The 72,089-nt window shown below is 35.4% G+C and overlaps 3 protein-coding genes, 2 long non-coding RNA genes and 1 pseudogene across 5 annotated transcripts; 2 read left to right on the forward strand and 4 right to left on the reverse strand.

Annotated features, from left to right (window-relative positions):
- The first annotated feature begins 4,438 nt into the window (after positions 1-4,438).
- On the forward strand, positions 4,439-4,915 carry LOC120073510 (cytochrome P450 71AU50 pseudogene; annotated as a pseudogene).
- A 3,762-nt stretch (positions 4,916-8,677) lies between these two features.
- Positions 8,678-10,933, reverse strand: LOC120072891 (Tetratricopeptide repeat (TPR)-like superfamily protein). Its single transcript, XM_039025422.2, has one exon. The coding sequence runs from the start codon at positions 10,858-10,860 to the stop codon at positions 8,923-8,925; it is 1,938 nt and encodes a 645-aa protein (XP_038881350.1). The 5' UTR covers positions 10,861-10,933; the 3' UTR covers positions 8,678-8,922.
- A 1,035-nt stretch (positions 10,934-11,968) lies between these two features.
- On the reverse strand, positions 11,969-19,519 carry LOC120072955 (Leucine-rich receptor-like protein kinase family protein). The gene is made up of 3 exons (XM_039025497.2): positions 17,906-19,519; positions 15,825-17,423; positions 11,969-12,807 (listed from the first exon to the last, which is right to left on the reverse strand). The coding sequence occupies exons 1-3, from the start codon at positions 18,846-18,848 to the stop codon at positions 12,230-12,232; spliced, it is 3,120 nt and encodes a 1,039-aa protein (XP_038881425.1). The 5' UTR covers positions 18,849-19,519; the 3' UTR covers positions 11,969-12,229.
- A 5,258-nt stretch (positions 19,520-24,777) lies between these two features.
- On the reverse strand, positions 24,778-29,335 carry LOC120073162 (uncharacterized). Its single transcript, XR_016528362.1, has 4 exons — positions 29,186-29,335; positions 28,886-29,101; positions 27,351-27,514; positions 24,778-25,346 (listed from the first exon to the last, which is right to left on the reverse strand). It is a non-coding gene; the product is annotated as an uncharacterized LOC120073162 (long non-coding RNA).
- Positions 29,322-30,074, forward strand: LOC150037172 (uncharacterized). The gene is made up of 2 exons (XR_016528363.1): positions 29,322-29,461; positions 29,540-30,074. It is a non-coding gene; the product is annotated as an uncharacterized LOC150037172 (long non-coding RNA).
- Positions 30,075-30,145: 71 nt separating this feature from the next.
- On the reverse strand, positions 30,146-40,044 carry ATH13 (ABC2 homolog 13). The gene is made up of 21 exons (XM_039025816.2): positions 39,363-40,044; positions 38,339-38,474; positions 38,053-38,219; positions 37,794-37,914; positions 37,575-37,675; positions 36,254-36,352; positions 35,488-35,598; positions 35,320-35,399; positions 35,163-35,232; positions 34,489-34,562; positions 34,059-34,128; positions 33,827-33,915; positions 33,029-33,153; positions 31,944-32,024; positions 31,805-31,865; positions 31,637-31,691; positions 31,454-31,552; positions 31,269-31,358; positions 30,925-30,984; positions 30,719-30,842; positions 30,146-30,581 (listed from the first exon to the last, which is right to left on the reverse strand). Exons 1-20 carry the CDS (start codon positions 39,840-39,842, stop codon positions 30,726-30,728), a joined length of 2,286 nt encoding a protein of 761 aa, XP_038881744.1. The 5' UTR covers positions 39,843-40,044; the 3' UTR covers positions 30,146-30,581; positions 30,719-30,725.
- Between the last annotated feature and the right edge of the window lie 32,045 nt (positions 40,045-72,089).

A 72,089-nucleotide genomic window follows, 5' to 3' on the forward strand; every position in this document is an offset into this window, starting at 1 on the left:
AAAACAAGTGGAAGATTGCTTTTGTCGATGTCAGACCCATTCATCTCCACCACGTTGAAGTGGGCCATCATGTTGAGAGCATGTTCTCAAACAAATGCCCCTTCGTGCATATGGGCATTGAAGATGTGTTTGAGAGCGTCATGTCTGAGCTGTGCGGACGGTTGTCCAAACATTCCCCTCAAAGACTCCATGATCTCACGAGCTGTGAGCATGTGTTCATGCTTCTTGGTCAAGACTTCGGAAAGGCTCGCCAAGATGTACGCTTGGACCTTCTCATTTGCCTGTGTCCAACGCTCATATGCTTCTCGAATATTTCAAGCAGCATTAAGAGCTAGAATGGGAGGACAGTCCTCCATAAGGTTAAAACGAAGATCATCGATGATAAGTATTGTGTTGATCATGTTTTTCCATGAGGTGAAATTTTCGCCCATTAATTTATCAACGGCGAGTAAATTTAGGGTTGCGGAAGTCATATTTAAAGAAGTTTACTAAAACCATACAAATTATTTATAATTAGACTATTTGCAATAAACCATCAAGACAACCAATCAATTTTAGCAAAATAGTCTATTGTAACCTAAATGACATCTATTTAGCAATGATGTTTCAGTGAGGCAGAATCAAAGTCACCATAGGATGATCAAGTGCCCCTTCACTAAAATGAGACATTCTCAACCAAGAGACAGAACAACACCTTGTTACTGTAACTATCCATCACAATTGTTTGGTCCAGAATTTGTTAAACTCGTTTAACAGTTCTTGTAAGTGCAACCCCTCATTTTAGGTCCTAGAGTTCCAGCCCAATGAGCCAACCATAGGAAAAAACCAATTGGGACATGAAACTAAAGCAACCCTATCCATTTCTGGAGGTTGAATAAAGCATCATGCAAAAATGTTATCCTTTAAGGGGCACCCATGGTGCCACGAGGCCATGCATGAAACTTTACTTCAAACTAATGAGAGGCCGAGGGATGTGTTGTAACACGTCCCGTTCCCACTTACTATAAACACTCTCTCCATTCACCTTGATATTGATCCATACAAATGCCATCCGTATGGGGACACCCATGGTGCCTCGAAGCCAAGTATAGATCTCATAGTGTGAACTTTAAGGAGAAACGTGAAGAGCATGAAATGAAATATCATATACCCATTTTTCTTGCACTGAGCGTTTTACCTAGAGTTAATTAACTTAGGAAAATCCGACTACTGATTTTATTTAAGTGATTGTTTAATTTGCCCAAAAACAACACTTACATTTGTTACAATATTTAATCTTTTAATTAAGATTAATGTAATCCTATTAAACTAATTAAAAGATTAAACTTAAATTTCTAATCTCATTAGAAAAGTAATTTTAGGTTTATGTGCCTCATGTTTTAAAACAATTTTAAAAGATGATTATAACCAAAGGTTTGCATGCAACTTTTAATTATTGAGTTTAATTTCTAATTTTATTTTGTTATAACAGTTATAAATAAATGAAATAAATTAAAACCATACGTTGCATGCTTTGACATACTTTAGTAAATTATAACATTTATAAATTACATAAGGTAGTGTCATGCTTCAGGCAATTTCATTTCATTACTAATATATATAACATTTATGTAATAAAGTAATGAAATATACAATAGCATACAACCATACATACATTGAACCATATATTATAACAATTATAATATAAATGATGCATGAATATGCTATTAATGCATGTTATATGATGCATGAGCATGCTATATTAAATAAATCATGCATATACTTGTATTATAACACTTATAATATAGATGATGCATGAAATTAAATGCATAACCTATGGTGGGATTTTATATTGTATGACATACTTTATTGGCATATAAATATAAATAAAATTCATACATCACATATATAAAATCAAAAAATTAACGGACCAGGATTGGACACTTAAAAGGAAATTTAAATCTAACTATTACAAATAAATATTCATCCAATTCGAAACAAGGGAACCGGACCTTGAACCATCCAAACCAGACTACAAACAGCTTGAACCAACCATAAACCAGTCCAGAAGAACCCAACCAATTCAAACTAGAGAAACCACGAACCAAACCAAACCAGCAAACCACGAACCACGTGCGAACCGAAACTGGGCCATGCATCCTCTCCGTCTCGGAGCGTCGGGACATCCTGCCATAGCGTCACGACACTATGGAGATGACCTTCGTCTGTTGCATCGCAACGTTGTGATGCTAGGGCACAGCGTCACGACGCTACTGTACAGTCGCCCACTGTACAGTTTCGAACTTCTTTGAAATGCCTTCGATTTTGGCCTCGTTTTCACCATATTGTCACTGAGAACATCACGAGCGACTAAAAGACTAGATTACAGACTCAGTTGGTTGTTTATGCCCAAAACATGGGCCTTTACAACACAAGATTGTAAAACAAAAGCGATAAATCTAAATGCCCAATCCCGTAAACATCATTAATGCAAACCATTCAACAAAAAAACTCATCACATGAATTTACAGAATGCAGCAACCCACCATTGACTATAAAATTAATTCATAAAAAATGGGAATTTGGGATCAAAACCTTGTGGCTCTGATACCAATTGAAGGATCCTAGTTGAGGAGATCCTTGAGCAGAAGTGGATGGTCCCAAATCCCATTTTTACAAAAATCATAATTTTACAGAAATAGAAAACAATTATGCATTTAACAACAAATAATTACAGCATGCTAACAACGAAATTGCATAAAATTAAATTGGGTTAGAAAACCATTACCTTTTGAAGAACGTTTCTTCAATTGGAAACTTCGATCCCCAACTGGACACTACCACGAACGCAACCTCGATATTCTCAAGTGAGAACCCATGAGGAGTGGGCTCTGATTATTTTAGTGAGGGATAGGAAGATTGAGAGGAAAGGAAAAAGATTTTGGAATTTCACATAACTATTCTCTGTGTTAATTCTCACTTTTTCTTTTGCAGGAAGAAAAAGAAGCAATAATCAAGAACCAACCTCCCACTTATATGATGCGGAGAGAATTAAGGGGAAAGAAGTTATTTCCCTCCCTTTAATTTAATTTTCAAATAAAATAAAATAATTTAATTTAATTTTAATATATATATATATATATAATAACTAATTTATTATACATATATACATAACTATATATTATATCATGTATAACATATAACCTATAGTTTTTATAATTGCACCAATAGTTTCAATTCTTTCTCACAAATGGCTTTTAATATAAATCACATTTATATTAAATTCAACTATATGAATCCAATTCATATAATTAATATTTGAATCATATTCAAATATTTATTTCCTCTCATAAATATAATGTATCAAATACATTATAGTAATCATATATAATTAAATTAACTTAATTATATCATATATAATTAAATCCCCTAATTAATTTGAACAATTCAAATTAATCCAAACTGATTCTCATTTATTCGCGTTGAGCTACCGAGGAGACCTCATAAATCTAGCGTGAAGCTCCAACAATACGTAAATTATTAATTGAACTCTTTAATTAAATTATTCATCATCCGTTAACTGACGGGCACTCCACTAAAGACCGACAGCTGCACTCTTTGCATTATAGATATACTTATGGTCCATTGGATATAACCAATCAACAATATGATGACCCTTCACAAATTGCTCGTAACTATAACTAGGCTAAAATTACCATTTTTCTTTTTTAGTTACATCTAACTCTTTAAATACCACTGATCCCTCTAATGAACAATAAATCATAGTCCAACTATGACCAAACTCCTCTCGGGCCAGGAGAGGGTGAGACGTCACATTGTTCAAGTCTCGGAATCAACTCTTAAGGGAGTAATTTATCTACTTGCTCCGACATTGGGGAATGAGTGAATTCCTTCTTGTATAACTGTGTTCCCAACTCTCTAATCAGACGAATCCCAAAAATAGTAGGCTTGTTGAGTTGGCGATCTAGCCACTCTCACCTATACAAATCAAATGACCGCCCTCATGGGTAGGAGTTCACAACTCACTCAGGATTCAAGTCATGTTATCTATGGTCATCCTGGTGAAATGTAAGTCTCTATTATAAACGGCGTTTGAACACAGGACATTCTAGACCACCAGCTTAAATCACCAATTTGTTTAAAAGTTTAAGTCGATGGGCAAAGAAAAAATTAATATTATATCATCTAACAAATGATGATATTACCTCATTGAGGATTAGAGAGAATTATGGCTTATTGTGGTCATGAGACAATAGCATGCTTTTCTGATTATTTTTCAGAAAAACTATGATATTTATCTCTAAATACTGCCACTAAAAAGTATGTATAAAGTCAATTACTCCTAAACTTTATTAGCTTGCTTGCTTAAGCATAAAAAGTTTCAGTTCTTGGTTCTAATTTAGCTCGTCCCCAATTTTAGGATATGCTAGTGGTAGCAATGGACACTTCAACCACCACTATCAGATGGGCAATATCTGAGCTCATCAAGCATTCACATGTGATGAAGAAAATGCAAGATGAATTAGAAAAAGTGGTAGGTTTGGATAGGAAAGTGGAAAAATCCGACTTGGATCACTTAGAATATTTGGACATGGTCGTTAAGGAAATTCTCAGGCTACATCCACCAGCTCCATTATTAGTTCCACATGAGTCTCTTGAAGATTGCATTGTTGATGGCTTCTATATTCCTAAGAAATCACGTATAATAGTGAACAGATGGACAATTGGAAGAGACCCAAACTTTTGGATTGACCCAGAAAAGTTCTTTCCCAAAAGTTTTATTGGTAGTCAAGTGGATGTGAAAGGGAGAGATTTTCAATTGTATCTATCACACCCCGCCCCAGACTACCTTCTGAGCCTGAGAAAGGACGTGACTATAGCAGTTATCAACCTTTTTGTTGACACTACTGCCTAATAACTCTTGCAGAAATAACTCTGATACCAATGAACAAATTCAACAACCAACTGATTAAGTAGGCCTATTTTATTACAACAATGTAACGTTTATACAATTCCAAGACTTAACAACAAAGTTTACAACAACAACTGTAAAACCCTCCGGAAGTGTAACTGTGGCATGTGACAGACCTTGACCTTAGAAGTACCCTGGAACTCCTCACCTTTCGCTACCTGAGGGGGAAAAGAAAAATATTTGGAAAGCATAAGCTATAAAGCCCAGTGAGTGGTGCCTTTAGATAAACAAATAACTTTGACTACAAAAATATACTTTTGGGAAATCAATACATAGTCAACAAGAACATTACCACAAGTTCAATATTATTTTCCAGCCAAACCGCTAGACAATCCCCAGCTCGACCGCTGGTTAAAGTAATCAACCCCAGCTTGACCGCTGGTTATCACATAATAAAAACATCCTCAGCTTTACCATTGGTTATCCTTGGCATGATCCTACATTTTCCCCAGTACTTTCATACGTATACTAAGACAACAACAATTCCTGTGGAAACTTTCCCTGTACCCTATTATTCCGCCAATGTGCACATCGACTATTTTCTAGCTATGCTTAGGTAACTTGACTATATTCCCCGTCGGTCGTCACCGACTATCATTTCCCGCTGACCGAAGCCGACTATATTTTCCCGCCAAGTACCTTTTTAAGCATGCTAACTATATATCCCGGGTACAATTCTAGTTTCCAACACAAACATACAAGCAATATCTTAACAAGCATAGTAACAAGATAAACTTATATCCCCGATCATGCCAATTTAACATTATCCCCTATATATATTTACCTATATATAGAATTTACATCAACAATACAACAACACAATAACCACTCACCTTGGTTGATTGGGAACTTTCCTTTCCGAAGTTCCTTAGGTTTCCTTGGTTCCCTTTTGAACCCTAAATTCCAAATTCAATTATCAGCTTAGATTACTCATAGTTACAGAACTTATTTTAAGATATTTCCTTCTGCAAATATGTTCTAAAATGTCTCAGGAAGCTTATCCTAAAATCTGAGCTCATAACTTCTCGTGGTTCGGCCAGAATCATCAAAACATCAAGACTGGCCCATCTTACCCGACAGCTCGACCCTTCTGTCTTTTCCTCATTCTCCAGCCTGATTCTTTGGAGCTTCTTCTCCAGCAGCCCCACCATGAAAACTAGACTCTTTTAGCTTTCAGATGGCTTTGGAATTACATCAAACGCACGAGTATTCTGGGAGAACTTCTCGTTCCAAGTTGATGCTACTTCCTGTCTTTTTTGCCCAACATCATCTCCCTTCTTGGAACTTCTTGACCAACGCATGGTCTTGCTACCAGTGCATGCATTCTTCTATCAACGCATAATCTTCTCCCAATTAATCCTCACACACTCTTTTTTATGTCTTTTTAAGAGAATTTGAGTTCTCATCTAAGTCCTTGGCCTTATTTATAGGCGTCCAAGATTGCTCCACGACCGACACCTCCTACTTGGTCACATGTCCAAGTGTCTTTTCCTCACACCATCAACGCATTCTTACATCAGCGCAAGCCAAAGTGTCTTCTTCTCCTTTCACCAACGCATAGCCTTCAACTTTTACATGTCTTCTTATGCATCCACCTAATTTTCTTAAGGTTTAAGATTTCCTCCTAACTAGCCACATGTCTGGATGACATCCTCCATATGAGCTCATCCTTCATATGCGTCCACAAACCCTTGGATGTTCAACACATAGTCTATAATCAATGCATAGTGTAATCATCAACGCATAGTGGGTCATCAACGCATAGTATGAAATCAACGCATAGCAACCCTTGGTTCCCCTTGGTTTTCAATACAGCACCATTGCAACCCAACTTACTTAGTCATCGCAAGCCTTAACCATCGCAAAAGCCAACCACCATGCGTCCAACCTAGCCCATCACATGGCCTATGTCCAACGTATCCATCGTGCATGCCATTGTCAACTTCCAACGCATAGCATGGTCGCACGGCCTCGACGTATAGGACGGTTGCTTAGCATCAACGCATAGCTCACTCGTCATCTACGCATAGGTCGCTCGGCAGCATCGATGCATAGGTCGCTCAGCATCACTGCATGGCTCGCTTGGCATGGGCACTTAGCATCAACGCATGGGTGCTTGGCATGGGCGCTTGGCATCAACGCATGCCACCCTCCAGCGCCTACCTTGCCCCACGTCCTCACATCTCCTTGCGTTCGCATGCCCTTTGCACCGTCAACCCTTGTGCCATCCCAACCTTCCAACGCATCGCAATGCCTAGTCCAACACTTAGCCAATTTTCTCCTTGGCTTCCAACACATGACAACTCTTGGCAATGCCTCTTGCCAATATTTTGGCCAATCATGCATCCAACCTTACAAACGCATGGTTGCCTTTTCAACTTATGCATTAATGTCTCCCAACTTTTAATGCATGGGTCCTTTTCGACCTTACACTTAGCTAAATTTCATCAATTAAAATTAATTCAAAACTACTCAAGGAAAATCTATCCAACACTTAGAAATTTCCTTCACTTCAACATAGGATTTAACTTTCACTTAGTTAATTTCCTTAACCACCTGCTTACGTAGGGAAAATGGAAATCCGGGTTTCACAGATTCCCTTTAAATCTGGTCGAAGAGGTTGTCTTGGAATGTAAATGGGTTTAACAGTAATTCGTCTAGTGATAACACAACTTGTGCATTGCTTTGATTGGGAGCTTCCAAATGGTATGTTGAGCTGGATATGACAGAAGAATTTGGATTAACTTGTCAAAGAGTTCAAGATCTAATGGGCCTTCACAACTAAACAAGTTGGACGGTTTGCACATAACTTGTTCAAATAAATAAAGTGTTTAAGATGCTATTAGCTTGGGCGTGCTTAGTCAAAAATATGTATGGTTCGAAAGATTCAGAATTCCTAGCATAATAAGGGAAGTTAATTAGTTAATTAGTTTGGAAGATTTAGAATTCCTAGCATAATAAGAGAAGTTAATTAGTTAATTTATCCTTATATGGTAGGTACCGCTTTTGTTGGATCTCAATCAACGAGGCAAATGAAAAATCCTTACGATTATTTCTGTTCATCATCACCACAACTAACTCAGAGTTTAATGTTGTTAGCTTCAATAGTGTAGACTATAAAGTTTGGTCGGTAAGTTGTAAGCATCCAAAGTTTCTCCTTGTCTGGACAAGCATCACCTTTCAATTTAGTAGCTATACAGAGATAGTAAAATTTTATATTTGGTGAACACAATGAAGAAACAATCAATTTCACTCACCGTCTCAAGCGATGATTTTTATTTTCATCTTCACATAGCGATATCTTTCTATTTTTTTCATCACTTGGTCACACGGTGCTTCTTTGGCGTCATTAATCCATGCTAACACCTTTCCAGAAACTTGCAGCAATGTTTATCATCAAGTGGGTGATAATTAATTTCTAGCTCATTTTTGAAGTGATGGTCATTTTGGTCGCTAATGATATTATCTGCCATAGTGCCTTGTGCTCGGTCAGATTCAGAGATCGAGAACATATTTCTATGGCATTTGACGGGCTCATATGAGTCAGAATTTATCAACGAAAGGCCACAAGGGGCTTGAACCAAGAAATTGGGGATGCGAGACAGGTAAAACGTTTCCGAAGCAGAAGGCTTTCCTGCAATATATTTGAGAAAATACTAAAGAATACATGGATGGGGAAAAAATGGACGTGAAAACAACACCACCTCCAAAAACTTGAGATTCTATTCTAACCATATGCAAAGAAGAATCTTAATATTAACAATGCAATTGAAGTTTATGAAACATTCTGTAATTGTAATTTATCCTATTTTTATAAGTTGACAGGATCTTGTGGTATATAAAAATGCTGGAAAGTAAAAACAAATTTGTTAAAGATCACACTTAAAAGAAATAGTTCCCTTGTCATGGTTGAAGATTATTGGGAAACGCAGCTTCATTCCATATCAAGCTTAACAATGCTCTGGGCATGTGACCAGTTCTTTTTGTTTCATCTGCATTGCTAAATTCCCCAACACTGCATAAATATGCAAACTGTCATGATGGCTTCTGTCCTCAACAAAAAACACGTGAGACTTTCCATTCACTTGAACAACGCTTTTCCCAGGAGATTTCCGCATTTTGTTTGATCTCATCGTTTTTCTCATAGCTGCAACTTCATCCCATCTTCCAACTGATGCATATATATTAGCCATCTCGACAAACGAAACTGCAACCAACGGCTGTAATTCAAAGAGATGATGAGACACATACTCGCCGATTTGCATGTTGTTGTGAATCTTACAAGCACTAAGCAAAGCACCCCATATGCCCTCATCGGGTTTCATAGGCATATCATGAATAACCTCCAACGCTTCAATTAGCTTCCCTCTCCGTCCAAGAAGATCGATCATGCAAGAATAATGATCCAAACCAGGATTTATACCATATCTTTCAGTCATCATCATAAAATATTCCTTTCCTTTCTCGAGGAAGCCTCCATGAGAGCAAGCTTGAAGAACAGCTAGAAACGTGATATTGTTTGGCTCTATTCCCGACTCTGACATCAGATAAAAGAGATCTAAAGCTTCTCTAAATTCCCCATTCAGAGCACAAGCTGCAATCATGGCTGTCCAAGAGACAACAGTTCTATTAGGCAAACTGTAGAATACCTTTCGAGCATCGTTCAAACTCCCACATTTTGCATACATGTCTATCAATGCATTACAAACTACTACATCTTTTTTCAATCCATATACAGATGCATAGTTGTCAATCCAATGTCCAAGCTCAAGTGCCCCTGTTTTACCGCAACCTGATATCAGAGAAAGAACTGTAACTATGTCAGGCTTTTCTCCAGTTTCTTCCATAGCATTAAATAATACCATGGCATCATCAATTCGCCCCACCTCACTATACCCACTAATCATGGCCGTCCATGAAACACAAGTTCTAATAGACATACCATCAAACAAAATTGTAGCAGAGCTAATATCTCCACACCTTGAATACATTGATATAAGGGCATTAATTAAAGAAATATCTGAATCGCATCCTAATTGGAAACCATGAGCATGAATAAGGGAACCATAAATTAGTGCTTCAGGTTGCTGGCAACAAGAAAGCAAGCTAATAATCGTACTTGCATCAGGCGTAAACCCATCACTGAGCAATCCCTTGTAAGTATTTACAGCATCTACATATTTCCCAAAGTTTGCATAGCATGCAATCAATGAATTCCACGAGACAGAAGATCTTACATTCTTTTGAATCCCATAGAACACCATCTTTGCGAGCTGCAGTTCGCCGCATTTGGAATAGCCAGCAATCCAAGTGTTAGAGACTGACGTGTCAGCATCTAATCCTGTTTCAATCGCAATGGCATGAACAGCTTTCAAAAATCTTAAACTTTTGGCAGATAAAACTGCTCGAGTTAATCCAATGACAGTAGCCGCATCTGGCCGAATCCCCACTAATCTCATACCCATAAACAGACTAAAAACTCTATCAAGGGAGCCAATATGAGAAAAACCAATAATCATAGCGTTCCATGATGCAATATCCCTAACAGGCATTTTATCAAACAAATTATATGCGTCCTCAACTTTACCACACTTGACATACATATCAACCATGGCCGTCTGAACAAAGATATCAGAGTGAAATGGGGATTTGACGACATGGGTATGGATGATTTGGGAGTTAGTGAGATGGGAAAGCTTGGCGGAAGCTTTTGCTAAGAAGGGAAACGTAAAATTGTTTGGTTGTAGACCATTTAGCTTCATTTGACGGAAAAGAACAAGGGCTTTGTACGCATTGCCTTGATTTACAGCGTCTCTTATGCTGGAGTTCCACCAAATGACAGTTGATAGCTTTGAAAAACGGTTTAGACGTGGAGGCAACGAAGACATCTCCACTTCTCATGGTGTTTGGTGGGCGTCGAACGGCGCGACGGCTGTGGAGGTGTAAAGTAGAATTGAAATATGACGTATTCATAGGTTGCATTCTGTTTTTTATTTTTACTTTTTAAAAATTAAGTCTATTAACATTGTTTCCAAATTCTCTGTTCTTTATCAATGATTTCAAAAATTAAGTTAAATTTTTTAATTTTTAAAAATTTGTTTTTTATTTTAAAATTTGGTTAAAAATTCAATTAGAAAGATTTTTTAAAAAATTATAAAAAACTGTGAGAAAATAAGCTTCATTTCAAACAATAAAAACCAAATGGGCCTTATTGTTTTGACTTACTGTTCCATTTTATAGTCTTCGAAAATTAAACTGAGAACATATAAATAGACTCATGAGTTTTTTTTTTTTTGTTACACTTTTTTTTTTTTTTTGGAAAAAGTAAATTAAAACATTATTTACAAAGCCAATACGGTCATATCCTCAAACAAATCATCAAACCAGACAGGAAAATTATCCTACCAAAAACAAGAATGAAATTCTTTTTGTTACTTTTTTTATTCTTTAAATTTAGAATTTGATTTCATTTTATTCCTAAAGTTTAAAATGTTATAACTTTAATTTTGAAGATTTAATTGTTTCAATTTAGTCTTTAGATTTCAATATGAATTATTTTTAAATATAGAAAAATAAATCAAAATATATACAAATATAACAAATTTTTATTGTCTATCACAAGATAGACAGTGATCTATCACAAATAAATAATGATATTTTGTTATTATTTATTAATATTTTCAATAGTTATCATTTAAAATAATTTTACTTTCAGTATTTATATTTTAATTATAATTTTTCACTGAACACTCATTCTTAATTGTAGACATTAATATCTATTAATTAATTTATAATAATTATAAAGTGAAATTTTAATGGTGAAAAGACTAATTATAATTCTATTAATTTAAATTATTATTTCAGTCTCTTAATATCAATAAACTGAACAAATAAAAATGGTGGATCCATTGCCAAGATCCTTTTATAGCTCCCTCAGGAAAAGGATATGTTTGTTTGATAAGATTAAATAAAAAGTTAAAAACAAGAAGTCAGACATTGAAAGTGAGCAACATTTTTTTTTTTCAATTAACATCAAACTGAAACTCTTGTAGGGGGGGAAAAATCAATGGATGGGGTTGTCCATTTACAAGAAAATTTCACGGAGAAAAAAAATGGTGACAATTAGCCCAAAATCAGTAGGCTGAAACCAATACGAAGCAAAAAATAAGGAAGCAAAAACAATTGGGTCGAGGAACGCAGAAAAAAACTAATTCCAAGACGCATGTACACAAGGGGAAGGGAGGATGGGGATGGAAATCAAACAGATATAGCACATAAATCATCGAAGACTTGTCTGATGTTAGGCCTCTCATTTACAGGACGAATGCACTTGAGCGATACAGCTAACAGTTCGTCCATAGCTTTCGAAGGCTCTTCTCCCACGATGATATCTCGGTCTATACAGTCCATTCTTCGTCCTTCTTGATCGCATAGACGCACCCAATCTGTGAGATCAACAGCCCCAGACTGGCCCGATATTATGTCGCCTGCACTTTTTTTGGTTAAAAGCTCCATTAAAATCACCCCAAATGAATAAATGTCAGCCTTGAATGTTGGACCAGATTTCGCTGCACAAGCCAGTTCTGGAGCACAATAGCCAAGTGCTCCTAGATTCAATATCTGCTCTGCAATGCCTGCTGGTGTCATCAAGCGGTGAAGTCCGTAGTCAGTGAGCCGGGCATCGGAATCATGGCCTGCCAAGATAATATTCGTTGGCTTTAAGTTTCCATGGGGGAGGCCCCTATCGTGAAGGTATAACAGACAGCGAGCAACTTCTACTGCAATTTTTAGTCTCTGACTGAACGATAACCGAGAATACCTTCGAGGTGTAGTTTCTGCCACAAAAAGAAATAATACAATGAATCACTAGAACACAGAATGACGAGAGAAACAGATTGCACGTGAAAGTACTTCTGCAAGAAGTATACACTATACAAGCATGTGAAGGATGCTGGTATTCTAGTGTTTATGCAAAACCAATTTTTAGAATACTTAGGATTCTGGCCTGGTGAGTTCTCCTTAAAGCAAATGATTGCGAACTTGGCAGGAATTAATGATGCCAACAGACTGGACATTCTTAATTGACATTCCAAAGAGATATTTGGATGTGGTAGTTATAACAAGATAATAAGTATAACAAGAACATAGAGACTTCATCACTGCAAAACAGGCCATCTTCAATAGTTTGCCACCACTCATTCAAAGATAAAGCTAAAAGTCCTACATATGCCATTCAAGCTTTTTCCTACGAGGCTTGGGAGAACAGAAATGGAAATGCTTTTAAAAATAAGTCTAGAAGTGTTAGTAGTTGTTGGATTTCACACGGTTTCCTACTTCTACTTGGTGGTTTCCTTTCAACCAACGGTTTTTCCTTTTTTACTCGTCTTCCTCTTTTTTTCTTTTTTTCTTTTTTTCTTTTATAAGAAACACACATGTATATTCCATCAAAAAACAATGGAACAACCTAAGGGCAAGGGGTTGAGAAGACCCCTCCCTAGGAAAGCTAATACAGAAGAGCCTTCCAATTGTAAGAGATCATCAAAAGATTACAAGTACAAAATAAATTGGTATAATTAGTGCACCATTAAGAGGCTGTATGTTGAACTAAGGCCCAAAAAGAATCAAAAGAAGTATACTTACCTTTAAAAATACGATTATTTCTTTCATTCCATAAACACCACAAAAGTTTACTGCCTTCGCATAAACAAGATATTAAATTACGACTATATCTTCACTTACTCATCTTCCTCTTTCGCATAAAAAATGTTACATATTAAAATACTAGTTCGAAAGTTTACTGCCAACTAAAGTCTATAAATTTATAAGCATATCAATTTACTCGATGTCAATTATTGAAGTAAATTATAATGAATTTGATGTGGAATGAAACTAACAGGTGCTATTTTAACTTTCCATGTATAAAATACTAAGATTAACAACAAATAACAGAATCTAGAATAAATAAATAAATAAATTTAAAAAAATAAAAAATAAAAATTTTAAAAAGATGAACAAAACCATGTCAAATACACAAAAAAATTTAAAAGTTTAAAATTTAAATGCAATGGCATCTTATTGGCATGAACTACGTGATGTACTTTTTGAGGATGAGACAAGCAGCTACATGAGGGCTGAAACTACGGCACTGATCATCAGACCTAATTGACAATCAAGTGTTCCCATGAATAAAATGGACAAATAAATTGTTGGATAAATTATAAATTTGATCCCTATTGTTTAAAGAAAGTTGGAATTTAGTACCTATAGTTTATGATTAGAATTTAGTCCGATTTTTTGATAAAACATTCATAGGGACTATTTATGAGGATTATATCAAACCATATGGGCTATTTATGAGTTTTTATCAAACTACATAGACTAAATTCTAAATTTCTCCAAACCATTGGGACCAAATTTATAACTTAACCTAAATTTTTCCACAAATCCAAAAAAAAAGTTGCTAGAAGATCCTAAAACCACAACAAGAGCATAAGACTTGCATCTTTTCGAACTTCCCTGAATTTTTTAGAAATGTCGTGTATCAAAAGTTTTGGTAGGTTCAGAGATAGTAGAAAGTTCTGAGATCCACTTTCCTGCTTCTCTCAAACTTACATTACGTTTAAATTTTTCATTTCTTTTTCATCATTTTGTATAAACAATACACAGGATTTACATGTTTGGAAGCCGCTTAATGTACAGCTTTATGAGCAGGCTTCTTTTTATGGATGTTTTAAAGGCTACAGATTCTATAGCAGACTTGCCTGTAACTCTATACTTAATGCAAGTACTGGTTTCTATAGTATGGACAGACAACGAGATTTGGGAGTTTTTAGATTCCAACGTCGGTGGGAAGGCTGCTATGAACAGAATTAGGTAAAGAAAAAGGCATACCACTTGTTGCACTTCACAACTTATCTTGCTATTTCTATAATGATAATCCAGACATACATCTTGGACTTCAAAGCCTATCAAATCATCAATATGTTTTCTTTTTAATATAAAACGCCCAACTTTCATTGTGAATAAATGAAAGAATACAAAATGATAGTAAAGGCATAAAAAACAAGTTCATCCTAAAGAAAGAGACTCCACTCAAGCAAAATAAACCCAGGAAATATGCTAGTCAAGTTATGCCAGACAAATAAAGGCTGATCGTGTATTGTAAAACCATGAATTGAAATAGAATATGCAAAATTAAAATCAACAGTGCAAAAACCTTTGGATGAAACAAAAGTTTGGATAAGAATAATTATGTCAAAGAAATTAGTGCCACAAAAGCAGAACTATACCATCCTTCATGGAAATCTTACCTATTGATAATAATAGAGGCTCTCAAAAGTGTTTCGGAAAAGGTCCCATTCCAGGCTTCGATGAATACTTTTTTTTTTTTAATGAGAAAACAAGAGGTTCACCTTCAGTTTATCAAGAAAAAACTATTTGCCAAAGATTTCTATTTCATTTGCCAACCCTTTATTTCTATGCACAATGCAAGAGCATGTCGTCGGGTTATGCTGTGAAAAAAGGGTAATTTCATCATTTTTCTCTATGATGTTTTCCAATGTGTCAACTGCACAAAACGGGTGGAAGCAACAAAACTTACTAAAAAAGCAATATAATAGATGTCCATTTAGACCCACAAAATTCAGCAGCTTAATTTGAAAGAGACTATTCTTGGCATGTTCATTCAAAAACTAACAAACCAATGTAATCACAAATTTCTTGTCAAAGAGATTACTCCAATGGTTAAAAATCCAGAAAATAGTAGGGTATGTGCAGGTCCATGCTGTTAGCGACAGTAGAATATAAGCAAAGAAATATCTGAACAAGAAAAGGAAGTTTCCAACACTCTTACCGTAAAGATGTAGAGCTAAGCTATCTCCAAAAATATAGTCAGCTAAAAGAAGTCGCTCTTGTTCTCTTGGACCCCAATAATATGCTCGTAACGGAACAATGCTCTTATGCCTCATTGATCCAATTCTTTTAACTTCTTTGGCAAATTCCTTCTTATGTTTGACCAGTCCCACACGTAACCACTTAACAGCCAGCATATGTCCACTATCCAGAGTAGCTTTATATAGTGTTCCATGGCTGCTTCTACCAAGAACTTCAGCTGGAGCTCTGGATAATTCCTCAGCAGTGAATAGCAGTGAATTGTCCAGAAAAAACAATTCTCCAGCTAACCGATCTGGTGAATACACATCTAGTGTCACAGGTTGTTCACGCCCTTCAACAAACTGGTGTGAGGAAGATAATGGAGAACCTGGGGAGGAATTTTTCCCAGAAGTAACAGGATCGTCTAGCAAATTAGGAATAATCATCGATGAACTTGCTGCAGCACCTCCAGGTAAAACATGTTCAGAAATCTCAGAAGAGAATTCTGCCTGCCCAGATAATGTCCTTGAAGTGGAGGTTAGTAAATGGTCATTTGAAAAACTTGAAGAGGTTGGTGGAGGCTGATTGTTTGGTTGGAATTTGAAAATGGAAGGCCTGAAACGTTCTACCTTAATGTTCCTTTCAGTACCTTGGCCACTAAATATACTTCTTCCATGGAACTCTTTAAGTTGTGCTCTATGATAAGCCAGTAAAAGAAAAACAATCATCACAACTGCTCCAACTGAGGCAAGAATAATAGCTATTTGGATATTAGCTTTTGAAGTACGACGTCTTCCCTGCTCAGGGAAATTATTTGGAATTGAGTTATCTGAAGCTATATCTTTTGGTAATCTAAGCTTATCATTTCCGGGACGAAATGATGAGACGGGGAAGTTCCTTAAATTCTCTGGAACCTCGCCTGAGAGATCATTGTAGGACACATTAAAAACATGTAGGTTGGGAAGCATATCAGGAATTTCACCAGTAAATTTGTTGTTCGATAAATCTAGGTACTCCAAGTTACTCAATCTGTTCAATTGATCTGGAAGTGGTCCTGATAATTCATTCTTTGCAAGATTTAGCAATTTGAGCCTCGCCAATTTATCTATTTCAGATGGCAACCCACCAGTCAAGGAGTTATTGGATAGATCGAGATATTCCAATGGCAGATCTGATGGTTTAACTAACAACTCACTAACGCTTGAGCCTTGAAGGGGAATGGGACCAGTTAACCGGTTTCCAGACAGATTGAGGCTGATCATGGTAACAGATGTAAAGAAACTAGCAGGGATAGTACCGCTAAAACCATTCAAACTGAAGTCAACTGCAGACATGCTAGGATAGTTTCCCAATGTAAATGGCAAGGGGCCTTCTAAGAAATTATTTCTGACATTAAGCACCTTTAATCCCTGAAAGAAGGAAGTTATGTTTGGAAAGCTTCCTGAGAATTTATTTGAACTTAAGTCAAGAACTTCAAAATTGGCTTCCCAAGATTGCAAAACTGATATGTCTCCAGATAAAGCATTTGATGAGAGGTCCAAAAATTTCAAAGTAGAAGAGTCAATGCGAAGAATTGAACCTGTAAGGCAAATAATGAATTATGTTCGGTAAAGTATAACGTAAACAGAGTCGTGGTTCATAATAAATCACAAGTAGTAGATAAATGATCTTAAAGTTCATAATAAAAATGGTGATAAGTCTTCATATAGTACAGAAAAATAAAGTAAAATGGGCCTTTCCTGAAACCAGTCGATCTGAATAGATTAGAATCTATCAATACAACGTCTTCATAAATGAGATTTAGTGATTTCAAATATAGACTGGCAAATAATGGTCTTACAAATTTAATCAACCAAAAGAAATTATTAACTTTTCAACCATTAATTGCATTTCCAAACCTCATAAAAGAAGAAGAAGAAGAAGAAGAAAGAAAGAAAGAAAAACCATTATGTGCATGCCTTGGGCAAATCCCGGGAGATCTAAGTTCGGAGAACATAAATTTGAAACTTAAATGCACTTTCTCTCATAAATAGTGAGATAATAAGTCGAGTGCTTCTTTACCTGTAAAAGCATTACCACTAAGATCCAATTCCTCCAATTGCAAAGACCTGTTTAACAGTTCCCCAGGCACCAAGCCAGATAAAAGATTGTTACCAAGCCTCAAAATACGCAAATTAGGCAAGGACCCAAATGAAGGCAATTCCCCTATAATCTGGTTATGACCCATATCCAAAACTACCAAGTTTCGAAATAACATGAGAGAGTCAACGTCAAAGAATCCACCATTCAATCTATTGTAACTTAAGTTGAAACTTTTCAATGTATTAGCCAGACTAGAAACGTTATCAGAGCCAATAGAAACTCCGCCGTAGAACTCATTGTGGCTTAAATCTACATATTCCACATTCCGCAGCTGGGAAACCAACAGACCAATGTTCCCATAAAGTCGATTAGAGTGCAAATCCAACACCTTGAGCTGATTAAGATTCAATCTACCAACTGGAAACCCACCATTGAAGTCATTTACTGAGAAATTAAGATAGTTCAGATTGTAAAGATCATTGATCCGCTCCGGGATCGGCCCATAAAATCTATTCGACGACAGATCCAAATGCTGCAGACTAGACAATGTCCCAAGAGTCGGAACAAGCCGTCCAGTAAAATCATTTCCAGAAAGACTCAAATTCTTAAGGCTCTTAAGCCCAATCAGAGTCTGAAACTTCAACTCCCCGCCCAAGCCTAGCCGGTCCAGCACAATTGCAGACACATTGCCATTCTCATCACAATAGACGCCAGTCCAGGACGAAGGGCAACCATCAGAATTCGAAACCAAGGCCAAATCCCACTTCCTTTTGACCGAGTTGTGCGGATCGGTCTGAATCCCCTTCTTGAATTCAAGCAGACAGTTTAGTTCAGAATCAGAGGCTGAAGAAACCAATACGATAAGCAGATAAATGAAGCTAACAGAGAGAGCTGGGTGATATAAATAAGCAACGAGATTCATTGGTGACAATGTGGGGGAGAAAATAAAACCAAAACCCTAATAATTCATCGACGGAGTGTGCCCACGCTAGAAGAGAGGAGTACTCGAAACCCTAGAACCAGACTGAATGTCAAGAAAAGCAAATAAGAGAGAGAGAGAGAGAGAGAGAGTATATGTACATCAGAAACCAGACAAAGAACAGGAGAAAGAGAAAGCGTTAAAAATGGCGGTTTTGGTCAGGTTGAGAGTGTGAAAGCCAAGTAAACCACAGTCAAATAAAAAGACAATGCTCCAAAACTACTCTCCGGCTCCGAAGCCATCTCCATTCCTCTCTCTCTCTCTCCTCTCTCCCATACTCTCCTTCCTCGCCCCACATCCTCTCTCTCTCTTCCACAATAACGACGAATTGACGCCGTCAGCTTCAAGAAAGAGTAAAGCTAAGACGATTTTAGGTCAAGAAATGTACAGAGAAATACAGAGACGGCTTCTTCTTCTTCTTCTTCTTCTTCTTCTTCTTCTTCTTGTTTGTTGTTAGGGGTGATGAATTGAGAAGATGAAGGCCGGTGAAGAAGAAGGAATCAGCTGGCGTTGAGCTGCTCTATGAGTATTCTCTTTTCTTTGTCCATCTATCCTTCCTTCAGTTACGCAAATAATAATGGAGGTTTTGATCGTAATGGGGGTGGATAACAGCTAAGCAATTTTTTCAACGTTATATATTTTATATTCTTAATTCTCTTTTTCTTCTTATCTAAAATAGTATTTTTCTTTTTTCTTTTTTTATTTGTTTTCTTCTCTTTTTTTTCCTGTTTGGGAAAATACTTTTCTGCCTTTTAAATTTTGGGTTTTTATTCCTTTCCTACTTTTGTTTTATTTTTCAAAATTTGATGTTTTTACCCTTGAATTTTATTTTCATTTGGTCTGTAAATTTTGATATATATAGTTTTAGGTTTCACCTTTCATTAAATATATTTTTTTATTTCTTTTGTTAATCTCAATTAATTAAAATTAGATTATACACAGCTTTGTCCAATGCTCCCTTATTTTTAATATGGTAAAACTAGATTAAAATTTTCGATTTTAAAAAATATATATCATATGACACATTTTTATTGGTTATGGTTTGGATTGCACCCTACACCCAAATTTTTTTCATTAATTAATTTAAAAATAGTTCGATTAATTAATTTTCACTAATTTTTCATTACTTAGAAATTTTAACAAAAATTCAATAGTAAAAGTGTAAAATATTGAAACTTAAAGACCAAGTGAGTACAAAATTCAAAATTCAATGGTATCTTTCAAAAATCTAACTCAAAATTCAAGGATAAAAATGTAATATTTGATATTTATAGACCAAAGGTAACTTAGATTCAAAATTTAGGGACCAAAATAGTTTTTTTTTTTTTTTTTTTTTTTTTTTTTTTTTTTTTTTTTTTTTTTTAGTTTCTTCCCATTAACAACCAACAAACTCCTTTGGCTTCTGTATTCTTGTTTCTACTTTTTAATGTGAAGTTGGAAATTTACCAAAATAAGTGTGTTGTAAATTTATGTTGAATCTTTTCTTATGCTACCAAGATGTCTTTTTGAGGCTACAACTACAACTTCAGACAAAAATTATGCTCAATAATTGAGTTATGCAATGCTGCCAAAGATGTATTGATAGTTAGTATCTGTCTATTTTCTTTAATTATTACAAATACAGATGTAAAAATTTCAATGTTATATTTATGAATAAGTTCTTTTTTCATGTCAATTGAAATATAGCTCAACTGATTTAGATTTATATTATCGACCAAGAAATCTAATGTTTAAATCATCCAACTTTATTGATGAGAAGTTTTATTCCATTGTCGCTTTGGCATCCTCTCTGAGTGTGTTTAGGTCATGGAGTTGGGAAGTCAGGATTGGGAAGTAAGAGTATTGAACTTCACTCTTTATTTGGCTCAAGGAGTAGATGGGTCTCATTACTAAAAAACATCGATTTTATATCTTATCAACTCCTTACACTGCGTAGGACTTCACAACTCCCCGGACTTCATAACTCTTTACTCTTCACTATTTCACCTCTCACTCCAAACACCCCCTAAATGATTCTTTTGTTTCGAAAAAGATTTTCTCAAGTTGTATTCTCTCCTTCATTCATGAGGAGAGGTCATTTTAGTTGGTGTGTGGTTGCCTCATATCCAGTTTTAAGAAAATCCTCTAACTTCATATTTTAGGGAAAAAAATGAAAATCTTTGCTACCTATGAAAGAAATTTGGATGTTGTTAGTCAAAACGAACATAGTTCAATTGGCATCCGAGTGTGCTAGTAACCACGAGATCTGTGGTTTGAATCATTCCCTCAATTCTTGTACTAAAATAAAGTTTATGGAGTGTTTGGCTCACCAACATAAGATGAGTTGAGTTGGTATAATATATCAATTCAATGTTTAGCTCACCAACTTTAAATATTGGTGAATTTGAGTTGGTATATTTTACCAACTCACCCCCACTCACCCCAGTTCACCTAACTCTCCCTTTTTCCAATGTTCTCAATGGCTCCACCCATCGGTCACTATCGGTGACTATCGCTATCACATCCCGGGAACTAACTCTGGGCTCCGATAACCACCTACAATGACAACTTCGACAAATAACTACAGACTCCGACAACCACCTCCAATGAAAAATTTGGCGAACAACTTTGCGCTCTGACATCCACCTCTGATGACAACTCCAGGAGCCAACTCCAACAACCAATTTGAGGCTCCGAAAACCATCTTCGACTACAAACATCAACGAAAATCACCTTCGATGAGCACCTTCGAGCGAGCAACTCCAACGGCCAACTCTTCGATAACCACCTTCGACGAAAAACTCAGGCAACCAACTCTAATACGACCTTTATGCGAACAATTTCAGGCTCAACAACCATCTCGACTACAAACTCAGGTGAAAATCATCTTTGATGATCAACTTCAATGACCACCTTTGTGCGATTAACTTCGAGTTCTGAAAACCACCTCCGACGATAAACTTCAACGACCAACTCCAATACCACCTTCATGTAACCAATTTCAAACTCCAACAACCACCCCCGACTACAAACTCCAACAAAAATCATCTTTGATAATCAACTTTGACAACCACTTCCGACTATTATAAGACTTATGACTATTAAAATATATTGTAGGGTCGTTGATTATATAAATAATAGTATTTTGTCTACATTAAGTGCAATATTTATATATAAAAAATTGTCAAATATATTTTTATGTAATTGAATTCACATATCAAAAGAGTGTTAAGAATATCTAGACGAAAATGATGTATGTAGTTGAAAAATATGTAACATATAATTAAAAAAAAAACCATAAAATGAGGATTTTTTCCTAGAACATTTTCTAGAAGAATTAGTGAAAAATGGAGATTTGTTCTCTGATGATCCTCCAAATTTGGAGAAATTGAAAGTGAAATTATTGAAAAGTTGTGTTCATTCCATTGATTGCTAAGATAATGAGAGAGATTCAACTAAAAAAAAATGATGACAGAGTAAAAATACATAGCAACAACATGAAAAAGAAGAAAAAGAAGAAGATGATAATGAAATTCATGGAGAAAAACTAGGAACAATTTTTTTTTTTTTATTTCTCTTTGGTTTTTTATTTTATTTAACCATATTTCTTCAAGAAATAATCCAAATAAGAAAGAAAGAAAAGCTTTAAAAATTAAAAGAAAAAATTGCAATCTATATTTTATTCAAACAAAGATGAATAGAATTATTGAATAAAAAATTTTCAAACAAAAATAGTAATCATAAAAGCATATTATTTAAAGTTCAAAAACTGCACCATATACCCTAGAGGTGTTCATGGGTTGGGTTGAAAGATTTTTTAGACCCAACCCAATTGTTTGGGTTGTAAATTTTTTCATTCCAAATAACTCTTATTAAAAAATGAACCCAATCATGAAATATTTGGGTTGGGTTGGTTCGGGTTAATCGAGCCATTTATTTAAAATTTTGTTATAAAAAGTAGCAAAACGTAAATATATAAAAATCTAATTATTTTCACATATTGAATTAAGATTAACAACTCAATTTTAATTTATATAGTAAATTTTTTTCTAAAGTGCAAAGAAACTACTTTTAAGAGTTGTTGAAGAATAAACTATTCAAAAAATATTGAAATAAATAAAATTAAAACCAATATATGTATAAATAATTGTGTTATAAGTAATGAAAAATATAATTTAAAGTTAATAACAAATTCGGGTTGGTTTGGATTATATTAGATGAACCCATGAACCAACCCAACCCTTAAAATTTTCATTTATTTGAACCCAACCCAACCCAAATCGCACGGGTTGAGTTGGGTTTATCGGTTTTTTCGGGTCATGGAGTTTTTTTAACACCCCTGGCCCAAACATATGAACTCAATTTTGCATCCAAACACAAACATATGAATTCAAACCAAATAACTCTGTACCCCAAACACATACATATGAACTCCATAGATATATAAACTTCACATACATATAAATTTCAGACATCCTATCTCAACTCAACCTCCAAACAGCTCCTTAAAGGTAATTAATGCTTAACTATGAATCATCTTCGAATTTGATTGACCTATAGGGAGGAAAATCATGTCAATTATCATTAAACTAAGCTAAATTTGGTTATTATTGTTTTCTTTCAATTCATCATTATATAAAATTGAATTTCAATTTTAGACTATATATACATATATCAAATCTGGATTACTATTTTCCTAAGCGTAATTGTATCTATAAACTCCAAATGGATGGTTTATTCACTAAACCATGGTTCAAATGGCCCTCGTGTTATTGTAGAAGAATAATGTTGAACTATGAATCATCTTTAAATTTATTGTGTTTGCTTGCTTTGTACATTGAAGATTGAAATTTTCTTTTTTTCTTATTATTTTTTAATACAATAACGGTAGGATGAGAAATCGAATCTTTGACCTTTAAAAAAGAATGTCATGTTAATTATCGTTGAACTAAGTTTACTTTGATTATTATTATCTTCTTTTAATCATCATTATATTGAAGATTGAATTTCAACTTTAGTACACACAATTTTAGCTTAACTATTAAAGCCTTTGACCATAGTGAAAGCATGCACTTGCAACACAAAAGTAACTGAAAGATGTCTCACTCTTTTTTTAAGTTGAATAAAACTACGTTATATTAAGTGAAATTGTATATATAAACTCTAAAATAGATGTTTTATTCCCTAAAGCATGGTTCAAATGACCCCCGTAGTATTGTAGAAGAATAATGTTGTAATGCCTCTTATTTATTGTTGTAATAAAAGAATAAATTTTTAAATTTTTATAATATTATATTAGCTCAAAACTATTCACGTATTACCAAAAATACCTTTCTAATATATGTACTTTGAGATGCACGTCCAAATGTGGTCTTCATTATTTTAATAAATTTTTTAAATTGGTTTAGTATTAATTTTACTAAAAGAATCGTCTAAATATAGTTAACTTGCTACAAATCAATCAGCCCAGGTTTTTTTTTGCATCCTCTTTAGATGGCTACTTGTTTTAAAAAGACTTATCTTTCTTAATGAGAAGGATAGATACAACCGAATCAACTGACTTTCTTTTCTTTGTCATTTGATCGTAAAAGAAAATATAACTCAATCAATATATATATAATCTAACCGGATCAAAAAGTTAGAAATTTTTTATCCCCAATTGTCAAAGAACTAAAAATAATCTCAATTTTCAAAACATTAACGTCTATAATTGATTATTTCAAACTTTTCTTTCTACCCAAAAAAATACCAATGTGGTGAGACGTGGAATTGAAACAAATAAATAGTGAGATAGCTAATTGGGGAAATTATTAGAATTATTTTTACATAACTTTTTGAAAACTCGTTTAGCTAGTTTTTCTAGGTCTATCTTGGACGAGATCGGCCAATGAGATTTAGTTAAAAAATAACTTTTTCTAACTTATTGATTTTGGTCTTTTTTTCTTTCTTCTCTTATTTTCTTGCTTATCACATAAGACACATAGGACTTCATCTTTTATGAATGCATACACTTGTTGGGTTGGGGTCGAACTTCTTTCTTGTATTTGACTTACCTACATATCCGATTCAACCTCGGAGTCAAGCCTTATGTAGTTCAATTTTACTCGCATCAATCCCGAATGATGCATAGAGATAAAACCAGTATCCACCACTAAGTGATTAATACAGTAGCTCCAGATATAAAGTAGTGCTACCACCAATAGAATAATGGTAAGTCTTCATTTGTTTTTCAACATGGATGTGCTCGAAGTGAACCTCCCCATAGAGTGCCACCGCAACATCATCAATCCCGAATGATACATAAAGATAAAATCAGTATCCGCCACTAATTGATTAATACGGTAGCTCCAGATATAAAGTAGTGCTACTACCAATTGAATAATGGTGAGTCTTCATTTGTTTTTCAACACGGATGTGCTCAAAGTGAACCTCCCCATAGAGTGCCATAACAGATGGCAATCCCTTAAAACAATCAAAATGAGACAAAGTTCAATCCAGCAATCCACTAGGATTAAAAAAAGAGGAAATATTCTCGTCGGTAAAAAGACTAATGAGGAAGCTAAAAAAAGCAAATCTACATCTTGGCCATTATCCACCTAGATTCTATTGTTATTATTATTTTTATTTATTATTATTATTATTTGTAATCTTCTAAAATCTTATACCAAGTCTTTTATATATTCAAGATTTCTACAAATTAAAGCAAATATTATATCAAATATTTATTTAACTTTTCAAATATTTAGCCCAATTTATGTTCCACAAATTATATTGAATTTTCAAATTATCCAAATGGTTTTCAAGTGATTGACTTGTAATTTTTAAAATTTGATAAAAAAAAAAAAAACAAATTTTGCAAATGATTAAGTAAAATATGAGAAATATATAGAATCTCGGAGTTAATTTACCCGAAAATTCATCGAGAAACCCTAGATATATAGAATCTTGGTGTTAAACTACCCGAGAATTCACCGAGAAAGTTCAAATATATAAAATCTCGGTGTTAATCTGCTGAGATTAATACCGAAATTTTATATATTTTTCATATCTTACCATTTTTAGTAAAATTTTATTTTTCCCAAAATTTAAAAATTAAAATGCAATTACTTGAGATCCATTTGTATAATTAGTAAATTCATTTAAAAATTTGGAAAATTATATGATTAAGGAAACATAAATTGAGCTAAATATTTGAAAAATTACGTTATAACGTTTGATAAATAGAAGTTAATTATTATTGTTATTCTTTTCTTCTCATTTTAGTTCAATATTTGATAAAAATGTAGCAATTGTTCGGTCTAAGTTTAATTTTGTTATGGTGACATTTTAGCGTAAAATAAAAAACGTGTAATCCTCATTTAACCAGAGACTCGATGTTGATGTGGAACAAAGAATATATTTGTTCATTGACAATCTTTGTTATTATTATGCACCATTGACCAATTAACAACATTTTCTATCATTATCCTTTACCAAAATATTTTTAAAGCAAACAAATGTTGTTGTCCACTATGGTTTGAAGCCGAACACAAGCATCTATGTTATCTTTAATTTAAGAACGTGTTTATGTTTTTTTTTTTTTAACACAACAATTAAGATATGAGAATATGAACATTCAACTTCAATAAAAATAATATGTGTAACTTACCACAAATTTATATTTACTATCATTAATTTTAATCATATCAGTAATGCAACTTAAGTATTTAAAAAAAAAAAAATCAAGGGCAACTTGCCAAATACACCATAAATTATGGTGATAGTTTCAGCCATACTCTCAAACTTTAAATAAAAAGACTGAGCCCTCAAACTTATAGTATTAAAATTCGATCCTCCAACTAATAATAGTTATAGGTATTGGACCCCTAATGATCAAAATTGAACTCTCAAATAAGTTGTATAACTTCTACAACTATTATAAGTTTGAAGATCCAATTTTAACACTCGTATAAGATTAAGAGCTCAATTTTTACAATTGAATATATATCCTTGCGATTTGTCCAAATTTCAATCGAATAAAATTGAAAGTTCAAAATTAAAAATGACTCGTTGAACTAACGAAACATAACAATAATTCATTTCTAAGAATACTAAGATTAGATTTTTATAACCAATTAAAATTCATACCAAATTGAAACTTACCAAGGTTTTGTTTTGTTTTGTTTTTAAGAGTGATATACTCTAACTCAAAATCCATCATATAACAATTAAATTCAGTTGACATCTTAAGGAGTAAGGAGTATTTTTACGGCATCAACTATAAACATAAAATACCTTTTTTTTTGGCAGGAAAAATGATTTGGCTTAATGGATGGTCTTGCTTCGTTAAAAAAAAGAAAACATTGAAACATATATTTCCTAAAAATGCCAGTAATTTGAAAAGAAAATATCCACATAAAAACACTAAAAATTTATCTCATATGCATTTCCAGATTGGCCTTTGTGAAAATGTAACAGCTAGAGTACCTGACAATTTTGGATTTATAGGTGGCCACATTCTCACTTGAACATACACACAACATAGCCATCCACCAGACCCCTGGCAAGTGGCAAGTGGCAACTCTGGCTTTTTGAGGGGAAAAATGGTGCCCCCCCTTTACCATTGGCTTGGCTTATCCAGACCATCTTACCTGAACACAAGACACAACAACAAGCTTGACTTAAACATTCAACAAATACACAAATTTATCTTAATAAAGTCTTCGTATTCATTATTGACAGGGTAAAAGCTAAAAAGTGATTGGATAAAGTAGAAAATTTCCAAGAGTGCTTTTCTTTTTTTCCACAATAAGTATGGCCCAAGCCAACTATGGAAAGTATGGTTTCTAAAGCAATATATAATTTCTATATAAATATATAATTAATATTAATATCATTTTGGTCCATATACTTCTAGATTTTGTTCATCTTGGTCCTTATACTTTCAAAATGTCATTTTTAGTCCTTATACTTTTAAGAATGGATCATTTTGGTCCGTTTAAAATGAAATAAAAATTAAAATGAATGAAGTAGTAATATAGTCACTTTCTAAAAGTACAGAGTTAAAAATAAAAAACGCTTCACTATCGGTCACTCAGGAGTATTTAGCCTTGCAAAGTGGTCCTTACTGATTCACACGGGATCAAGCACTGTAATAGTATCAAAATAAATAATAACCAAAAGTAATATTACAAGACCTTAGTATCTTCCGCTATTATCAACTTAAAGCATATCTATCTCAAATTAGAAGTAAAGGAAAATCATTAAAAAAAATTACATTTCATATTGTGAACCTTTTTGGCGGTTCAAACAAAAATTAAGGTTTCTGCACTCTACCAAAAAGTCATTTGTAATTAATAATGAAGTAGACCAAAATTTTGGAGAATTGGAAAAGCTCTATCCGAGGTCTAATAGAATTCCGAGAACGTGTAACTAAATGCCTTTAAGCAAAAACATCAATAATTTAAAGCAGTGGGAATTTCAATGTCATGTCAGAATATATAAACAAGCTTCTGAATAGTTAATGAGCCAAATGAAATACATTTTCATTATTTAGTTTACAAACCCATCCATTATTTAAATACTATTCATAACACAAATTTAGAGTAGCCTCAAAACAACTTGCAATATTCTATGTAGCACATTACCTAACACGCACTTCAAACATATAAAAAATGATTCTTTTTAAAGCATAAGAACGATCCCATTGTGCCCTCCCCAATATATTGACAAAATCAATACGTTGAACTGTTCATGATTTTCTACATAAGATCTGCACTACGTGATTTTAATGAGAAAATGGCATCTTAGGCGACTTTCCTATATATTTGACCAAATTATTCTGTTATATTGTTCATGATTTTCTACATAAGATCTGTACTACGGGATTCAAATAACAGAAAATGGCATCTTAATAATCAGCAGCCATTACCTGCTCACAATCTGATGCTCTTAAATGGCTCATTTGAGTTCCATATTCAGTCAATAAGATTGCAAAATAATCAAGAAAATAAAGCTCGAACCTGTAGGCTGGCGGTGGGGGGTGAGTGAGTGGCTAGCAACGTGAGCATGGATCAGCAACCAGACACCAAGAGAAAAGTGACAGCTCGGAGAATCTTGAAGATAAAACCAAATTAATGACAACTTTCCAAGCACATCAGCTCCCCTCAATTTGTTTATGGATGGATGCGACAGAGGCACCAAGAAAGCCAACCCATTCCCTTGAGGGTCGAGCTTCGCTGCCAAGGAATCAGGCGACAGGTCAAAAGCAAGCTTAAATTCACAAAAGCACATGTATCAATGAGATTAGAGATAAGTTGTACCAGTATAATATTTTTGTCTGAAGAAGCTTTCAAGATCTTGTCTTGTCGGTGCCTGTCTAGTTCTGAATCCCATGATTTGAAGCTTCTTCATGTTATAAAACGCTACTACTTACTCTATCCATCCTACTTGACAGCTAACAGCTAAACTTTCTCCGCTCAATGAGATCCCTACGATTTGCTATCTTTCTGATTTTCTTCTTGTACTTTGCTCTGGTAGGGCATGGACGCGTAAAATCCAATGGAATAGTGATGGGTTCCACTAAACCCTTCAATTTGGTAAGCCTCTCTTTCTCTTTCCCTCTCCGAGTTCATACTTTTTGTTACATGACGGTTCTCACATTTGGGATCAAACAGGGAAGATCCAGGTGTCAAAAAGTTAATGGTGAATGCAAAGAGGAGGGCGGCAGAAAAGAGAATGTTTTCGAACATGAAGACTATGTCTACACTCAATCTCTCCCTTAGCCTATGTTTCCTTCTTGGGTGCCTGAGATAAAGGGGAAATCGACACCCGACTCTGTAGCTAATTTATCAAGTACCTGCAGGATTTTACAAGTCACTTTAAAGCTCCAAACATCTTTCCTTTGAGGAAACTGCAAATCCTCTGAAGATTACGTTTCTGGCTGCGTAATAAATTTTGCCTTTGTATTTGCAAGAATAAAGGGAAGGTCATGGTGTGAAAATGGTATATGTTAAGTGCAAAGGACGGGATAAAATAAAATGTGTCAAACGTGAAGAAGGCTGTCTACACTCAGCAACTCTCTTCGCTTGGCAAAGTCTCACAAAACATGCCTTGTAAATTATCTATTTTGATGAGAAACATTACGATGCAAACTGTACGAATAAACCTTTATAACTAACTGTAGTTCACGACGAAGAACTTAAGTTTCAATCTTCGTGGTACCTTTATGCGGTTCAGTTGTGGCACGAAAGAGAGACGAGATAATGAAATAAGCCCAAAAAGAAACGAACCCAGCAATGGGACTCGGAATTAAATAATGTCTCTCTTGCATCTACATATGTACATTAACGAGGGAAGAAAAAGTAACTCTATGCTGCAGCATTCTGCATAATATATCGACTTTTTCCAATGTCTAATAAAATGGTACATATATCATTCCAATTTCAATACTCATTGTTTAAAAATAACTGCTGCGACTTTGACGACACACCTGGGGAGTCAAAATACTCGGAAAACAGAGCTGGTTAACCAACCATATGCTGAAAATTAATTCGTATCTTCAGCAAGCTTGGAAGAAGTGCTCACGTTTTCTACCCATATCATCTTAATGTAATCTTTAGATGATGTATACCTCAGGCTACAGACTAGTGCTTTCTATCTACTATTTGATGATGGATTGTAAGTAGATTCATTTGCTGTAAATCACAACTCTGAAACCTGAAACATGTTCATTTAGAAGGTTGTGATCAGGATCACTTGAAATTCAACTTATAATTTTCAAGGAATTGGATCCACGTGCGAGCGCAATGCCATGTCACGAGGGGGCTGGTTGGCCGGGGTAAGGAATTACTTGCCTATTTTTCAAGCGGTTCCTGTTATCAACCTCTCCCGTTCATCTAATCTTCTGACTTTGATAAGACCGAAGAGCACTTGAAACCCAAAAAAGGCACAAAAGATATAGGCAATAGTGGCAGGCATCTGAAAAAGTATAACAACTAATCAATAATCATGAGGCAATAACGGTGGCAGCAAGGTCAGAGAAAATAAGAGTAAATCTTACCCGAATGGAGTTGATATATAATATTGTTGCAACGTTGATTAGGCTTCCAGCAGCTATTGCCTGTTAATGGTCAAAAGGTGGAAATTGGAAATATTGAACTGGCCAGTACATAATCGCTCCAACATATACAGAAAGTTATGCTGATTTCTAAAGCTCTCGAAAATTTTCATCTTTTAACTTCCACAGAGTTTCTATTTAAATCTTGATCGACCTCCCATCCCACATACGTACAAGGATAGGAGGTCTGTAAGATATCTAAGAATCCAAACAGACAATGTGGTTGAAATACGTTGACATGCAAACAAGGCCACCAGGCAAGAATGTGAACCAACTGAAAAACTCACATTTCCTAGCGTCTTCTGAACTGTTGCAACACGTTGGAATGCTCTTTCAGACTCCAAAGCCCGAACTCTAAGCTTGAGATCACCTTGCTCCTGTTGATTAAATAAAACCCAATATTTAAAACTTGAAAAAGTAAAAGTGAGGTTTGACATGCTCATTCATTTCAGTAAAGGTTTGTAAGCATTACCAATCTTTGGATAATTTCAGCAAGTTTTTCCACTCTTTCGGCCTGTCTAAATAAGTTATAGAATGCACGAGATTGCCTGTCCCATCTCTTTCTGAAATCCTGAACATTTGTAAAATTGACAATCAAGAGAGCGATAAAAGAATTATATGAGATAAGACATGTAAAAGGGATAATCATATTTACCTTCAAGGCAACCTCAACTCCAGCTTCCCGAAACTTCAGTAATTCCAGAGCATATCTAAAAGACAAAAATTAAACCGTATAAGATAACAGAAAAACTTGCACATCCTAAAATGTCAAGATGAAAGGAGATTAAAGTAATTTTAGCTCTGACAGAAGTATGGAACTCACGGCTTGGCAATTTCAGTAATATCAAATCGTGGGTCAAGGCCTTTCCCAATGCCATCTAATACTGCAGAGAATAATTCATTTATCAGCTGTTAACATTATTCAAAAGATTTTGTAACAGTTGATATTTCTTGTAAACTACCTGAAAATGCTCTAACAACAAATGTGAATGTGGCAGGAAACCGAAATGGTTGATCTGCTGCAATGGCTAATAGATCTTCCCCTGTTAGGAGAGTGCAACAACTATGAGGGGGACAGCATATACAAGTTCACTGTAGGTTTTTTGTAACATCAAATATTTCAAAAACATTGTTTTATCATGGTAAAATTACAAGTTTAGTCGAACTTTCAGATTTGTCTATTTGGTTCTTAAAACTTTAGATGGTGTCTAACAAAACCAACTTTTAATTTTGTGTCTAATAAATAGATCTTTAAACTTTAAAAAGTATTTAATAAATCTACAAACTTTATTTTGTTTGTTTTTTAAGGGATCAACTTTTATTGAGAAAAAATGAAAGAATACAAGGGCATACAAAAAATAAGCCCACAAAAAGAGGAACTCCCTCTACCAAAAGGAACTTCAACTAAGTAAAATAACATCTATGGAATAATTACAATAGGTCTTCAAAATCAACAACTTCCAATTTTGTGTTAGATAAATCTTTAGATTTTGGATTTTGACGACCTATTTGAAAATTTTAAAAAATTTACATACTTACTAGACACAAAATTGAAATCTAAGAGTCCTATTAGACACAAAATTCGATTTTATATTTAACAAATCAATTAATTAAAAAAGAAATTGACTGTTAAATGTCAGACAAAAAGAATTGAAAGCTCAAAGAATTGTTAAACATTATTAAGTTCAAATATTTATTGAACACAGAATTGAAAATTCAAAGACCTAATAGACACTTTTGAAAGTTCACTGACCAAACAACCATAAACCTGAAAGGGGACTCAACGTGTAAATGTGTGTAATTTAACATTTTATCATAAAGGTTTCATTTTCTTTTGAGAAGTATGTTTATCATACAGGTTGGGAGAAACTTTGTAATCAATTGATAATCACTTAGATAGTTAGATTAGATATTTAAACATTCATATACTCACTGTGGGAGTCGTAAGGGGAGTTTTTTTTTCTCAAAAAAACAATTATTTGTAGTAATAAAAAAAAGGGCCATTAAAGCATAATTGGACACTGGGCTGCTCATCAGGGTCACATACCAATTGCAGCTAGGCGTTCCTTTTTTTTCATTAACTTTTCCTCCTTTGTCAATGGTTTCTTAAAACCAAGTTCGGCAGTTGCCATCTCTCTCTCCCTTCTCTGTGCAGCCAAACGTTCTTCAAAACTGGGAGTTCAAATTCAAAATTTCATGGTCAGAAAATTCACGCAGCATAGATTACAAGATGATTTTAATTTGATCACAGTGCTTGCACAGTTCAAACAAGTCACCATTTAACATACTGCCCATGATGACAAATATAAATCAAGCATTCAGATTAAACACAACAAAAGGTACATACAGTAGACATCTAACTGAGAGCTCAATTATGAGAAGCAGTGTCAATCTCTCAAATAAGTGAATGGAACCTGCTTATCTCATGAACTTCCAGACTGATTCCTAATATGGTCTGTGCTCTTAAGAGAAAATAACATTGCATGATTGATTAGTTTGTTAAAATATTAAAATTAAAATCCTCATGAACAGCATTTTCAGCGACAAATAAAGGCCCTTAAAAAGCTTTCTTGAATCTCTCTCTTTTATTGTTTTTTGGGGCTTTCCTTTGGTGGAAGTTTTCCCTTTTGATAATTATCGTATGGACTCATTTTTTACCAATTGGAGGAGTTCCTTTAACCCCTCCCCTCAGTTTGGAGATTTTCTTATTACACCAAAAGAGGGGGTGGGGTTCACATCTAATAATTACCACCCAAAAAAGGGCAGGATAAAGAAAGAATGAAAGAAATGAATATTGATCGGCAAGGTGTCCTGTAAAGTTTATTCAAGTTTCTCTTCGATAGACCTGTTGAGGAAGAATTGAGCTGTTCGTCTAACAGCCGTCATATCTCCAGTAGGCACAAGAACCCCCATTTGAATCATTGCTTGAAGAACCTGCACTAATGAAGAATTCTTGTAAACAATTGAACATTGAAGGGCATGATGATGGTACCGATACATAACCTTAAGGTGGCAGAAAGAAATAAATTTCATATGGTGAAATGTAAGCCAATGGTGCATTTTAAGAAATTCAGTACCTTGTCTGGATCTTTCTCGTACACTCCATAGAACGTTTCCAGCAAACCCTCTCTGATATTTGAACTGATACTGCGAGGCACCAGCACCAACACACAGCAATATGTTAGCAAAGTATTGTGACCATTTTGTTTTGAACCAACTTCTCATTGATACAATGAAAAAGGATAACAAGTTCAAAGCATATGAACTCCTACCAGAAAAAATTAAAAACAATAAATACAGCCATAAAGAGAAAAACCATGAACAAGAACTTTTCATATACCTAAATGAATGATCAGTATGCTTCCATGGAATTAGTGCAAAAATATCGTGGCCATTTAAGGTTGATTTTTTCTTTTTCTTTTTCTTTTTTTTGCTTTCTTTCTTTCGATTTCTTTTTTTCAGGGGGTGTAATTTCATAGAAAAGGGTAGCCAAGCACAGGCTAGTACCTTCCCATCATTCCAAAATCATAAAAGATCAACCTTCCTCCATTGACATCATCGACAGCAATATTCCCAGGATGCTGAAAAAGGTACAAAATCTCTGTCATCAATTCTAAAAGAAAAGAAATCTTGAAATACAAAATTATCTTTCCAGAGCAGATGGGTTGAAAACTTGAGGGTTTCATCAAAAGTTTTTTTACTTTCTTTTTCTAATTTAAACAGTTCAATCGATCTGACTGGTTATTCATTCATGTACCATTTTATAAGATTTCAGATTATTTTCAAATGACATGATCTTAAACCTGGTTCTTTTAATAGTCTGTTATATAACCACAACGGATAAGCTGCAAGGAAATTATCCAAACCAATGATTTAATGGCTAGCTACAGAGACGAGAATATTACTTCAACGCACTGCTGGTAATGTAGGTTCTTTCAATGTGCAACAGTAAAAGGAGGCAGGGTCAATGAGAAGCTTCACCGTAGGTTTAAGGTTTTATACGTATCATATTTTAAATTCACATAATTCAAGTTTGTGTTTCTAACATGTGAAATACTGTGAATGAAGTTAAATGAACTTTCTTAGGCACGGGCACCAACTTTATCTGTAATTAAGTACACAAGAAAATCCCTCATGTTTTAAGACTAGGATAACTTAAACAAGGAGTAATTAGAGCTCACAGGATCTGCATGGAAGAATCCATGTGACAGAATTTGCTCCAGGTAAGATTCAACAGCATAACGTCCTAACCTATATCACATAAGAGACCAATGGTAACAATGAGTTCAATTCCTGCAATTATCATAGATGAAATAAAAAGTTGAACATGATATTGACCGTTTTCGATCAATGCCTAGTTGATCCAGAGCTTTAATCTTATTTATTTTAATTCCAGGAACATACTCCATAGTCAGAACCTGCAGTCATTTCAAAATGAAAGAATAGAGGTAAGAACAATGTTCTAAACGCAATAATTGTTTCATTGTGCAAACTAAGTGATAAAACCTGTGGGGTAGTATAGTCCCAGAATATTGATGGGACTTTCACGTAGTCCAAGTTTTTAAAGTTGCTTGCAAACTGCTCAGCATTAGCTGCTTCCTTGGTGTAATCTATCTCCTGAAATTAACATAATATTTGATATAATGAGAATTGAAACACGTTGGTCTAGACTTTAAAAGAAATATGCAAAGGATTTAAAGCTTCTATCAAAATAAAGCTGCAGGTTAATAATAAAATTTAACATCTATCTAACATACTGGTAGTCATGTCTCAGAGTAACAATTGAGGGAAAATTAAAAATCACTTTGGGTCCCTAAACTTTCTTGAAAGTAACAATTTAGTCCTTAAACTTTAATTTGTAACAATTTATTCCCTGTACTTTTAATTTTGTAACAATTTGGTCCCTAAACTTTAGTAGGTAACAATCTATTTCTTGTACTTCCAAAATTGCAACAATTTAGTATCTCATGTAAAAAATTCCATCAAAAGAAGTCAAGTTTGCAAAAATATTGAGTCTCTAGTTAGTTTAATGGTTTATTTATGCATGAAATCTCATTAAATCTTATCATTAATTTCTAGAATAGGGACTAAATTGTTACAAATTTTAAAGTACAAGGATTAAATTGTTATAGTAAAGTTCAAAGACTAAACTATTACAAAATTTAAAATACAAAGACTAAATTGTTACAATCAAAGTTCAGGGACCAAATCATTAATTCTATGAAAGGTTAGAGGCTAAAAGTGATGTTTAACCTTGAGGGAATGTTGATACCTGATACAGGACATTTGCACACTCATCATATATAGCAACCCAATCTCTCTTTGCACCATCTGACTTTGGGTCAAGTTTTTGAAGGTATTCTGCTATGACCTGTAATTAAATCAAAATATCAAGGGTTTTGATGCATACCGAAATTCCTTTCTACTATGCAAGTTCAATAATTATAAAGCAATTTAACCGGCTCATAAAGTTTAATATAGAAAAGATTTTTGGTACAAGTGGAGAGCTTGGATTTAGAATTGTATAAGGTCGGTGAACTCTATTTTTGCCAATGGAAGACCGAACGGTAAGATTTTTGCATCAATAAGCTATAGGCAGGGTGACCCTCTCTCTCGCCTTTTCAGTTTAATCTTAAGATTCTATAATTCAGATTCCAAAGCTGTCAAAAAGTTTCTCATGTAGCTCTTTTATATGTTCTTTTGCACCATTTCTCCCTCCAAGAGTGCCTATGCATTCTACTGACTTTGGTAGGTTAAATTCCTAAGAACATAAAATTCTTTGTCTGACAAGTTTTGCAAGGGAGAGTGAACACTCAGGGTCACCCCCAGAGACTTCTTTTCTGTTGCAACCACAATAGTGTGTTTTCTTGTAGGAAGTAGGAGGATCTCGATCATCTTCTATGGGATCACCCTTTCATTTGCTCCCTTTGGAGTTGGGCTTTTAGGATCTTCAAGTGCTCTAGCTCATAAGATGAGATGTTGCTCCATGATTGAGGAGGTACTTTTGAACCCTCCACAAGACAAAGGAAGAGTTTTGTAGTAGGCTTGTTATTTTGATGTGTTGTACGGTGTCTTGAAAAGAAAAGTAGAGTCTTTAGAGGGTTTTAGAGGTCTGCTGAGGAACTTCACGAGTCAATTAGATTTAACTCGTCTTTATGTGCGTCCCTTAATCAGGCTCAGCCTCATTCTTCTGAATTAGTCTTGGGATTTTTGTTGTGGGTTTTCTTCTTCTTTTTTTCTTCTTCCATTAAATATAGCTCAAGTTTTTAAATCTTGAAAGATATATATATTTTTAGCTTCCCTGAAATACTTTTATAATAATTTGACAATTAAAAAAACTGCCAGAAAAAAAATCCACCCTGTTCAAAACAAATCCCCAATACCCATAGATGCCTTGATTAAAATTTTGAAAATAGAGGATAAAAGAAAATTAGCTTAGCCAGAAAAAAAGTATCTGAGGCAATACCTCCAACTAGAGCAGGAAGTACAAACTGTTAAAAAAATAAATGCAGTATTACAAGAGAGATCACTAATATTCTGATTTCTCCCACAGAGAAACAAAAGTAAAAATTTCAGCCAATGTTGAAACTAACCCTTAGGTTCTTAAGATCAATATCAAAGAGCTCCTTTAGACTTGGCCTTTGTACTTTCACCACAACTTCCTGCCCCTTCAATCTTGCACGATGAACCTGACCTGAACAAAGAGACTTTTGATATTAATCAGCGAGCAGACAAATTTCAAAATGCTTTAGCTAAACTGAATTTTCTAAGATATATCACAGTAAGCGACAGAAAATGTGAATCAAGTTTACCAAGACTAGCAGCAGCTATCGGTTCCTGATCAAACCGTTCAAATATACTGGCCACAGGACCTCCAAGCTCTTCTTCAACTATTGATATTGCTGTCTCAGAAGGGAAAGGAGGAACTTGATCCTGAATTGTACATGAGAATCCATCAGCCTAAGCAAGATTGACTAAAATATTACATCGTTCCAATTGAAGACATATATATTTTGTATGCAACAGGCCTAACCATAGAATGGTAAAAGAATAGATAAAAGAGATAATAACCTGAAGCTCTGACAATTGGTCAACATACTCTTGTGGAAGAATATCCACTCTTGTGGAAAATTGCTGACCAATTTTAATAAAAGTTGGACCTAATCTTAAAATGTTTTCTTTCAACCACTTAGCTAGGATCTTTCTTCTGGCGACCTTCTTCTCCTCTGTCATTCCTCCTAAAACCAAATTATAGACTATGAAATAAAACGAAAATTCCTATCACCCAATAGTACTATCGAATCGAGAAGGCATATCATTGGAGTGTATTTGGCACTGATGTTGCAGAAGAGCTCACCTCGATAAGTAAATTTCTGATTGTTAAGCCAAGCCTTGATGATAAAATTAAAAACAAATCCCCATATCTCCAAGGTTCTCTGAATTGTCGAATATGTTTTAAATCTATTCCAGCGTCCCCCAGGCGCCACAGAAACCTGAAAGCCCATTTTGTGTACACAGAAAATGTACATCAAAATGAAATATAAGAGACCTAATAGAATGACCAAAAGTATGGAATAAAATGCAACCTAAAATAAAAGCAGAGATTAAAATTACCTAAAATATGGGGGAAAGTGCAAGCGTTATTGATGTATCATGCCTATACTACAAGGTTTTCTATAATTTCATAATGAAAGAACAAGTCCCAAAACTTGCAGCTTTTCATCAAGAAGCACTCATATTTGCAACTTATATCGTGAGAACATTATCCGGATTGGTGCAGTCTAATTTTAAAATCATAATGCTTACTCTGGCATTTTTCTTCTCCAGTGGTAAATATTGCATCTGACTATTAAAGTGAAACACTCTCATTTTCCTCTAATTTTCCAAGGAGCAAAATGTGACTACACGCTACTAAAAGAGCAGGTAATAGAAGGTACTATGAACTTGTAGTTTTTACGGCTTACTAAATCACAATTACACCCAACAGTTTAGTACTAACCCAAATCATTCGTTACCACGCCTACTTGTGGATTCAGATAGTTATTTTGATTAACCACGCCCAAAACTTGGACTATCAAAATTAATGGAGAGACTAAAATGGAAATGGTTGAAACCATTATCTCCTAGTTCAGAACCAAGTAAAATCACCGGTACACTCAAATGAAGCTCGAATCTAGGATTTGAGACCTCCTAAATATGCTGTTCAAGCAATTCCTGAACAGACATTTCACGTGCACATATACTAGCTATATGGCAATTGAACATAAAAACCTCAAAACTACGTTGAACCTCACCGCCAAGGGAATAAAAAATATAATAACAAGGAACAAGCAGAAACTGAGCAAAGAATTAGAAAACATCAATTAAACAGAGAAACAAACCTCGATTTGTTGCTGGTCACTCCGCTTAAACCAGGCCTCTTCTTTACCAATCTCCTCTATCCTCTTCTTCCTCCCCTCCTCCACAGACTCCGAAGCTTGAATTTCTCCCACCACCGCCGCAGCAATACCATTCCCATTAACATACTTCACCAAGGTCCCATTGGTTCCACCACTCTCACTCTCCACAGCCGTAACTCCGCCATTAACCCAACCATTATACCTGTAATCACCATTCGCATTGTAAGCAGCTCCATTACTTCCAAGTCCATATCCATTAACTTCCTTGATCAGCTCATTTTCTCTCTCTTCAGCAACCACACCGTCTTCTCTGACAGCCTGGAGCTTCGTGCGAAGAAGAACACTAAACCTGCGAGTTCTAGAGAGAGGAATCCTATAGAGCGAACATCTGGGACTGGAAGAAGATAGAAGACGCTTCGGTGAGACGAAGACAAGTTCGGGTATAGGCAATGAAGTAGCCATGAAGAAGTAGAAGAATAAAATCCTTCCACAGGGAACCGAAATTGAAGGTCAGTGAAACATAAGACCGAACCCTAGCTCTGAAACGCGGGAGAAAGAAAGAGACTGTAATGGTGGAAAGAGCAAAGAAGTGGAAGGGAGAAGGAGAAGTGGAGAAGTGAACAGCGAACCAAGAGAATTACAATTTTTTAGTTTAAGGAAAAATATAAAATAAAAAGGGCAAACTGAAAATTGAAGGGGTGGAGGTAGGAGTGCCACGTGGCATGGGTAGATGAGTACTGGAGATTCTTATTGGATGGAAGAGTTCGTGTGGGGGCCATGAAACATGTGTCTCTCGTTTCATTTTAGAATTTTGGACGCCTTTCGGCTTACGTGTCGGCGTTGGACCCCTAATAATTCTCTGATTCGCAGTCTAGAGCTTTTTCTCTACTCTCTAGTTGCGTACATTGCACGCGCTGATTGCCTGGATCGTGCAATGCACGTGCATGAAATCCATGTCATTTTGTGTCTTTTTTCTATTTTTAAAGCAATGTCATTTGGGTTGAGTTTTTTTTTTTAAAAAAAAAAATATATAATTAAAACTTTACACATTTGAGTCTAGTTTGACTATTTGAGTTGAGTTTCTTTTTAAACGAAGTAATTGAACCTCACACATTTATATTGAATTATGCTCTTGTTAACCATTTGGGTTGAGTTATTCTATGACTAATTTGTGACTAAAATTAGTTTTATGTAGTATTTTATTTTATTTACAATTAATTAGTTTATAAATATTTAGACATTGCTTTTGTTTAAAAATTAGTAGATGATCATAGTAAGAATTACAACACTTATTTAAATATCGAGTTCAATTTGATGATATTGAAAGTTTATGATTGAAGTTAATAACCTAACAAATTTACAATCAAATTTGATTTTCTTTTTCTGTCACACCCCCATACTAAGCTTAAGATGAGATGTGACGACAATAGACTCGTACATAGTACAAAATCTACTGTCAAACTAGATAACTTAAAACATAATATATTACGTGGGCCCAACTCGAACTCAAAATCACTTTAGTATGACATGACATATATTTAAAATAAATATTCATTTCGTCACATAACTTTTTATATCTAAGTTATGTGCATACCAAAGAAGACATACAATACTATACGAGACGTGTGGTAGATGTCTCACATAATCAACTCACTAAAAACTCGAGAAAAATGTTGTTGGGATTTATGCCCTAAAGTCTCGTAATTTATTAGTTGATTAATTTTATCCATTAGTTATGCAATAATAAATTTCATTAACCGACAAGCTTATTGCATGGGGTCTTGAACATGTATGTAATTGACATACGAGTGAATCATGTTCAAGAAATAACCTAAAGTCTATAGTATATGGATGAGGTTATGAGTCTTATCCTGGTGACACTATGGATCAACCCACTTTATAACAGTTACAAATGGTTTGATCCAAACCATTCACATGGAGTCATGTGATTGAGGTATCCTATATAAAGCGTTTGTATAAGATCGGACCATAAAATAATGCATCTCATACATTTGAGCAATCATTTCATATATAATTAACCAGTTCAATTATATCGATATAATTGAACTATTGAACTCCCTCTTGTCAATTTGAACATTCCAAACTGACCCAAAAACTTATTCTCAACTTTTATTCAAGCTACCAAGGGGACCTTATGGACCTATGGCCCGAAGCTCCAACAGTACGTGAATGGCTGACTAAACTCTTTAGCCACGAGATCCACCGTCTATTAACTGTCAGACATTGTACTAAAGACCGACAGCTGAACTCTTCTTACCACAAATATATTTTTGTGTCCATTGGATATAACCAATCATGAGTACAATAACCCTTCACAGATGCTCATAAGTACAACTGGGCCAAATTACCGTTTTACCTATATAGTTACATCTCATTTCTTAAGTACCACTGATCCCTCTAATGAACAATACAACATAGTCCAACTATGTGCAAACACCTCTCAGGCCAAGAGAAGGTGTGTGGCACCACATCGTTCAAGTCATGGAATTAGTCCTTAAGGGAGTTATCTATCTACTTACTTCTACTTTGGGGAAGGAGTGAATTCCATCTTGTGTAGCTAAGTTCCCAGCTCCCAAATCAGACGAATCCCCAAGATGGTAGGTTTGAGTCGGCGGCCTGACCACTCGCACCCATGCAAATCAAAGGACCGCCCTCAATGGCAAGAGTTCCCAACTCACTCAGGATTGAGGTCATGTTGCCTATGGTCATCCTAGTGAAGTGAAGTCTCTGTCATGAACGGTGTTATATAACGAGACGTTAACACTTCGTGGTCAGGTCTTATACAAACTCTTTGTATAGGACGCCCCTCTCGCATGTCTCCTACATGAATGATCGGGATCAGATCATCTATGACAAGTTACAAGATTTGTAACTATTCCACAAAGCAGCCCGCATCCATGACGTTACCAGAATAAGGTTCCCCTCCTTTATCCATATACTACAAACCATCTTGTTTATCTCTTAAGACATGATCCACTTGTATGTCACCACATACATGCTTAAGTTACATAAAGATAACCAAGGATTTTAGTTTATTGGTTTGTGGTAAATCAAATAAAACATTCAAATGAGCAAAATCAAGAAGTGAAATAAATATCATATATTATACATCACAAACGTTCGTACAAACTGTTTACAAACTACAGGACACGAGACTTTAGGGCATCAACCCCAACAAAATATTTAATATCTTTTTGTAAATCCGTTAATTGATGAGATTAATATTTTATAAGATGATCATGGGTGACTCGATCTTGATCATGAGTGATTTATGAACTCATGTCTGTGAGGTCAGTCCTTTGATTTACATGGATGAGAGTGACCCAAGTTGTCAACTCAATAAGCTTACCATTTTTGGGATTGGACTAAATTCAGGAGTTGAAAACATAATTTCACATGATGGAATTCACTATTTTTCACATAGGATAATTAGATGGGTAGTTCCCTTAAATTTTGATTTCGGGACTTGAACAATGGTCTTACCCTCTCACTAGCCTGAGAGTGACTTAGTTTATGGTTGTATCATAAACAAATTATTTAGAGTTAATGGTACTTAAAGAAAAGAAGTAATTATGAGGGTAAAACGGACATTTGACTCAGTGTAATTATGAATAACTCGTAAGGATTGACTTGCTTATATTGATTATATCCATGGATACAACTTGTCTTATAGTGTATAAGAGTTCAACTATGGGTCATTGGTTTACCCTATATATAATTTGTATGTGCATAAAGTCCTATTACTGTCTCACCACGAATCAACGAGGACCCCTAGAAACCTCATATGAGACTCTTTCTAACTACTCTAAAATTCTCCCTCTATAATTTTTTTTTCCAATTTTTCTTAGAAAAGTTCTAAGAAAATTCTCCATCTACTATTTCAAGAAGCAGTTCCCACAAATCGAATCCTTGTTGGAGTCTTAACAAGAAAGATCTCATGAAATTAGAAGAATTTAAGATGGAGTTTTTGCTACCATTGTAGATTGACAAAATGTATATTGCTTGACCTTTTCTTGATTATTTCTATTTTTAATTCATTTAAGAAATCAAAGAACTTGATCACACGTTTTTATCAGGATTCAATTCCTCTTTTAAGTTTTACCTATTAAAAGATATAGGAAGATGGGATGAACTAACAAATTCAGTAAGTAGTCATTTGTTACGAACATACTTTTTTTTTTTTTTTTTTTTGCAAGACTTCAAAATCCATCAAACCTTGATTTAAACCACATATGCTATAAATAAAATATGTGGAGTTTAATTACAACTTAGATTTCATAAATTAATTATAGAGAAATAAATATAAACAATCGAGGTTGAATACACAAACATGAATATCAAAATTTGTCACAAACATTTGTATTCAAACATCATCATACTATATATGAAGGAACTTGACATACATAGCATACTATACGCCAATTAATCTCCTAGCATATAGTAGAAACAATGTGGTCGTATTTGCACAAAACATCCTCCAAAAGGCAAAATAAACATAGCCCAAAATCTTTTATGTCTGTCAAAGCGGGTCTCAAAGACCTTATTGTATAGCATGACTACACTACGAAAACACGAGTGTAATAGAAAATCACCATCAATACAATTTTAATGATATAAAAATCGCATCTTAAAATATGCTTGTCACTTTTAGAACACCATTAAAATCATACCCATCTAAGACAAGATTTCATAACAGACATAAAACATTAATCGTCAATATACGCAAAACATCTCAACCATTTACTAAGGTGATGCTTACATTCAAAATCACATCAATCACCTAAAAATTATAACATGATTAACAAAATAGATAAAACTTGTTTAAAATCACATATAATGTTTTTTTCATGAAACCTTGTAATACCAATTAAATAATAACAGTAATATTTTATAAAATAAACCACCCACCAAACTTTTGGTGCGTAAAATTCGATTCATAAATCGTTCCAATTTTTTTTGTCCTACAATATAATTCAACTATCATTTTCATTATAGAGTTAGTAAAAACCATAACACCAGATTTTTATCCATTAATTCAACTTTTCATCTTTACATATTATGTATTAGAAGAAATTTTCAATCCTCCACACATATTCAATGTTTTACTAAATAAGGTACATTTTATCCTCTTCTTTAAACTAATTAGGTTTAGGCTCCGTTTGAAATTGTTGTAACTCTTAAAATAATTGTTGACAACTACGTTTTTAGAAGAAGAAGAAAAAAAAAACCAAAAGTAAATGAGTCTTTGATAATATTCAACTTAAAAAAAAAATAACAACATTGGATTAGTTTAAAATAGATTTGATGTGACATTTTTTCAAAAAGAGATTTGTTGTGACTTAGCCCTGAATATTAAATTAAACATATTATATAGTTTATATAAGTTATATTAATATATAAATTTCATACGTTAAATTTTATCATTTTTATATTATGAATTACAAATTATGTATTTATATTTCTTTAAATTATTTGATAAGAGTATAAAAAAAATCATTATTATATTATGAATATTATAATAGAAAAACATGTATATTGCTTAGTGTCCCAAAGGTCATGTGTCACTATTCATGTTGTCCATGTGGCTTGTAGTTATTCATGTTTGATTCCATCTAAGTCCACATCCTACTTGCCACTTTGCTTATGGCATTTGGTGGATCTTAAAATCACATATATAGTGGTGAGAATTCCACTTCCACTAATTTTCGTATTATCCAATTTCATGATTTTGGTTATTTTATGTTTTTAGTTATTTTATTTTATAAATTTAGTTTTATTTATTTATTATTATTATATAAAAATATTATCATATTATATTTTTCATATCTGTATTCCCGTTGTGCTCTTCAATTTCATAACGTTATCAGCACGAGCTCCTGTCGTTTTCCCCGCTAAAGGTAGGTCCTAAATGTATATCAGTTTTTCCCTCTTCGTTATAATCAATAAACTTAATGTTATTTTAAATATTCAATATCTATTAAATTTCTAACATAAGTACATTATTTTATGATAATGTTGCCATGAAAAATCTCACAAAATTAGAATTTGTCGCCCTTGATATTAACGACAATAATTATTTGTCATGGGTACTTGAATCCGAAATCCACCTGGATGCTATGAATCTTGGGGAGACTATTAAAGAAGAAAACATGACATCCAGTTAAGACAAAACAAAAGTTATGATCTTCCTTCGTAATCATATCCACAAGGGATCGAAAATGGAGTATTTTACAATAAAAGATTCTCGTATCTTGTGGAAAAATTTGAAAGAGAGGTATGATCATAAAAAAACAATTATTTTTCCTAAAGCTTGTTATGAATTCATGCACTTGAGGCTACAAGATTTCAAAGCAGTAAGTGATTACAACTACGCATTATGTAAAATCAGTTCAAAATTGTTGTTATATGGAGAAAAAATTATTGATGCTGATGTTAGAGAAGAATTTTATACATTTCATGTCCCAAATATGCTCATGCAACAACAATATCAAGAGAAAGGTTTTAAACAATATTCTGAATTAATTTTATGTCTTCTCGTGGTCGAAAAAATAATGAGTTATTGGTGAAAAATCATGAATATCGATCAACCGGAATAACACCATTTCTTGAAGTGAATGTTGTGAATTTTAATAATAATCGTGGTCGAGGTCGAGGTCGTGACCGTGGCAGAGCAAGAAATAATTATTATTTTCATGGTTGTCGTTCTAATTATTTAAATTTCAAAAGAACCACACAAAATGATGATCACAAAGGAAAAGCTCCACAAGATAAAAGTTCAAAGTCTATTGAAAATAAATGTTTCCGATGCGGAATGATTGGGCATTGGTCACGTACCTGTCGTACGTCAAAACACTTAGTTGACCTCTATCAAGCATCCTTGAGAAAAATGTAGAAGCAAATTTTGTATACCAGGATACTGACATATTTGACCCATCCCATATGACAAATTTCGATGTGATAGACTTCTTTGAATCCCTTGAAGAGAAGATTGGCGCAGTTGATGGAACTTCAAATGTTTTTTTTATTTTTTTATTTTGAGAATATCTAGATTTAATGTTATTGTTTTCTTTTATCTATCTTCATGTTTTTTTTAGTAACTTTTGTATATTTTAAGTGTTGTTTTTCTTATTGTAATTATTTAATTTTAGTGAAGTAACATAGATCATTTTCATATGTTGGATATTTAAAAAAATAACAAAAAAGATTTATGTCTGACAGACAGTACAACTACACACACAATATTAACAAATAAAAAATCTAGTTCCAAATTGATAATGCTGAAAGCAAAAGTAAATACAATATCAAGATCTATAAACTTGATCGAAGGTTTTGGAAAAACAAATATTATTTTGCCTAGAGAAACAAAATTTACAATTGACAATGCATTGTTCTCTAGTCAATCAAAGAGAAATCTTCTAAGTTTTAAAGATATACATTGCAACGCTTATCATATTGAGATTGATATAAGAATAATGTGGAATATCTATATATCATATCCACTATCTCAAATGAAAAACGTATATTGGAAGAGTTGTCTGCTTTATCTTATGGATTGTATTATACTCATATACGAGTAATTGAAACATATGCAACAATGAACCTGAAGTTCATGAATCCAGACATATTTATAATTTTGCACGAACAATTGGGTCATCCAAGATCTATAATGATGAGGAGAATTATTGAGAATTCAAATGGACACCCATTGAAGAACAAGAAGATTATTCAATATAATGAATTATCACGTGATGCTTGTTTTCAAGAAAATTTGATAATTAGACCATCACCAGCTAAAGTGGGAACGAAATCACCTGTGAGTAAACTCTTATTCAAGAGAACCATTGAGCAGAAGCAAGATCTTTCCAAACCTATTGTGAAAGAATAAAACATTTACAAACATACAAGAACAGTTATGCATTATAGAGTAAATTACAACATGTTTTCATTTAAAACAAAGGGAATCGAGTATCATATCGTTGAAGAACTTTCCTTCAAGTATTCCTTCGATCGACACCGGTCAGGCGTCCTAACAAACTCGATCACGAGCACGAATGCAACGAACAACCAGTGAAATCACGAACTGTTAGATCCTCGAACCCAATCGAGTAAGACTCGATCCTCGACCCTCGAACAGCAACACTCGACAGTACCACTTGGTTACCTTGGTATTCTCGGAGTGAGAATCCAGGAGGTGTGGGCTCTGTGTGAATTTGGTAGAGGAAATGAGGAAGTCGATCGAGTTAAACGATCGAGTAAGTGGGAGAAAGGCTTAGTCTATCATATAGACACTGGGTACTCGATCGTCTAATAACGAGGAGAAATCGTCTAGTAAACTCGCTCGTCATTTACTCTCTCAAAGGGCTATCTTATAGCTCTATCTTTTCACTCGATCAAATGATACGCTTAATCTTGCGATTATGAAAAATGAAAACATTGCGATTATGAAAAATGAAAACCTTTTTCACTTTTATTCTTAAGTTAATAAAACTGAAAATAACCTCCCACTTCACGCACGGTTAAAGGAGAAACCAATCAACAATTTTCACATAATTTTTTTTATTATAAATAAATATAATAACTAATTTATCATATTATATTTGCAAACTATAGTTTTAATATCACATCATATGAATATATAAACCATAGTTCTTTTCTCCTTTATTTAATATAAATCATATTTATATTAGTTCCTCTAATTAATGTATCTAATACATCAAATCAATTATATCACATATAATTGAATAATTTAATTATATCATATAAAATCAAATTCCATATTATTAATTTGAACACTTCAAACTAACAAAAAATTGATTCTCAACTTGAATCTATTGAGCTACCAAGGGGACCTTATGGACCTATAGCTTGAAGCTCCAATTGGACGTGATTAACTGATTAAACTCTTTAATAACGATATCCACCATCCGTTAACTGTCGGGCACTCCACTAAAGACCGATAGCTGCATTCTTCGCACTACAGATATATTTTTGTATCCATTGGATATAACCAATCAACAGTACGATAAAATTTCACAAACACTTGTAAGTATAGCTAGGTCAATTTACCGTTTTTCTCTAGTAGTTACATCTAACTCCTTAAGTACCACTGATTCCTCTAATGGACAATACATCATAGTCCTACTAGGAGTGAACACTTCTCGGGCCATGAGAAAGTGTGTGGCGCCACATTGTTCAAGCTCCAAAATCGGCCCTTAAAGGAGCAATCTATCTACTTACCCCTACTTCGGGAAATGAGTGAATTCTGTCTTGTGTAGTCGAGTTCCCTGCTCCCTAATCAGACGAATCTCCAAAGTGGTAGGTTTGAGTTGGTGATCTGGTCACTCGCACCATGCAAATCAAAGGACCGCCCTCGTAGGTAGGAATTCCCAACTCACTCAGGATTAAGGTCATATTACCTATGGTCATTTTAGTGAAATGAAAGTCTCTGCCATGAACGATATTATATAACGAGACTAAATATTTCGTGGTCCGATCTTATAAAAACTCTGTTATATAAGATACCTTCGCTCGCATGTCTCCACATGAATTATCAGGATTAGACCATCTGTAGCACTTTACAACACTTGTAACCTCTACAAAGTGGGTCGTATCCGTAGTGTCACCAGGATAAGATTTCCCTCCTTTATCTATATACTACAAACCATCTAGGTTATCACTTAAGGCATGATCCACTTGTATGTCTCCACATACATGCTTAAGTTACAACGATAACCAAGGATCTTAGTTTATTAGTTTGTGATTAATGCAACTAAAATATCTCATATTTCTAGTGAAGAAAATATTTCATATTATTACACCACAAACGTTTGTTCATACACGTGTTTACAAACTATAGGACCGTATGAGATTTAAGGCATCAACCCTAACAACCTACATTTTTAGAACGAATTCATGGTGATATATGTAGACCCATTAACCCACCAAGTGGACCATTTAGATAATTTATGGTATTGATAGATGCATCCAGCAGATTGTCATACGCATGCTTATTATCAAGTCGAAATCTTGCATTTGCAAGATTACTTGCTCAAATAATTAAGTTAAGATCACAACTTCCTGATTATACAATTAAGACCATTCGTTTTGATAATACTGGTGAATTTACATCCCAAGCTTTTGATAATTATTATATGTCAATTGAGATAAGTGTTGAACATCCTGTAGCTCATGTTCATACATAAAATAGTTTAGCATAATCATTTACAAAACATTTGCAGTTAATTGCAAGACTATTACTTATGAGAGTTAAACTTCCTTCATCTGTATGAGACATGCTATTTTGCATGCACCGTCACTTGTACGCATTAGGCTAGCAACTTATCATAAATACTCGCCATTACAATTAGCTTATGGTCATGAGCCAAATATTTTCCATATGAGAATTTTTGGATGTGCAGTATATGTTTCGATTGTTCCACCACAACGCAGTAAGATGGGTCCTCAAAGGAGGCTAGAAATATATGTTGGATATGATTCCCCATCAACTATTAAATATCTTGAGCCCCTGAAGGGTGATGTATTTACTGCACGATTTGCTGATTGACATTTTAATGAGGCAATTTTTCCAACATTAAGGGGAGGAATTAAGAAGTTGGAAAAAGAAATTACATGGAATGCAACGTTACTGTCTCATTTAGATCCACGTACAAATCAATGTGAACTTGAAGTTTAGAAAATAGTTCATTTGCAAAATATAGCAAATTAATTGTCAAATGCATTTGTAGATGTAAAGAAAGTAACTAAGTCACATATACCAGTTGCAAATGTTCCATAAAAAATCGATATCCCAACACAACTAGTTATCACTTATGAGTTTGGAACACCCCAGAAGCGTAGTAGACCAGTGGGTTCCAAAGATAAAAATTCTCAAAAACGAAAAATAATTAATAGTGAAAAAAACTTGATTGAGGATGTAAATACCCATAAAGAAATTCTCGACACGACTAGTGAGGAAGGTGAAATACCTAAAGATAATAATGAGATTTCAATAAACTATGTCATGACAGGAAAAAGATGGAATCGAACTAATGTAATTATTGAGAACATTTTTACATATAATGTTTCTCTTGATATTATATATGAAAATGAGGATCCTGAACCAAATTATGTTGAAGAATGTCGACATAGAAAACATTAGCTTCAGTGGAAAGAAGCAACCGAGACAGAATTAAACTCACATTCAAGACATCAGATTTTTGGATTTGTAGTCCAAACACCAAAAGATGTTAAACCTATGGGATACAAGTAGATATTTGTGACGAAAATAAATGAAAATAATTAGGTCATAAGATATAAAGCAGGACTAGTTGTACAAGATTTTTCATAAAGACCTGGTATTGATTTTGAGGAGACGTATTCTCCAGTGGTGGATGCAATTACATTAAGATATTTAATTGGCTTGATTGTATATAAAAGTTTGAATATGCATTTTATGAATGTAGTCACAAAATATTTATATGGATCTCTCTATAATGATATTTATATGAGAATCCCAGAAGGATTTAAGGTACCTGAAACATATACATCAAATTTCTGAGAATGGTATTCAATAAAGTTATAGAGATCATTATATGAATTGAAACAATCAAGACGGATGTGGTACAATGACCTGAGTGGATATTTAATTGAAAGAAGGATATCAAAATAATCTAATATATATGTGTGTTTTTATAAAGAAATCACAATCAGGATTTGTTATTATAACTGTATATGTTGATGACTTGAATATAATTGCAACTCTTGAAGAGCTTTCAAAGGCAATAGAATATCTTAATAAAGAATTTGAGATGAAAGACCTCGGAAAGACAAAATTTTTCCTTGGTTTGCAAATTAAGCATTTAGCAAATGGAATATTTATTCATCAATCAACTTATATAGGAAAAATTTTGAAAAGATTTTATATGGACAAAGCACATCCATTAAATATTACAATGGAAGTCCGTTCATTGGATATAAAGAAAGATATATTTCGACCTCAGAAATATAATGAAGAACTTTTTAGTCCTGAAGTACTATATCTTAGTGCAATTGGTGCACATATATATTTTACTAATAATACGAGACCAAATATTGTATTTTCAGTAAATTTATTAGCTAGATATAGTTATTCTCCTACAAAAAGACATTGGAACGGAATTAAGCATATACTCCGTTATCTCCGAGGAACAATCAATATGGGTTTATTTTATTCAAATAAATCAAGTTTTGATCTAGTTGGTTATGCAGATTCTGGATATTTATCTGATCCACACAAAGTTAGATCTCAAACAGGCTATCTGTTCACATGTGGAGGAAATGCTATATCATGGTGATCGGTGAAACAGACTATAACGACCACTTCCTCAAATCATGCTGAAATTCTTGAAATTCACGAGGCTAGTCAAGAATGTGTATGGCTAAGGTCAATGACTTAACACATTTGTGAAACATGTGGCTTGTCTTCTAGTAAAAACCTTCCAACAATATTATATGAAGACAACACAACTTTTATGACCAAAATCAAAAGAGGATATTTTAAAGGAGATAGAACAAAACATATTTCATCAAAGCTTTTTTACACTCATGATCTTGAAGAAAATGACGACATCACTGTACAACAAATTTGTTCGAAGGATAACCTGACAGACTTATTTACAAAGGCATTACCAATTGCAACTTTTGAAAAATTAATGCACAACATTGGAATGCGGCGACTTAGAGATCTTAAGTGATGTTTTCATGAGGGGGAGTAAATATATTGTATTTTTTTCTTAGGAGTATGTATTATATGAAATATGTACTTTTTTTTCCTTCATAAGGTTTTTTCCTAGTAAGGTTTTAACGAGGCATATTATATATATATATATATATATATATATATATGGGCTCTAAGGGGGAGTATTATGAATATTATAATAGAAAATAAATGCACACCTTAGTGTCCCAAATGTCATGTGTCACCATTCATGTTATCCATGTGCCTTGTAGTTATTCATGCTTGATGTCCATCAGTTCGTTTAATAAAATAGTCAAATTGCAACTTATCTTATTCATTATGACATTAGTACAAAAGGTTAGGTAGCTCTTTGAAAGAGACTCTAATATCATACTAACTTGACTAGTTTCGTCTATGGTAACCTCATGATCTTCAGCGACATTAAAATGAACCATCATGTCTAGGGCATGTTCTGGACGTTGGTTCCATCTTTCATTATCGATTTATAAACATATTTTATAGCCTCGTGTCGAATAGAAGATGACGGTTGCTCGAACATATCCTATAATGACGCCATAATTTCACGGGCTGTGAGCATGGGTTCATGTTTCTTATTGAGCACATCAGATATGCTCGCTAAGATACAGGCCCTAGCCTTTTCATTCGCCCTCACCCAACTATCATATGCATCCCGAACGCTTCGGTTTGCCGTCGAATTGGGAATAGGAGGACATTCCTCCGTTAACATAAACCTCAAATCATCAACTACTAATATCGTGTTTAAATTTGACTTCTAGTTGGAATAACTCTCTCCGTTAAATTTGTCAGAAGCTAGAAGTTGTATAATTGAGTTTGACATGTTGAAAAATAAACAAATTATATTATTAAAGTGCATCTAGATCCGATTTTTAGCAAAAATTAATAAAGTACCCATAAATCTTTATTTATTTGCAACGATACTATAATGAGTTAGAATAAGTGCTACCTGAGGCAATCAAATATTCCTTCACTAAAGTAAGACATTCTTGACTAAATACTGTCTCCAAAATAACTCATATTTCAGCAATCATTTAGCTACCATTTTTTCGGTCAAGAACTTACTAACTTAGTAATTCTGCAAGTGTGACATGCCATTTTCATATCTTATAAAACAGTATGAACATGCCCCCGAATTGGAAGACAATGTGTAAGACGAAACTATAAGTCCCTATTCATTTCTGAAGCTTGGGTTGTTTCGAATTCTATGTTACAACCCTCCGAAGGGATCGCCACTATTAACGGCTAGCTAGTGCTGTCTAAAAACGACAACAGACACAACATAGGAATCTCACGGTTCAAACTAATGGAGGAGACCGTCGGATACGTTGACACATTTCCTTCACCCACTTACTATGAACTACTTACCTCATTCACCTTGTTATTGACCTATGCAAACACTTTCCAAATGGAGTAGTTGAGGTAAAATCAACATGAAGCCAAGTATGGATCTCAAAGTGTGAACTCTTGAGGATGTGAGAGCTAAAAACGATATATCATATATATTGTTAATCTACGACTGAAGTGTTCTAAATGTTTTGGGTATTCTTTAACTTAGCTTTGTTACGACTAATTTTAAACAACCTAAGTTTATGTGTTTATTATCCAAGTATAACTTTTACATTTGGATAAAAATACGATGTCTAGGTTAAAACTAATTTTATACCTCACACCGCTCATGCATGTTCATAAAACTGGTTATAAATTCTCGTTATTTCAGTTCTAATCCCCAGTTGGAGGTGTTACGTAAACCGTCAACTTAAGTACTGATAACGGGCAGAAATGCACCTTATCATAGTACTAAGTTCTTAAACAATATTGGATTACGTTGATGAAATATGTTAAATTACGTCCATTAAGCATAAATTCTATAATATTGAGGTCGTATGTGTGTAATGCATTAGAACAGTTGATCTTTACATTTTTATGCAGAATATGCATTAACGCAATACAGAGAGTGCGATCATAGGAATACATTGGTCGAGCGCAACTTCACTGCAAGACTTGGCGTTGATCGTGCTCGCAAACATTCGCCCAAGAAGAATCACCGCAACTTGGTCAGCACAACATGGTGGGCGCATCCGGGTGAAAGGATAATTAAGAGCGATGAGACAGAAAGCCAATGGCAGTCAGATCCAAATTAAGTTGATAGCCGATAACGGTCACAAAGTACATTCAGCTTTATCAGTAACAATCATCCAACGTGTCAATCAGGAATTAAAGCTATCCCATCTGTACAACCAGGAGAGAGAAACCGCCTTTCACCATGGAAACTTTATAAATACCAAGTGCATTCTTCAGATAAAGGGTTAAGCAGTCGATTACTTCATCACTTTACAAGTTCACGTCTCTGTCCATAGTCTTCTTTCATTTTAAGGTAGACACTAGAAAGAAGATGTGCCGATAGATCGTTTCGGTAAGCTTGGGAAAGCATCGGAAGCTCCAAGACAAAGAGAGGGTCGACGCCTGTGGAACCGAAAACATTTGTAGATCAGAATAGAGATTCAGTTTAAAAAGCCTCGGTCAGCAAGGAATTGCTACCAGGCTCTCTACCTTTATTTGCCATTATCATTTTGTACTCAACTCAGTTATAAGAATGAAATGTCTTTCTCTATATTTGTTCACTATCTGTTATTTATGCACGAGTAGCTAAATTAGTTGAATGGGTTGAGAAGTAGTTAGCTAGCATAACGAGGGAATCTTCATCTTTGCGATTATCTTGTTTATGTAGGCTTCATTCGTCTATTAGAGATACTCGGGAGGGTAGTCTAAAGACAAGATCTAGACTTGGGAAGGTTAGGTCAGAATCTAGGTTTGGAAAAACCAGATTAGAACGCATAAACGGAGATAGGCGCTTAGGAATGAGCACTATTTGTTATCAACGCATCGCATGCATGATGACGGAAATTTGAAAATCAATTTTACTCGACAACCAACTTCCTTTGGACGCGGTATGCGATGCATGTTCCTAAGATATGCGTTGTTAGTCATGCGTTGATGGTCATGCGTTGGAATGAGTATGTGTTAATAAATGTATGTGATGACCATGTGTCCTGCCACAAGTTTTCTTGCGTTCACGCCAAGTATAACATGGACGCAAGTTTCTCGGGTAATCCGAGATCGAACACAGAGACTTGTAACTATGTGTTTGCGGTGATTGTGCATGTGGCGGTTGAATAAAAGAATGGAGGGGATGTTGCTATGTTAATCCTACTCCTACTCCTATCTATCAGACAACGCAATGAGAATATGCATGAAAGGTAGAGATGCGACAAACCTTGACATGAAATAAATGGGTGGGAAAATAGATAAAATGCAGAGATGTTTTCATTGCAAAACTTAAGAGTGATCGCAAAGGCAACCCTAGTCAACGCAAACTAATGCGATCATGCAACACTCATACAATAGTAAACCAACTTTTGGTGCGAATGCTACGGCTTCTAATACTAGAACGCATGCGATGTATGTGCAGAGGTGTCTATAGGGCCACATAAGTCTCTAATTCTTGTATATGCGATGATACACAAACAAGGCGACCACATATCATCATTCCTATTCCTAGGGTGCACGCGATGCAGTGTTGACAAGCAGAGCTTATCTTTAAGTCCCTATCTCTTGCTTATGTCAATCTTATCTTGCTCTCCCGAGTTTAGATTCTAACCTAGCTCTCTTGAGTCATTAGGTTCTTTCTTTAGACTCTCTCTCGAGTAGCTCTAAAGGGGTGTTGAGCACAACATAAGACAAGACAAACGCATGAACTTGGTTGATGCAAGATTGTTACTATCCCTAGTGTACAACACATACCTCACTTAATGCGTCCAACCACTTACCCTCTCGGGTAGTTGATTGTTGCTGACTTCACTCATAGACAAGCAATGCGTTAGCCTATAGACAGGCATTGCAACAACTTTACACTAAGCAAAAAAGGTTACTCACACACTAGCGCAACGCATACCTCTCGGTGGGTTGCTACATGTTTTATATTCCTAATCCACATGACTAAGTATACAATACCCAAGTAATCCCACTAAGTGTTGCAGTAATAATAATGATGCTAAGCAAGAAGATGGAGATGGAGGCGAAGGAACAGAGAAATACATTGAAAATAATTGTGTTAATCCCTTAATTCCAAATGTCATACAATACAATATAGAAAAAGAAGGGAAAAAGAAATGACTGGCTGGAAGCAGAAGCAAAGATTTGCTTCCAGCAGATGTGCGTCAAGGCTACCAGTGGTGCCATGGATGGGCGGAGGAGCTGACTCTCTCGAGATCTAGCTCCGGTCGAAGGCTCCGGTTGTCACTCGAAATGGATGAAAGAAGTGAAGTACTCTCAGCCATCTTCTCACACGTTTGTCTGGATCGCGGGAAAAATCCCCGATTGAGGGATAATCTCCGGATGATCGAATTTTAGCTCTTCGGCCTCTATTTATAGAGCTTGGGTCGTGACAGCATTAATTGGACTGCTCTAAGTCTGACGTTTGGCGCGTTAGTCCTTTTCTGAACCTTTGCCACTAATGGCGTGGTAGGTGAAATGTCAACATTAGCTTTGGATTTTCTCGTGGTAGATGCGTTGATGCATTCATTCCACCTACCTTGCATTGATCCCATTAGAATGCATTGTCGCGTAGCCGCAATCACTTGATGGCCGCATTCGCTTAACACCGCAACTCTACATGATGACCGCAATCGCTTGACGAGCGCAACTCCCATGCGATGGACGCATACGGCTAATTACCGCAACATCCATGCGTTGATCGATGCGTTTGCCTTGCGATGGAGTGCTTCTTCGAATGCGGTTGTCTATGCGATGGTCTGGTTTCCGTGTTTGCGTTCATTTCATGCATTGGCTACAAAAATAGAACATTGAATTCATAACTCACGCAAAATAATGGGTTAGCTGAGATTCGACATGATGATCGACGCAAGCTCATATTCTTGTGAATTCCTATCATGATCGACGCATATTCTGCCTAACAACCTTCATAATTCTAAGTAAAAGACCTAAGATGTCATGCATTTTTGTATATCATCACGCCCCCAAACTTAAAATCATGCTTGTCCTCAAGCATGCGTCATACTCAAGAAATTCTAACTCACCTTCATGCTTTCCTTTGCGATGACCAGCTTCTCAGAATATAATTTACACACACCTTTGACCATCATCGCAATGTTCTCTTCCACTTAGGCTGCTTCTTCAAAAAGATCTTATCTAAGTTAAATCCAGTAAGCCTTTGCTCAAAAAATTTTTTATTCATTCACCGCAATTTTATGTTTAGCTTTTTGAGATTGCGTTCATTCAAAATATTTCAAAACTTTGCGATGGTTTATTCAAATGCGGCGTCGAACCTGGTTATGACATTTTGGCTTACCCTCACGTGTGTCATGCGGGCATCCAACTTCGGTTGCATTCCATATTCAACTCAACTCTTGTTTCTTTTGATTTCGCTTGCGCCGGACAGAGGAGTTGTGCTAATGCGTTGATCCTGGCGACTTGTCTTCATTTTGGCTTGCCCCCACGTGTGTCATGCGAACATCCAACTACGAGCAATTGCCTTTCACAACTTAACTCTTATCAACATGAGTTTCCCCATTGCATTGGCAGTGGAGTTATTATTCCCAAAAAGCTCACTTAAACTTTTTTTTTTTTGCATTGATTTTTTTCAAATGATCGCAATATAATGAAGGCAATTCTCCGAGACCGCTGCCACCCCCAAACTTAGAGGTTGGCAGCGTTCTCACCGCAAAGCTAAAAATAAAATTACAAGAATGTGTTAATAAATGTTTGAACAAGGGTTTGCACAAGATAAAACTCAAGACTTCCAAAATTTGAAGAAGCTAATAAAAGTGAAGAATGCCTTGTGTTGATTAGTTAGAAAATGCGGTGAACTATACGTATCATCACAGAAACATCACAAAACAACGCAATCGGGAAAAAGAGAATTTCAAAAGGATAAGGCATACAAGATAACAAGAAAATACCTTAGACGGAACAATACATGCGCTCATGCGTTGGAATCCACACGATTAAAGCCATGCGTTGAAGGGTAAAAGGAATTCTTTCGTTGAACTACAACCGAGGAGTCTTATTGTTGCATCTACAAGATCAAACGTACCACAACCAAGGAAGCAGTCATATATCCAAAATAACAATGAAAATAAAATAAATAACCTATACTATGAAGGCAAAGTAAAGATAGAGCAGAAGACGTCCCTGGAAAAATAGGAATGTTGTCACTGCAAGGAGTCTTCCATATAGGAGATGGCTCTCAACTGCTTGGGTCAAGTTGCCCTAACCATTGGTACTTCCGGCAATTGTTGGGTGCATGTTGGCCACTATAAGCTTAGAACTGTCTTCAGTTATTTTGTGACTGATTGCCTTTCTACCTTGGGGTCAACATTGGCTTTCAGCGCATCGCCTACACTTCAATATTGTTTTCAACCTGGTTGCGACTGGAGATGGAGGTGAAGGAGCAGAGAAATGCATTGAAAACAATTGTATTAATCCCTTAATTCCAAATGTCATATAATATAATATAGAAAAAGAAAGGAAAAAGAAATGACCGGCTGGAAGCAAAGATTTGCTTCTAGCGGATGTGCGTCAAGGCTGCCAATAGTGCCATGGATGGGCGGAGGAGCTGACTCTCTCGAGATCTAACTCTGGTCAAAGGCTCCGGTCGTCACTCGGAATCGATGAAGGAGATGAAGAACTCTCGCCATCTTCTCACGTGTTTGTCTGGATCGCGGGGAAAATCCACGGTTGAGGAATAATCTCTGGATGATCGAATTTCAGCTCTTCGACCTCTATTTATAGAGCTTGGGTTGCCGACAACATTAATTGGACTGCTCTGAGTCTGACGTTCGGCGTGTTAGTCCTTTTCTTAACCTTTGCCACTAACGGCGTGGTAGTTGAAATGTCAAAAATTAGCTTTAGATTTTCTCGAGGTAGATGCGTTGATGCGTTCATTCCACCTACCTTGCGTTGATCCCATTAGAATGCGTTGTCGTGTAGCTGCATTCGCTTAACACCGCAACTCTACATGATGACCGCAATCGCTTGACAAGCGCAACTCCCATGCAATGGACGTATACGACTAATTACGCAACATCCATGCGTTGATCGATGTGTTTACCTTGCGATGGAGTGCTTCTCCGAATGCGGTCGTCTATGTAATGGTCTGATTTCCGCGTTTGCGTTCATTTCCTGCATTGGTTACAAAAATAGGACATTGAATGCATAATTAACGCAAAATAATAAGTTAGCTGAGATTTGACATGTTGATCGATACAAGCTCATATTCTTGGGAATTCCTATTATGATCAACGCATATTCTTCCTAACAACCTTCATAATTCTAAGTAAAAGGCCTAAGATGTCATACATTTCTACATGTTATCAATGCATCTTAGCGATAAGGTATGAATGTATGCGGTCACCTTGCTTTCATGCATTTTGCATCAACACATAGGACAAGAGTAGAGACTTAGGGATAAGCTCTATAGACATTTTGCATTCAACACATGTGTCCTAGACTTAGGAGCATCGCATTTACATTGGGTAACGACTTGTTATGCATGGTTGTAACATGATCGTAAGGTTTAACGCATTCCCGAGTAACGCTAGCTAAAAGACCCTCTCAACCCGTTCATCGCATACTCATTGCATCTATCAACACAACAATATTTCTCAAATCCGCCGTTTTTATTTACTTCTTTTTTCTCATCAATGCAACAACACACCCACACTTTATTTATTTACTCGGTTACCGCAAGTCTTCATAAAAAGCACCAACGCAACTATTTTTACAAGTCCCTGGGTTCGACCCTGGACTTACCAGGAAACTCAAAGGATTTTACACTTGAATTTCGATGGGGAAACTTGAGTGCACAACGCAATCCATCAACGCATATCATCCATATTTTCACTTAGCAAAATTAACGCATCAAGTTTTTGGCGCTGTTGCTGTGGACTTCGGCAAAATAGTTGTTACGGTAATTTTTGTGATTTCTTTGCATAACTCTCAATCTCTAGCAAACTATGACCCAGAGATTGAGAGCACATTTTGAAGAAGACTACGAGACCGCCAACAGCAACCACAATCCGATAAAGAGGAGATGGCGGAGCAGCCTGAAGGAGGAGCACCAAATGATAATAATGTCATGGCGAATCCGATTCTGTTGGCAAACGATCGCAATAGGCCCATTATGAACTATGCATCGCCAAACCTCTATGATTTCTCTCTTGGAATCATGAGGCCTGCCCTCGACGGAAGTAGATTCGAGATGAAACCGGTGATGTTGCAGATGATCCAGACTGTAAGTCAATTCGGAGGAAGGCGTGACAAGGACCCGCACGCCCACCTTCAGAGTTTTATTGAAATCTGCAATACTTTTGTGTTCCCGAACATCTCTGCTGAAGAAGTTTGACTAATGTTGTTCCCATTTTCTCTCTATGATCAGACTAGGAAATGGGTTTATTTACTCAAACTAGGAGAGATTACTTCTTGGGAGCAGGTAGTGGAGAAATTCATGAAAAAGTATTTTCCACCTACCGAGAATGTAAGACGAAGAAAGATTATTACTAATTTTGAACAAGATATGGACGAATCGCTCAGCGATGCTTGGGCGAGGTTTAAAAGGTTGGTTCGAGATTATCCACATAATGGGCTACCAGACTGCCTTCAAATGGAAATTTTCTATCACGGTTTGAATCCTGCTTCCCAGACCACTACCAACGCGGCAGCCGCTGGTGGTCTGCTTGACAAAACTTACGAGAAGGTGAAGAATATTCTGGACTGTATCTCCAAGAACCATGAAGACTGGAGGGAGAGTGACCAGAGATTAAGACTCAAAGATTCTGATGCAAATAATGGTGCCATTATTTCATTACAAAACCAAATGACCGCAATGATGAATTTGATTCGAGGAATGGCAATCAGCAGCCCAACACCGCAAGGTGGGAAAACTAACGATATAAGTCAAAACACCGCAAGGTGTGCGACTTGCGGTGATGGGCATGCGACGGAAGATTGCCGGCAAAATCTACAGTCTATATATTTTGTAAAGAATAATCTCTTTTCAAACACTTACAACCCCGGGTGGAGAAACCACCCCAATTTTGCTTGGAAGAATCAACAACAAAATTTCCAAGCCGTGGCGCAAAAAGAAGGGCCACCAGGATTCTTTCAATGCAACAACGATCAGTAGAGCAACCAAGCAAGTAGCTCACAACAACCGACACAATCTTCTTCTCTAGAGAGCCTATTGAAGCAATATATAGAAAAAAAACGAGACAGTGTTCAAAGTCAGGCTACGTTCATCCGCAACCACGAATTGCAAATGGGTCAGATTCCAAGTTCAACCGAGCTTCCATGCAACCCAGGGGGATCAGGAAAGGAGCAATGTCAGGTTATGACATTGCTTAGTGGAAAGATTGTGGAAGGTGAAAAGAAAGAGCAGAACAAATCAACTTCCATCGCAACTGAGCCTGAGATTGCGACAACGCAAGAAGAAGAAAGAGAAAATGAAGCAGTAGAACCTGAGGTAGCGTCAACCTCAAAGTCAAATGAAATGGGAACCGTGAAAGTTTAGTTACCACCCTTCCCTCAGAGGTTAAGGAAGAAGAAAAACGAAGAGGTACAGTACCAACGCTTCCTGTCTATGTTAAAACAATTTCATGTTAATATTCCTTTCAGTGAAACGATTGAGGAAATGCCTGCCTATGCCAAGTTTCTGTAGAACATGGTAACTAAGAAGAGAGGCGTTGGAAAATTTTCCACGGTGGCATTAACACAAAGTTCCAAATCTATTATTTCACCAAAGATGGGCGATCCTGGGAGCTTCACTATTCCTTACTCCATAGGAAGACTCTATATTGGGCAAGCCTTATGTGACTTTGGGGCCAGCATAAATTTGATGTCGCTGTCAATCTTTCGACAATTAAATGTGGGGTAACTTATGCCCACCTCCGTGACTCTCTAATTGGCAGACAGATCTCTGGTTCATCCAGAAGGTAAGGTGAAGGATGTGCTGATCACGATTGATAAATTTATTTTGCCAGTTGATTTCATCATCCTAGATTATGAGACCGACAAAGATGTGCCCATCATTTTGGGGCGACCTTTCCTATCAATGGGTCATGCTCAAATTGATGTGCACAAGGGAGAAATCACTTTGAGCATAAACGGACAGAAGCTCAAATTTAATATAATTTGTGCCATGAAATTCCCGGATGAGAAAGATCTACAAGATTCTGACGATGACCTGAATTTGATTTCAAAAGAAAAGTTTGATAAAGAGTGTGAAGAAGAGGATGCCAACATAGTGTAATGCGATCATAGCAAAAACAAACAAAGAAGAATGAATGATCGCAATGTAAGAAGAAGAACCAAAAAAAGAAAGAAAAACAATGCAACCTTCCCTCGTGAAACCACCAACACTTGAACTGAAGACTCTACCAACACATTTGAAGTACGCATTTCTGGGGCAGTATGAGAAGCTACTAGTGATAATTTCCTCTGCGCTCAACGCAGATCAAGAGAATGCATTGATGAGCATTCTCAAGAAACATGTGCGAGCAATTAGCTGGACGCTCCCTGACATCAGAGAAATTAGCCCCGCGTATTGCATGCACCACATTCGTCTTGAGGACGACAACAAAGCAACTATTGAAAATCAATGCAGACTTAACCCTACGATGAAGAAGTTCGTCAAAAATGAGATTATCAAGTGGCAGGATGCGGGCATTATCTATCCCATTGCAGATAACACGTGGGTCAGTCCCGTGCAATGTGTGCCAAAGAAGGGCAGAATGATGATAGTCCCCAATGAGAATAATAAATTAATACCGCAAAGAACCATACCTGGATGGCGCATATGTATGGACTACCGCAAATTAAATGCGGCCACAAAGAAAGATCACTTACCTCTGCCATTCATTGATCAAATGCTAGACAAACTAGTAGGGAATGATTTTTACTGCTTTTTGGATGGATATGCCAGGTACAATCAAATCATGATAGCTTCTGAAGACAAAGACAAGACCACATTCACCTACCCATATGGGACATTCGTTTTTTGCCGCATGTCGTTTGGTCTCTGCAATGCGTCAAGCACGTTCCAGAGGTGCATGATGGCGATCTTTTTAGATTTTCTCGAAGACTTGATGGAAATATTTATGGATGAATTCTCCGCTTATAGGAACACTTATGAAGTCTGCCTGGCCAATTTGGAGAAAATTTTGAAAATATGTGAAGAGACGAACCTAGTGCTCAACTAAAAAAAATGTCAGTTCATGAAAGAGGGTATAGTGTTGGGACACAAGGTCTCCCGAGAAGGGTTGGAGGTGGGCAAAGCAAAGATTGAAGCAATTGAAAAACTCCCACCTCCAACCAGCGTGAAGACTGTGCTAAGCTTCTTGGGGCACACTGGATTTTACAGACGATTCATCAAGGACTTTTCTAAAATAGCATACCACCGAGTGCGTTATTAGAGGCAGACAGAAAGTTTGAATTTGACAACAATTGCCTCAACGCATTTCGAGTTTTAAAAGATGCGCTGATTACCGCGCCCGTCTTGATTCCGTCGAATTGGACACTGTCATTCGAAATCATGTGCGACGCAAGCGGGTATGCGATGGGAGCTGCATTAGCGCAAAAGAAGAAAAATATTTTGCACCCCATCTCATATACGAGTAAAACTCTGAACCGTGCTCAAATCAATTATACCACCACTGAAAAAGAACTCCTGGCTGTGATTTTTGCATTGGAAAAGTTCCAGGCATATCTATTGGGAACCAAGGTACTCATTCACACTGATCACTCGGCAATCAAATATTTGATGACAAAGAAGGACGCAAAGCCAAGGTTGATCAGATGGGTTCTCCTCCTTCAAGAATTTGATATCGAGGTAATCGATCGGAAGGGGACAGAGAATCAAGTTGCGGATCACTTGTCCAGACTGAAAAATCCCGAGGTTGACCGCAATGAATCTGAAGTGAGTGACGTGTTTTCGGACGAGTAGCTGTTCCACATAGAAGAATTGCCCTGGTATGCGGACATCGTTAATTATTTGGTTTGTGAACAATTTCCTGAAAATTACACATACCATCAACAGAAGAAGCTCAATCATGAATGCAAGCATTATTATTGGGATGAGCCGAATCTGTATAAAAGAGGTGTAGACCAAATCAATCGATTATGCGTACCAAATGCTACTCAACAATGCATATTGTCACAGTACCACGATTCGCCATATTGAGAGCACTTTGGAGGACAACGTACTGCAGCCAAAGTTTGGCAAAGTGGATTTTTTTTGCCTTCATTATTTAAGGATGCTACTGACTACGCAATGAAATGTGATCGGTGTCAATGCACCGGTAGCGTTTCATGGAAGAACGCAATGCCAATGAACACTATCTTGGAGCTGGAATTATTTGACGTTTGGGGGGTTGATTTCATGGGACCATTCCCTCTTTCGCATGGAAAACATTATATCTTATTGGCTTTTGATTACGTCTCTAAGTGGGTAGAGGCAATTGCATGCACCGTAAGTGACGCGACGGTAGTCTCCCAATTCCTCAAGAAAAATATTTTTACTCATTTTGGCACTCCTTGTGTCATCATAAGTGATGAAGGATCACATTTTGTCAACTGCAATATAAAGGAGCTGTTGTGCAAGTACAATATCCTCCACAAGGTGGCCACCGCATACCATCCGCAAATAAATGGCCAGGCTAAAGTGCAATCATGAAATTAAATTGATACTTGATAAGGTAGTAAAACCTTCGTGGAAGGATTGGGCAATGAAGCTTGATGATGTGTTGTGGGCATACCGGACCGCATTTTAAATACCTATAGGTATGTCCCCCTATGCGTTGGTATTCAGCAAGGCGTGTCATTTGCCTTTGGAACTGGAGTATAAAGCATTGTCAGCGGTCAAGAAATTGAATTTTATTTGAAGAAAGCAGGGGAAGCGCGAAAACTGCAGCTGATCGGGCTAGAAGAATGGAGGGCCAACGCATATAAAAATGCGAAGATTTACAAAGAGTGCACCAAACGCTGGCATGATAAACGCATATGTGCTAGAAACCTCCAAATCGGGCAAAAGATCTTACTCTTCAATTCAAGATTGCGGCTTTTCCCAGGAAAATTAAAATTGCGTTGGTTCGGTCCCTTCATCATCAAAGCAATATTTCCACATGGTGCGGTGGAACTGATCACCGAGGATGGCAGTCGAACATTTAAAGTTAATGGACAATGGATAAAGACATATTACGGAGGAGACTTCCAGCCAGAAACAGTCTTCGCAAAGTTGAAAAACCCAGACTATCCCTTACTCAACTCTTAAACTTTTAACTCTTCGTCCTTTTACTATTATCAGTATTTCACCCTCTCTTTGTCTCTTCGTCCTTAAAAAAGAAAAAAAAAGACGTGTTGTTTTGTTTTAAAATCATTTGACCCTCTCTTTGTCTGTTTACAAGGATTAAGGCACAGGATTGCAAAGAAGTAAATGATCTCATTCCATCACCGCAATCCACATGAGCAAAGATTGCCGCAAGGATGGATGCATTAATACTCAATGAGAACGACAGCGCTAAATTTGGGGGTGTACTCTTCTTTATCTTTAATTCAAATTTTGCGTTATCACATTATATTTCACTTTTCAAAGTTTTATCACCGCATCCTCCTTGATTACCGCAATCATTTAACAAGTAGATAAATTTGATAGTTTACCGCATTCTGTTACTTTTCCAAGTATGATTTCCATGATGAAAAATATGTTTCTATCTCTTTCGTATATACTAGAGTCAACTCAAATCTTAAGATAGTCACCTTATGAAATATTTCTAGAAGTTAGGGGTTTGCTAGCTTTCTTTCAAACTTCCTTTACAACGCATTCTATGACCATCGCATGACACTTTAATTTCTTTTGGCAATGAGGACATTGCCGTATTTTAAATTTGGGGGTAAGGTATTTATTTTCGACCTTACTATAAAAAAATATATATTTGAGAATAAAAACTCCACTATCAACGCAATGGGAAGCCCATGTTGATAAGAGTTAAGTTGTGAAAGGCACTTACCTGTAGTTGGATGTCCGTATGACACACATGGAGGCAAGCCAAAACGAAAGTAAGTTACCAAGATCAACGAATAAATTAATGACAGCAACTCTACTACCAGATCGGTATGAGTTTAGTCTGAGAAAGAGTGCATTGCTCGTAGTTGGATGTCCGCATGACACACGTTGGGGCAAGCCAAAACCAAGGCAAGACATTCGGATTAGCGCAAGGTCAGAAAAAAAATAGCAATGAAGAAAATTTTTATGCAAGGATAAATAATTTGACACTCTGGTGGAAAATTTTCTTTTTGAAATAAATCATGCGATGTTCTGGAATTTGTAAAGTCCTTTTGAAAATTAAGTTTGCAATCCCTAAGCCTTAGAAATATTTTAGGAAGAGACTTGAATAAGACTTAAGAAAATTCTGGCATATAGGATTTGAACGAAGTATCCTTGAGAAATCTAGGGAAAGAACTTTGCGGTTAACTTGCTAAAGGAATCTTTAGCTTATGCTTGAGGACAAACATTGTTTAAATTTGGGGGTGTGATAACGGATAGAAATGCACGTTATCATAGTAATAAGTTCTTAAACAATGTTGGATTGTGTTGATGAAATATGTTAAATTACATCCATTAAGCATAAATTCTATATATTGCGGTCGCATCTGTCCAACGCATTAGAACAGTTGATCTTTACATTTTTGTGCAGAATATGCATTAACGCAATGTAGAGAATGCGATCACAGGAATACATTGGTCGAACGCACTTCACCGAAAGACTTTGCATTGATCGTGCTTGCAAACATTCATCCAAGAAGAATCACCGCAACTTGGTCAGTGCAACATAGTGGGCGCATCCGGGTGAAAGGATAATTAAGAGTGATGAGACAGAAAGCTGATGACAGTCGGATCCAAATTAAGTTGACAGCCGATAACGGTCATAAAGTACATTAAGCTTTATCGGTAACAATCATCCGACGCGTCAATTAGGAATTAAAGCTGTCCAATCTGTACAACCAAGAGAGAAGCTGCCTTTCACCATGGAAACTCTATAAATACCAAGTGCATTCTTCAGATAAAGGGTTAAGCAGTCGATTACTTCATCACTTTACAAGTTCATGTCTCTGTCCATAGTCTTCTTTCATTTTAAGGCGGACGCTAGGAAGAAGGTGTGTCGATAGATCGTTCCGGCAAGCTTGGGAAAGCACCGGAAGCTCTAAGATAGAGAGAGGGCCGACGCCTACGGAAGTGGGAACATTTATAGATCAGAATAAAGATTCAGTGTAAAAAGCCTCGGTCAGCAAGGAATTGCTACCAGGCTCTCTACCTTTATTTGCCATTATCATTTTGTACTCAACTCAGTTATAAGAATGGAATGTCTTTCTCTATATTTGTTCACTCTCTGCTATTTATGCATGAGTAGCTAAATTAGTTGAATGTGTTGAGAAGTAGTTAGCTAGCATAACAAAGGAATCTTCATCTTTGTGATTATCTTGTTTATGTAGGCTTCATTCGTCTATTAGAGATACTCGGGAGGGTAGTCTAAAGACAGGATCTAGACTTGGGAAGATCAGGTTAGAATCTAGGTTTGGAAAAACCAGATTAGAACGCATAAACAGAGATAGGCACTTAGGAATGAGCACTATTTGTTATCAACGTATCGCATGCATCTTAACGATAAGGTATGATTGTATGAGGTCACCTTGCTTTCATGCATTTTGCATCAACGCATAGGACAAGAGTAGAGACTTAGGGATAAGCTCTATGAACATTTTGCATTCAACACATGCGTCCTAGACTTAGGAGCATCGCATTTACATTGGGAAACGACTTGTTGTGCATGGTTGTAACATCAAATGGATAAATAATTAAACACAAAACTGATGTGATTTTTGGTTTTGGCATTTTCAAGCAAACAAAGGCCTAACTATTACAAAAAAAAAAAAAAAAAAAAAAAAAAAAGCAAAATCGGATTCAATAAGCTTATGGACTGCTCAGACCGCCTTGAAACAGGCAAAACCCATCGAGGATCAACAAGCAACCAACATCGAGTATGCTAGTGTGCATCGAGTATGACATCGAGCATCATCGAACATCAAATATTTCATAAAAATACCATCAAGTAAGGCATCATGTATCGAGTATCGAGTATTTCATGAAATATCATCGAGTACCATCGAGTATGACATCGTGCATTGAGTATCTGGCAGAAATTTGAATTTCCAGTTCCTGCTGCTTCGACCTTCTTCGTTTCTTTCTTCAATTACATCCTAATTGTAACTCTAATAACTCCAAACGAATTACAGACTCTTAAACACATATTAGGGCTCATAAAAAAAGAACCAATTATAAGAGCTACACCATAATTGAAAAGATTCAAATGCCAATACACTGAAAAACCATATCAATTCACCATTTTCATACAGTTCATGAAGAACACCCACCAAACTCAAATTAACGAAACCTGAGTGCTTAAATCATTCTTTGATACCAATTGATAGAAAATATTGACGTGCAGCGGAGGAAAATATAATCAATAAGCACTCTAATTGTACTTAATTTGAGTTGAAAACATGCTTTAAAGTAACAATTACAGAAGAGGGTTTGCTGAACACAATACCTTTGAAGAATCCTCTTCAAAACTAGCTGAGTTCCATGTGAAAGAGCTTCAATTTCAAGTAGACCACCACAAAGATCTTCTCTACTATTCTCTTGCAAGGATTGTGTGGTGGAAACACTAAATTGAGCTGGATGTATATAAGATATGAAAGAGGTTTGGAGGGTAATAGATTTCTGCAGAGTTCTTCAAGAAGTTCTTGTAAGCATGAATCAATTATTCAGCTTAGCATTTCAATTTATAGAGCTTTCATCATGCAAATTCAAAGCTTGCATGAAGGCCAATTCCTACTTCATGGAGAAAATGAATTTGCGTGAATAAGGCATCTTGCACCATAGTGGAGATTTCCAACTTTTGGAAATCTCCACTTTGAATTTTGGTTTTCAAAAAATGATTTCCAAAATTAGTTTCTAAATAACACTTATTTAATTTGATTTATTAGTTTTATAAAATTAATTCAATTAATTAATTTTTTAAATAAACTAATTAATTAAACCTTTTAATTAATTTAATTAATTTAATATATAATATTAAATTAATAAAAAAACAATTCCATCATAATGAAATTAATATTTAAATCATATTCTAAACATTAATCGTTTCTCCAATTTCATTTAATTTTGATAAAATTAAACATTTCAATTGTATCGAACACAATAAATCGAAACCCTAATTGAATTTGAACTTTTCAAAATCTAAACCCTAATTTCAAATCTTATCAAGTTTACTCAATTTACTAATCCAAATTACGAGCTAGTAGAGGGATCTTATGGACCTACAGATGATGAGCTCCAATGACTTGTAATTAATTGGTTGAACTTTTTAAACCGAATTAATCACTATCTGTTAACTGTCAAGACATTTCAATATAGCTTGATAGTTTCACTCTCCTCATTGTAGATATATTTCTGTCCATTTTAACCATAATCAATAAGTCAATTCTTCACAGGTTGTTCGTATTTATAACTAGGTCAAAGATTACTGTTTTACCCCTATAAATACATCTTGCTCCTTAAGCTCCCACTGATCCTCCATTGAACAATTGATTTATAGTCCAAATTATAAATCATAACTCTCTCTTCCATGAGAAGGCGGGGCCCATTGTTCAAGACAAGGCATCAATGTTTAAGAGAACAACACATCTACTAACCCTAAATCGGGTAGGAGCGAATTCCATATTGCAAAGACATGTCCCCAACTATCTATCCAGTCTTATCTCTAAAATGGGAGGCTTATTGAGCAGTGTTGTTGGACTACTCTCACCTATGAAAATTAAAGGATAATTCTGAATAAATAGGAGTTCATAGTTAGCTCAGGATTAAGATCGAGCTACCTTAGGTCATTGAGTTTAAGATAGTTAGTTTTGACAGTAAACGGTTGTTATAAAGAAAAGTGACTATTTTGAGATCCAAGTCTTATGCAAACTCATTGGATGCCCCCACTCACACGTCTCTGCATAAATGATTTTTGGATCACAACATTCATATCAGTATACTAAATGGGCCCCGTCCAATAGTGTCACCAGGATGAGGTACCCAATCTCATCCATATACTTATAGACCATTTTGGCTACATACTAAAACTTGATCCATTTTTATGTCACTCCATAAAGTTAAAGTATTCATGTTATAGTCATGGATTTGTTTATTGGATTTTCATAAAAGGATGCAATATCAATAGTAATTTATTGAATAAAAAACTCAACAATATTTTTATTGATAAATAGAATATGTTAACAACATTTATGAACTATGAGTTTAGGCCATTCCCAACATTTAGAACTAGAAGATAATGAAATTGACTTAGTTCCAAGGGATGCACCCTTGTGGAACTTTTTGAAATGGGAAACACTTGCCTCTCCTTCTACCGGTCCCTTACTTTTCATAAGAGATCGATAAGTTTGTAACTCATTTAGAATGGTAGTTATGGTGTACTCTATTTTATTCATAACCGTATTGCTGCGAAATTGAAGAAAACTCTTTGAAAGAGATTCTAAAATAAAGGACACTTAACTCTACTCGTCGATGACCGCACCGTTCGTCTTGGCAACATTGAAGTGGACCATCAGATCGAGAACATGTTCTCTAACAGATTTGTCTTCCACCATGCGCACATTATAAACGTACTTGAGGGCCTCATGTCGAATCGGAGAGAACGATTGCCCAAACATCTCCTGGAGGGACTTCGTGATCTGACATGCAGTGATCATGGCCTCGTGTTTCTTGGTAAGAACATCAGACAGGCTTGTCAAGATATAGACTTGGACCTTGTCATTGGCCTTCAGCTAGAAGTCATAAGCATTCTTTATTACTTAGGATGCATTACGAGCGGAATTGGAGAACGCTCCTCCGTTAAGATGAACTGTAGATCATCTATAACTAGAACCACATTCAAGTTACATTTTCATGTTGCATAATTTTTCTTGTTAGTTTTTCGTTCTTAAGCAAGGAAATTATTGTGGAAGACATGCTAAAACGTATAACGAATAATTGATCGTATTAGTTATATTTGTCTAAACCCATTACAAAAACAAGTATCCAATCAATTTAACAAAAACAAGTAATCAAGAACCCTAATTAAACTATTAATTTAGTTTCTGCAATGATACTTAAGAGATTTAGGACAACAACCACTGAAGGATGATCAGCTACCCTTCCCCTGAATTGAGACAATCTCAGCTAATTACTAATATCAGAATAACTCTTATTCCTATAGTTCTTAGCTACTGTTGTTTGATCAAGGACTTATTTACCTTCTTAATTCATCCTGTAAGTGTGACCCTACCATTTTTCAGATCCCATAGGTACACTTCAACAGGCTACCGTAAGGAAAGATAACTGTTGAAGATTAACCTAAGAAACTCTATCCTTTACTGGAGTTTGCTTTGTTCCGAATCCTATGATTAAGCCCTTCGAAGGGATGATCACTCCAGGATGACAAGCAGGTGGACCATAGGACTCTCACAGTGCAACCTAATAGAGGAGACCGTAGGATACATTGGCATGCATCCTTCTCCCACTTACTATGAATACTTTCCCTGTTCACCTTGGTATTGACCGGTGCAAACACTTTCCGAAGGGAGACCACGCTCTGGGTGATATGAAGCCGAGTATAGATTTCACGATGTGAACTCTTAAGGACGTAAGGGCTAAAAATTTGATATATCCCACATACCATTTTTTGCCCACTAAAGTATTTTACTATTTTTAGGATTTTATTATATTTAGTTAAACTCTTACTAATGGATCTATCTAAGTCCTT

This window comes from Benincasa hispida, chromosome 3, assembly GCF_027475165.1.
Source record: "Benincasa hispida cultivar pf3 chromosome 3, pf3_genome.v1.1, whole genome shotgun sequence".
Lineage (NCBI taxonomy): Eukaryota > Viridiplantae > Streptophyta > Magnoliopsida > Cucurbitales > Cucurbitaceae > Benincasa > Benincasa hispida.

Coding starts and splice junctions, on each gene's coding strand:
- LOC120072955 (XM_039025497.2), bottom strand. CDS start 18,848: ATGAATCTCGTTGCTTATTTATATCACCCAGCTCTCTCTGTTAGCTTC. Junction 17,424..17,905: donor TAGTGGTAATGCTTTTACAG/GTAAAGAAGCAC, acceptor TTTGCCTTACAG/GTTCAATTCTTCGCATTGAC. Junction 12,808..15,824: donor CTTAGCTCTACATCTTTACG/GTAAGAGTGTTG, acceptor TTTTTGTGGCAG/AAACTACACCTCGAAGGTAT.
- ATH13 (XM_039025816.2), bottom strand. CDS start 39,842: ATGGCTACTTCATTGCCTATACCCGAACTTGTCTTCGTCTCACCGAAG. Junction 31,866..31,943: donor TGTTGTTAGAGCATTTTCAG/GTAGTTTACAAG, acceptor TATTCTCTGCAG/TATTAGATGGCATTGGGAAA. Junction 30,985..31,268: donor TTCAGAAGACGCTAGGAAAT/GTGAGTTTTTCA, acceptor GACCATTAACAG/GCAATAGCTGCTGGAAGCCT.
- LOC120072891 (XM_039025422.2), bottom strand. CDS start 10,860: ATGTCTTCGTTGCCTCCACGTCTAAACCGTTTTTCAAAGCTATCAACT.